This window comes from Hoplias malabaricus, chromosome Y (genome assembly GCF_029633855.1).
Source record: "Hoplias malabaricus isolate fHopMal1 chromosome Y, fHopMal1.hap1, whole genome shotgun sequence".
In the NCBI taxonomy this organism is placed as follows: Eukaryota; Metazoa; Chordata; class Actinopteri; order Characiformes; family Erythrinidae; genus Hoplias; species Hoplias malabaricus.
The window spans coordinates 39,851,596-39,923,684 of record NC_089820.1 but is presented as its reverse complement, the minus strand read 5'-3'; the positions used below and the strand labels follow the sequence as shown (position 1 = coordinate 39,923,684).

Sequence of the window (72,089 nt, the reverse complement as noted above, 5' to 3'; positions counted from 1 at the left end):
GAAAAATACCATAAATGATAATTAAACCGTAAATTTAATTAAAGCAACACTAGGTATTTTCCTTAAAATTACACCTTCAAAAACACTGTGGTGTTGCTACTACAGGCTCTGTACTAATTATTGATTGCAGCAACACCTGGTAGGGACTTGCCCATTGAAGGATGAAAGGGGCCAAAAAAGTATCCAAAGCATCATGTGGACTGCAGTCTGTATCTGTAGAACAAAGGGCTGCTGTATGGTCAATGAAGTTGAGAGAATGGACAGAAATGTTGTTTTCATAATATTATCATATGACTGTGTATTGTAAAATGTAATTGAAACAGCTCTGGCTGACACTGTGTATCAACATACTGGGGCAGATCAATGTGACATCTATTTACAATAACAAAATCTCAAACATAAAAAAATCTATTATATATATATATATTCAGTACAAAACTTTTCTTTAAAATATATTTGGGACCAACACAGCATGTTCTAATAAAAATATCTATATGTATAACCAGAATTCCAGCAATCACAATTTTCCCATCTGGAATAACGTAAGGTAATTTAGTCTTTCAGAATATTAATCCTTAAAAACCCTTTAAAAAGTCTCCTGCCCTTCACTGCATTAAAGGATATTTCCGTATAACAGATAACTATCTAAAGGTAATAATAAGACAAAAAATTGGAATTAAAATAGAAAAATGTTAGCTAGTACGTTTTTATAGAAAATGCACTTTTCATGACTAAAGAAATAGCGTTGAATATTGGATATTTTGGGCCATGGATGATTTTTGTGGTAATTGTACCGGCACAGGACCTGCTGTGCTGCAGTTTGTACCGGCACAGGACCCGCTGTGCTGCTGGGTGTAACGGCACAGCAGCTGATGTGACATACTTCCGGTATTAGTGTGATTTGACAAAAGGGGATAGCACAGTAACATCTCGGCTACAGCTGGCTCTCTGCTTTTGGGAAGGAGTATAGGGTGGTTTATAATAATAATAATAATAATAATAATAATAATAAGAAGAAGAAGAAGAAGAAGAAGAAGAAGAAGAAGACGAAGACGAATATGAAGAGTATATGACTGGGGGAAAATAAAAAAAGCGTTTTGTGTTCCCTCGCAAGCGACAGAACTAGTGCAGCATTTAAGGTGGAAGAGAAAATCCTAATGAATCAATTGCTCATCCTTTGTATCCCGGATGTGTACTCTGAATTTTTTGTAACTTGTATTTTGGTATCTGAATCTGGTATTGGTATCTGGTATTCCGTCTACTGAATTTGAGCAACTTCGAAATTGTTTTATTTTTTTTGAGCTTGAATTGAATTTTTTTTTATCTGAATTTACTAACCTTGAATAATAACAGTGAAAATGTGTTCTTGAAATGTGTTCTATTCAAGAGCATTATATTCAGATGCATAATTTCAGTGCAAAAAAAATTCAGTGCTACAAATTCAAAGGTAGAAATATTTTAAAGTCTGATGAGACAGATTTGCTTCCATACTCAACACACAGATCTCACGTTGCGGACTGATTTTTACAGAGACGTGGCTCAGCATGCTGACTCCAGACACGGCTGTGGCGCTAGCGAGCTGGTCGCTACACCATGCATTTAATTTTATCTGAGGATTCTGCTTTTTTTTTAAAGCTGCAGTAAAAACAAGATACCATTTTCTGCCAGAACTGACTTTTACACACATGCACACATTACTCCAATACACTACCAATAGCTACACACTTATTCAGGTGTTCACTCTCCATTCTCTCCCACTGTTTGGAAACTTTGTTCATTGTCTGTATCTCTGTACTGATCACGTAACCTTTGTCCATGCGCTTACTCTTTAAATTCTCTCATCCTCATTTCATAGCAATTAACAACACAGCAACAAACGTTTCAGTTGGCGCTCCCCAATAACATATCCATATTTTCTGCTGAGAAGAAATGCTGTCTTTATATTTTAGTCCAAGATCAAAGTAAAATTCAACGAGCTGCTTCATAATTCACATGACACGCACAGCAAGCACATAATCAACAGCAAGCACAGTACTACAGAGCCCACAAAGTATTTGCGAGGGAACACAAAACTATTTGCGAGGGAACGCAATTGTTTTTGCGAAGGAACGCAAAATGAACAGTCTTTTTTTCCCCAGTCCCTTTAGGGACATATTGAGAATTACTTTTTAGGGAAAAATCTCGTGAGCACCACTTAGTATGTCGTGAGCACCACCTTTCTGTCTGGCAGCATGGCAGGGAAGGAGAGGATGTGCTGTAACTCCTCCATCATGGAAAAAGGCCTATTTAAAGTTTTGAGCTACAGCATACCTGCACCACCGAAATTATGAAGAAATTATGGAATTATGGAAACAGAAAAACATACCAAATGGTGCCCATGACATACCAAATGGCGCTCACGACTTACTAAGTGGTGCTTACTACATACTAACTAAGTGGTGCTCATGAGATTTTTCCCTAAAAGAAATTCACCATGTCAGGGGCTCCATAGAAATGCAAGTTCGAGGCAAAAAAAAAGGAAAAATGGACTAAAAGTCATGTAACCCCATCATGCCAAAGAACACTGACTTCATTCAAGCAACCACAAAGAAGCACGCTAACATAGGTCAGCAGGAGTCCTTGGAAGGTGCATTTCAAAGTCGTGACAAATATCCTCAGTGTAAAAAGCTGTTCAGTGAGGCTTAGAAAAATTATGCTTTCTTACTTGTACTTGATACTGCATTGTGGATTTATTTATTTATTTATTTGCTCATGGCTCATATTAGATTTAATGTACACTTAATAAAGATGTACACTTAAATGTTGTTCATCCAAGCTTATTATATCTTATTAGCTATACAGAACATTTCTTTAACAAAATAAAATCAGTAAATATAGCAATATAAATATCTGTAAATATAAATATTTATATATATATATAAATATATAGTTGGTATCGGCAGATACTTGAACATGAAATATCGGTATCGGAAGGGGAAAAGTGCTATCGGTGCATCCCTAGTTGCAAAGTTTACAACAGCAAAACAACAGAAACAACAGCAAACAGAAACTAAGCAAAACTAGTTTTGCCGGACCGCCATTAGCCATATGGCCATTGTGACAGAAGTGTTTCTAGTATTTCAAAAACAGGATACATACCCTTGTCATTGGAAGGTCTGGAGAAGCTTTGGGGCTTTATATCAATGTCTTTATTTACAATAATAACAAACTATAAAAATAGTTTATCTTGTCAGTTGCTGACAGTGTATGTGTGATCATGGAAAGCCTGTTATTTTCTGTTCATACAAAGCTATAAAACTGAAGCACCATGTTGAGATGACATTAAGGCAACTCGTTTACCAGAAATCAACCAGATAACATTTAAGTTTTTGAACATTTCTAAAATCAAGCACCTTATCATTTTATCAACCAAGTAATCTATACTTGATAAAGGAACAGGGCATTGGAACCAGATATTTATTACGGACTTACATTTCTTTCATTAAGTCACTGCGGTGAATGGTGAACCTACAGCACTGAAGTAGCATGAGCGTGTCCCAATTCAGCTCACAACACCCTGACCCCTTGAACACTTCAACCCTCATGCCTTCTGCTCACCTTTCAACAATGTCATCAAAGTGAACATTTTAAAGGAGCATTTAGGGCTTATGGCTCATTGCTCGCACTTGACATGTTAAGTAAGTCTTTTGTTAACACATGTATATGAGCACAATCACACTTCTACATTCTCACATCGGGGAAAGTAGTAGTTAACAAACAAGCACTTGTCTCTGTTGTAAAAGAAAGGTGGCCCTGCTTATTTTTTCAAAGAAAAAGTAAGTGTTCATTTAGATGTACATGTCTGATAATAAGTTGTAGTGGAGTATGGACCGAAGATAGATATGGACCGAATATAAATCAAAATGAAGAAATGAAAAGTTTCGAATTAAAACTTTTCCAGTCTGAAGGGAACCTTTCGTCTGAATCCAACATTCCACGAACCACAGGGGTGCACCCCCCACAAACACGCACACACCTAATCTAAAGATCAAAAGACACTTTCAAGTGACACATGGCCCCAACACCCCATTCTCTCTTGTGAGAAACAGGAACCTAGAACAAAGAAGAGAGTTTTTACGGCCCGCTTTTATGACAATGGCACCTAAATGTCTCGTCCTTATCTCGAGCCCACTAAAAAGGATCAGCAAATGGTTAAACCAAAAGTGACCTCGGTTGAACCCCCGTGACTCACCTATTCGACAACCAACATGGCATGGACCAACAGCGATCCCAAATGGACACTGGCGAAACTACGCCTCGCTCGGGGTCGCCTAAAACAAATGACTGGAATGAAGTCAAATTATGATTAAATGTGTATAAACAAATGTATTAATGTCACTTTCTGTGCCCTCAGATGAATGTCCACCTTCTAATGAAATGATGTATATTGCTGATTGTTTCTATCATGAAAAGAAGTTTTGTCTCTGACTAGAGAAAACGGATTAATGTTTTTCTAACGTATTATTGTAAATGGGACGTAAACACAACGTACCCCAGGATGAAATCTTATGTAAATGTTTGATATTAATAATCCAGGACACTCATTGTGGTATGACTAATATGAATAGGAAATTTCGATACGGGAAATGTCTATCTTATTACTTATTGTTTAAATCTCTGATTCAGCCTTCCCCCTTTCCTGGCTCATGAAGTCGGTCACGTGAGCCTGAACTCGCGCCCAATCGGAAAAGGACGCCTCCCATGAGGGCGTGACCGCGCTGGTTTTGAAAAACAGCTCAACACAATCTGAGCAGAAAAGAGTAAGCGAAGGAGAACAGAAAACAGAAAACAGAAAACGGAGAAGAGAGGACAACAACAGCAAAAAAATCCGAGGAACTTTGAAACAACAAAGAGATCAACAGAGACCCTCGCTTCAACTCCGAAAACCTCTCCAAAACGAGACGCTTTCTCCTTCACGCCAACGAAACGAAGAAAAACCTTAGAGACTTCATCAAAAGCTCACAAGAGACGTCTTGAATTAGCTAAAAGTATGAAGCTTTAATAATGCGTCAAGTGATTTGAATATTTTCTTTTCTTTTAATTGTGTTTTGTTTATTGCCCATCGAAGTGTGATCTCACGAGTGATCAAAGTAGGCGAAACTTATTCGTGGCCAGAATAAGATATCGACCTTTTTGATTAGTTGATAGCAGATATATTAACGTTATAATCTGACTTCTGAGGGCATTACTCCTGGGAAACTGAACAACGAGACGAGCTAACACTCTGAAAAAGCCACTCCACTTCGGTGAGAAACCGACCACGCCTGCTACTCTCCAAAGAGGGAAAATCTCGATCGACGCCGCTCTACCTGAAGCCGAGAGCTTCTAACTCAACCGGAAGGGAATCTCCTTCACAAGCGGGCCTGTCCCTCACTACATGGAAACGACGAGAAACAACCCCAGAACACGGAGGTTAAACAGCAGGACGCGACGGCTCGGTGAAACTGCAAAAGAGTAAGCTAGCAAATTTTTCACTTTTCCAGGAGCTGATGTCTAATTAAGTCCCTTTATAATTTACTATTAATTAAACCTTAAGTAGCAACAATTTAGTTACAAGCCAGAAGTGCCTAGCTCACCTTTAAGCTCGAATCGGTCTCCCCTGCGGTGACGCCGTGAGATTACAAGGTTATGCTATGTTAATTAAATATCTTTCTCTGTTAATAAAACTTTCATTATTTGAAATCACAGTGTGTGCAGTTTTGTTCATTAGAATTTCTGAAAATCCTGAAGGACTCACTTAGCGTGATTATTATTCATTCTCAAACTAATTATTAACGTTTTAATTGCTTAAGCCAATTATAAACTTTAATTAATATCATTAAGTCAAATATCAGAGATTATAGGAGTTTGAACAAGGTCAACGCTATAAACACAAATTATAAATATATATATTCAAAAGGTATCGTGGCGTGTGATTAAAAACCCAACATACGCTACAAAGTGCAATTTTCATAATGTGATAAGTATCATGCTCTCTCTCTCTCTCTCAGTAGGAGTTGGATCTCTCCGTGGCGACTGGCGAGAGCGGAAATGGCGAGTTGAATGGCGACAGAGCTCGCCAGTTCGTTCGCCAGTTTTATTAGTGGCGTACATTTCGCCAGCGGTTCTTCGCCAGTTCCTCGCCAGTTTTATCAGTGGTCTCAACTGCATCAGCGGCTCTCGCCAGTTTTATAAGTGATCTCTCGCCAGCTTTATTAGTGATTTCAACTGAACCAGCGGTTCTCCGCCAGTTCCTTGCCAGTTTTATTAGTGATCTCTCGTCCGTTTTATTAGTGATCTCTCGCCAGTTTTATTAGTGATCTCTCGCCAGTTTTATTAGTGATCTCTCGCCAGTTTTATTGGTGATCTCAACTGAAGCAGCGTCTCTCCGCTGTTTAAATACAATTATATTGAAATTGCCATTTCTGTAAAAATTAGAAACATTAAAAATTGCTTTCTTTTATTGTTCAGCAATGTGACTATGGCGTTTTTTTGTTTTGTGCCACAATTCTGCACGCACGAGCGCGGATATTTCGAACGAGCAAGAAGGTTTCTGCGCGCACGCGGATATTTTTGGGTGAGCAAAGAGGTTTCTGCGCACGCGAGGTCTCTGACCTGCGCGCTCGCTACACACTTACAGCCATTACAAAGTACCTCAGATTCAGCCAATCAGAAACGTCAACTGACAAAGGTAATTTCTGATTGGATGGTTTGACCGCCAAGTGGGAAGGATATACAGGCCGGAGACCAGTAACCTTCTTGCTCCCTCAAAAATATCCGCGTGTGCGCAGAAACCTTCTTGCTCACTCAAAAATATCCGCGCGCGCGCGCAGAACCCTTCTTGCTCGTTCGAAATATCTGCTCGCGCGCGCAGATTTGTGGCACAAAAATAACGCCATAGAATACACACGCTTCCTGCACTCAGAGTCGTGAACAACGTTCAGGGCACTGAGTTGTCACTCAAAAAGTCATTAGCCAATAGGAAGGCACCACTGAGAAGTCCCGCCCACGCGAGAGCTTTATGCCAAATCTGCTGGCAAAACTCAGGGATCTGGCGCACAAAACTTAGAGAGCACGCGCAGAACTCAGAGCTCACGCATTAAAACCATGGAGCACAAAGGTCAGAGCTAGATATTTTGTTTGAAAATTATAAGTTTTACGTTTGAGATGAATTTTTTGTGCGATTCTTTTTGGCACAAATCTGATTCCATATACACACATTTTGTTCCATTTAAAGGTAACCATCGCAATCCTAAAAAAGACTGAGGGTTTCCACAGGTTCCAATCAAAAATGGCTTTTGTAACGAAAGGATACTTGGAGTAACTTTGTACATCACCCCCCCTCCTCTCCTTTTTTTTCAATTGAGAAAACTCCTTGAGAACTATAATAAAATATTTTATGCCAATTCTGTTTTTTTATAATGTATTTTTATAATTATATATTACATCTCCCATCACCTTCATAACCGGAGCTGACCATAAAAAAAGAGGCTTCTGATCTTGTTTCCCCTGCACCAAAGTTTGGTGGCCGAGCAGTTTTCAACTAAAGAACTTAATATTGTTACAAGGTTAAAACAGTACACGAATTTTAGATTAAAACTAATATTAAACATTAGAAATTTATAATTTACAAATGCGCTGGCAGGAATACATTTATCATAGTAAGTAGATCAAGATATCTTTTATAGATTATTTAACAATAATTATTAATAATAAAAATATTTAATAAATATCTATGAATACAATTTGAATACAAAAATGAATGCTGAGGCTGTGACATATTTTCAGGCTACAAGCTCCGCCGATTTTTTTTTATCAATAACTCGTATTATTGATTGCTTTATAGATATTTAAAATGAAATTATTACAGAGTTGTTAACAGAGATAGTTTGCGTTGCACTGACGAGACAAGGGATGTGGCGAAGTTGACGTAATTAATAAAACTGGCCAGAAATCACTGATAAAACTGGCGAGAGCTCTCTGATAAAACTGGCGAGGAACTGGCGGAGAGTCGCTGGTTCAGTTGAAATCACTAATAAAACTGGCGAGAGCCGCTGATGCAGTTGAGACCACTGATAAAACTGGCGAAGAACCGCTGGCGAAGTGTACGCCACTAATAAAACTGGCGAGGAACTGGCGAGCTCTGTCGCCATTCAACTCGCCATTTCCGCTCGCCAGTCGCCACGGAGAGATCCAACCCCCTCTCCTCTCTCTCTCTCTCTCTCTCTCTCTCTCTCTCTCTCTGCCCTTCTTTCTGGTTGTACCTGAGTTCAAAAGGATCATCTGTATGTTTCAGTATATTTAGACAATATTTTGACCTAATTTATGATGGTTGAGTGTTTGTCTTAAAAATATACAGATAATAAACCCTTTGTTATAAAACGCTGTATTTAAGTATTTAAATATGCATATATATATATATATATATATGTCCGCAGCAGGCTTATTTAGCACTTATCTTTTAGAGATCTGAGGTGAACATCACTGATCTACAGTAAACAGAGAGATAGTGTTAGTCTGTATTTGGTACACATAAAATATCATCGCTACTGAAACCAAGGGAACGTGAACTAGTATTAAACATCTGCTTGGTAAGTTTTCAGCAGAATCATTTGCTAGAGCTTGTATGATAGTAAAGCCCCACAGGCATGAATATTTTTATGATTTTTTTTATATTTATGATATTTTTAAATGTTATTAGATTAAAATTGTATCATGTTTAAATTTACAGTTCTTGATAATAACCACAGCCTATGGTTGATTCAATGTTGTATTAATAGAAGCCACTTGGCAGTGATTCAGTGTTCATTAAAACAAAAAACAAAAACAACCATAGATTTTATGTTGGTTTTGTGTTGTGGATGCATCACAGCATAACGTTAAACAAATATTTATTCAACATAAAATCAATAAATCAGTTCTGAAGTCAGAGATCAATGCTGGTTCCACCATTAAGATTATGAAAAAATGAATGTTGATTCAGCATACTTTTGCTATCTGGGATGCTACAAGGATTTTAGTTTTTTTTTTGCCTATTTAATCATAACCTCTATATGATAACTCATATATATGGTACACAACAGATATACAAACACTCCTTTTGATACAAAAAAAAAAAGAAATTACAAAACTGTATACATTAAGAGCTTGTGAACAAAAGCCATATTCTTTTCAGAGGGAGCTAGAAAACAAACATGTATAGTGTATAAGGATGGTTCAACATGGCATGCTGGAATATTACATTCATCTACACTTACTTCTATACCTGCAAGACTGAACATAATTTTCAAAGATCTCAAGAGTTAACAGAGTGTGTTGGCTTTTGACCTATGCTGTGTTTATTTACATGAAAAAAGATCAATTTTTTTAAATTTTATTACTATTATTTAATTTTACAGATTGATATTTGACTACTACTCTGCTACTATTAAAATCCATTTGCACTGTCACTGACACAGGGTGATTATTTAAAAAATAATTTAATCACATAGAGTCTGGGGAAAATTTGTATATTTTGCCATCTCTGAGTTATGTTCAAAAGGTTTTTCTGTCTTTTCATATAAATGAATACTGTACAAATGAATGAGTGTGGAGGGCCTCCAATCAACCTTGTGTTGGGATGTGTTACACTGTCAACCTATATGCCACCTACTGATATCAAAGAGGAATTTAAGTATGATGAAGTATGATGATGTAATTTTACACACACTATAAATTAATACATTTATAAATGAATCCAGATATCCTCCTTATATTTGGCACATTGTTTTCCTTGTTTAATATATTTTGGGTAAACATAGGTAACGGAAATAAAAAAACATGCTACTAAAACCTACCACGTCTATCAGCCTACTTTACGCTAGGTGGCAGCATAAAATAACAGGCAGAACTCACATTCCGCTGAGATAAACAAAGAAATTAAACAGAACATGAACAAGAAACTGAAATAAAAACTTTAATTAAGCCAAAGAGCTAACCAGGGTTGTCAAAGCTAACACCATACTGCTGTTATTGGAAATTATGGAAAATTTCAGTGCTGTGTAAGTAAATGTAAGCATTATTTTAAATCTTTAAATAGGCATAGTGCCGTGGACTTTTTACATTTGTATCAAAAAACACTGTTTATGCCCTGTGCCCAGAAGCACACTGTGTGTGAGCATGTTTATTAAAGAGAATGAACTTCCATGGAAACCATGTATGATGCTATCATTTTTTAAGTGTGTTTTTTTTAATGATTATATTTATTTGATTACTACTCTGCTACTATTAAAATTCATTTGCACTGTTACTGACAAAGGGTGATTATTTAAAAAAGAATTTAATCACACAGAGCCAGTTGAACATTTGTTTATTTTGCCCTCTCAAGAGTTATGTTCAAAAGGTTTTTCTGTCTTTGCATACAAATGAATACTGGAGGTATTAAGACCATATTGTACACAGAATACTCACGTTTGAGATACTTGACCTGGGGGCTACTGTTGGCTGATAAGTTTTATCTTCCTTCTACATTTTGTAAATAAAATTATTTCTAAAGGTTCCACTACATACACACACATACATCTCTACATACAGAAATTAAACAAGCGCTGAAACAAACACACAGCCATTTTTTAGTCGCCCCATGATATATATTTTTATGTGGGAATTAATGTTATAATACCGATATATCAGCGTCTTACACACGTATCAGTGTGTAGTGTTGCCAATATTTGTCGAATTTATGAGGATTATTATGAGAACCTGACGCTATTATACAACAGTCCACAAGAGGGCGATATCAACATCAAGGAAAGAAACTGTAATGCACCACAGTAAATACTCATACATTTTTATAACTCAATACTCTGAACTTTCATGCTTTTTACACATAATTGTACACCATATATCTCTACATTATTGAATAATAGACTTCTTTTGCGTACCTTTTTTTAGATAATATAGGTGACATGGTGGTGCAGCAGGTAGTGTCGCAGTCACACAGCTCCATGGACCTGGAGGTTTGTGGGTTCAAGTCCTGCTCTGGTTGACTGTCTGTGAGGAGTTTGGTGTGTTCTCCCTGTGTCTGAGTGGGTTTCCTCCGGGTGCTCTGGTTTCCTAGCGACTTCCTGGCGACTCGTGTGTGTGTGTGTCGCCCTGTGTAAGCCTGGCGCCCCCTCCAGGGTGTGTTCCTGCCTTGCGCCCAGTGATTCCGGGAAGGCTCCAGACTCACTGCGACCCTTTACTAGATAAGCGGTTACAGACTGAATGAATGAATTAACATATTGCTCTTGTTACTACTGTTTTTTGTTTCTTTCTGAACTTTGTGTCCCTAAAACCTAATATTGGCACTGGTTTTTATATTTTGTCCCAAACCTGTACTGAATATTCTTAAATTGTTATAGCAATATTAAATAAAAAACAACCTTAGACATCCCATAAAAATATGCTTATTGACTCATGTTGGCTAACCTAGCTGAGTGCAGATATGTAGCTGTGTAAGTGAAACTGCACACATTTACGCGAGGTAAAAACCTTTGGTTACCCAAGCAGCTAAACTACCAACTATGGAATTATTTTCAAGCCACGAAAATAATGAATTGTAATTTGAAAGGTTTTGATGTACATTTTCTAAAGTACAAATACAAAAATTACTCTTGAGCAAATTTGCTTTTGGCATACATGTTGTACTTTTGATTAATTCGGGTCAACTTGTATGCGTTTCTTGGTTTCAATATGCTCTGTCCATACGTTTGGATATATTGTTGCACTGCTACCAGGACTGCTAACAGTAACATGCCAGAAAATCTGTATGTTGTAAATTCCATTTTAAAGATTAAAGGGCGGCACGGTCACACAGCTCCAACGACCTGGAGGTTGTAGGTTCGTTTCCCGCTCCTGGTGACTGTCTGTGAGGAGTTGGTGTGTTCTCCCCGTGTCCGCGTGGGTTTCCTCCCACAGTCCAAAAACACACGTTGGTAGGTGGATTGGCGATTCCAAAAAAATTGTGTGAGTGAATGTGTGTGTGTGTCTGTGTTGCCCTGTGTAGGACTGGCGCCCCCTCCAGGGTGTATTCCTGCCTTGTGCCCAATGATTCCAGGTAGGCTCTGGACCCACCGCGACCCTGAACAGGATAAGCGGTTACAGATAATGAATGCATGAATGAATGAATATTTCTGTTTGTGAACATGAAAGTAAATAGATTTAAACTATATCCACATTGTATGTGATTAATTCATTTCTGTAGACTTTTGCCAATTTTGTTTCACCAGTCAATTCTAACCATACAGCTACAGTATGTGAAGGAATTGGACTGTTAGCGTTCTCCCCAAAGTGTGTTGAGCTGTACAATCAGATTAAAAAAAAATAATTATAAAGCATTATTTATATTCACCGGTCACAGAGGGAGAATGTTTTTCTCATTTTCCCATGCTGGGGACATTGTCTGGGGACTCATAACAGATGAGAGGAGCTGGCAATTAATAAAATATTTTTTCAGAGTAGCTGTTGGATTAGTAAAAATATGGTAACACTCTACAACCCTAATTCCAATGAAGTTGGGATGTTGTGTAAAACATAAATAACAACAGAATACTTAAATGATTCAACATTTAATGGTCAAACGGGTAAATTTTATAATTTTTTTGCAAATATTCACTCATTTTAAATTTGAGGTCTGCAACACATTCCAAAAGAGTTGGAACAGGGGCATGTTTACCACTGTGTTACATCAGCTTTACTTTTAACAACTCTCAATAAGCATTTGGGAACTGAAGACTCTAATAGTTGAAGCTCTGTAGGTGGAATTCTTTCACATTCTTGCTCGATGTACAACTTAAGTTGCTCAACAGCCCAGGGTCTCCGTTGTCGTATTTTGCGCTTCATAATGTGCCACACATTTTGAATGCGAGACAAGTCTGGACTGCAGGCAGGCCAGTCTAGTACCCGCACTCTTTTACTACAAAGCAGAATGTGGCTTGGCATTGTCTTGCTGAAACAAGCAGGGATGTCCCTGAAAAAGACGTTGCTTGAATGGCAGCATAAGTGGCTCCAAAACCTGTATGTACCTTTCAGCATTAATGGTGCCTTCACAGATGTGCAAGTTACCCATGCCTTGGGCACTAACACATCCCCATACCATCAGAGATGCTGGTTTTTGAACTTCGCACTGATAACAATCCAGACAGTCCTTTTCCTCTTTGGCTCAGAGGACACAACGTCCATGATTTCCAAGAACAAATTGAAATGTGGACTCCTCAGACCACAGGACACTTTTTCAATTTGTGCCAGTCCATCTCAGATGAGCTCGGACCCAGAGAAGCTGGAGATATTTCTGGGTGTCGTTGATATATGGCTTTCGCTTTGCATGGTAGAGTATTAACGTGCACTTGTAGATGGTGCGAGAAACTGTGTTCACTGACAATGGTTTTCTGAAATATTGCTGAGCCCATGTGGTAATATCAGAATGATGTCCGTTTTTAATGCAGTGCCACCTGAGTGATCGAAGGTCACAGACATTCAATGTTTGTTTTTGGCCATACCGCTTATTTGCAGAGATTTCTCCAGATTCTCTGAATCTTTTGATGATATTATGGACTGTAGATGACGAAATCCCTAAATTATTTGCAATTGTATGTTGAGAAACGTTGTTCTTAAACTGTTGGACAATTTGCTCACACAGTTGTTCACAAAGTGGTGAACTCGCCCTATCCTTGCTTGTGAATGATTGAGCCCTTCGGGAATGCTCCCTTTATACCCAATCATGACATTCACCTGTTTCCAATGAACCTGTTCAACTGTGGAATGTTCTAAACAGGAGATTTTTGAGCATTCCTCAACTTTCCCAGTCTTTTGTTGCTCCTGTCCCAACTCTCTTAGAACATGTTGCAGACCTTAAATTCAGAATGAGTGAGTATTTGCAAAAATACAATGAAGTTTATCAGTTTGAGCATTAAATATCTTTTCTTTGTAGTGTATTCAATTGAATATAGATTGACAAGGATTTGCAAATCATCGTATCCCATTTTTTTGTTTTACACAACATCCCAACATCATTAGAATTGGGGTTGTACAATAAGGGTACATTAATTAATGGTACTTAGTCATGGTTAATTATTAATAGTAATGACAGAAACAAGAGCAAACTTTATTTTAGGATTTTATAAAATATAATAATTAATAATAATAATAATAATCAATGCAAAATAATGTTATTTTTTTTAATATAGATGCTATACAAATTTGAGTAACACGAAAAACCAATAAGACCACGTCAGGAACAATATTAAAACAAGTTCTTCTAGTATAACAAACACTGTAATGAAACTCCTTAGCTGGAAAAGAATCTGAAAGCATCAGGGAAAACAGTTTTGTGGTGTGAAAGCTTTTGAATAAATTAATTATATTTTTTATCCCTTATACAAAAATGTTAAAAATTACTTAAAAAAAAAAAAAACCAAAACAACATCACAGGTAAATTCTGGGGGCTTACTCCTGACACTTATCTTGCTGACACTTGGCACTGAAAATTTAGTTGAATGTTACTGTACAGAGTTTATACAAACTCTTTGTGCAACATTGGTCCTTTGTAGGTGTCTACAAACCTAAATTTCTAAGTTTCTGTACATATATTTCAAAGGATTCTTCAAATATTTTGGTGTGTGTTGTCAGATATTAGTTGTATTGGGAGTTACACTCTTTACCATGTTTAATTATTTAGATATGTTATTTTTATATGTTAGATGTGTTATTTTTATATTTTATTAGACATTATCCTGATATTCAGCAGACATAATCTTACCGGACTCCTTGTTTAGTAGCAAGCCAAGACATGCACAGATTTTGTTTTTAAGCCTCAGAGATGTGCAACATATCTGTGTGTGTGTAGGTGTGAGTGTGTCTATGTGTTTGAGACAGAGAGAGAGAGAGAGAAAAATGTTGCATTTAAATGGCAGCTTGTTTCTTCTCAACCACAGGAACGTAGAGTTTGATTCCATAAACACACACACACACACACTTTTTAGACCACCACATTCAGTGTTAGGACAAGACGCTTATCAGATTGAATGATTTAGTAATAATTATATCAGTAATAACATAAAATTGTTATGATCAATCAGAATTACAATTATTATATTATTTATTAGGAGAAATATTCTGACATGATAAAGCAATATGACTTGTTCATCAAAAGATCTCCAGTTAGTGTCACACCAATATTGATGAAAAACCATGTTTTACTGATTTATATACTTTTTTTGATGTGAAAAAATAATAATACAATTACAAAACAGAATGTTTTCTAGACCTAGAAATCAGTATAATTTAATTGAAAATTTAAGGGAAATACATTGGTAAACTAAAAATATTAAAAAAATTATATGGTTACATGAACCAACAATTAAGAAAGGACACGTTTTATCTCAAGTTGGTTTTAATTGCAGGTTTGATTAGTAGGAAATGAGCAGTTGACTGCTGTAATGATGAATGATCCAATAAACTTCTAGTTTCAGTGGGCGCAGAGGAGAGAGCTTCTCTACTACGTTCCCATGACAAACAGTGTGTCAATGCATTTTAGGCTGTGGGAACACATGTAACCCAAGGTTACACACACACACACACACACACACACACAGAGAGGGACAGAGATAATTATGACTTCCAAAGCTGAGCTGCAGTTCTGCAAACTACATCAATACTATATGCGTTCTCACCACTCTCTCTCTCTCCCTCTCTCTCTCTCTCTCTCTCTCTCACTCACTCACTCACTCTCTCTCACAAACACACACACACACACACAGTGTTCACTAAATCTTTGACTCTCACACGCTCTCCAGCAGTGTAAACAAACACAGCTGTTCTCTGATGCCGCAGTTCACTCCTGTTAATACACACATGCGCGCACACACATGCAAACATTTCTGTATGCAACACCAATTACTTTAAAGAACAACTCAAACATAAATAAGTTTAAACATTTCATATACTTTATAGATCACATGGTGAAAATACACTGTGTTGGACTATGGAACACTGGAACTGTATTCTTTGGGGTGATGGAGCCCTCTCCAATATCTTTGGCATGATCTGGAATGGTGTTTGTGATCCAGAACTATCCAACATGAATACCTGACCTGTCTAATGAACTTGTAGCTCTGAATTTTCCTTACAGAAAAAGTATAAAGAAGTGTGGGAGCGATTACTGCAGCAAAGAGAAACAAACTCCCTAATAAAACCCTTAAATTTCAGTAAAAAAATGTAATTTTTTTTTAGTGTTAATCAGGACCCTCCTTAAATAGTGAGTGAGCCCACCCAGTATATGTCCCATGATCAGTAAATCAGTAATACCCCACCTTTCCTGGCCTTCAAAGTACAGAAGCCAAATAGTACTCATCATTTTCTTTTTCTATATTTATTAAGGCATATATTTTTGTAGCACTACTCATGAACTCCCTGGTGGGGATTTCCAAAGGGCTGTGAATTCTGCGTAAAAAAATAAATCTCTGCACTAATACATTATATGGGCGGCATGGTGGTGCAGCAGGTAGTGTCACACAGCCACAGGGACCTGGAGGTTGTGGGTTCAAGTCCTACTCCGGGTGACTGTCTGTGAGGTGTTTGGTGTGTTCTCCCCGTGTGGGTTTCCTCCGGGTAGAAGATGTATTCAGCAAGTATCAGGTATATTAAGCATGGTAGCAGCAGCAGTGTTGCTATTTAACTTAGGAAAGCTTCACATTTAACTTGTAGTATTGCCTTTTTTGCTTTTCACTATCCAATCATATCCAGAAAATCATAAGATCGTATTACCAGATTAATTTCCTGTAAAAAGTCACGTGAGGTAAAAGTGATCTAGTGAACACAAGTGAACTGATGAACACAAGCTGAGGGGAATCATTAGCAATTCATTCTGGATGGATGTAGCTAGGTTTAGATGTGTGGGAAAATGTGTGTTTTGTGCCTGTATGTGTGTGTGAGAGATGGCCGTGTGAATGGTGTGTATTTATAAGTGGGAGTGAAAAAGCATGCACGTGTGTGTGTGAAAAAGAGAGTGTGTGAACATGTTCGTTCCATCTCCAGTAGAGGACAGGTGGTTATATCATTACATATCAAGATCTATTAATACAAAATAGAGGCAGGAGCAGGAGAGTCCGAGTGGAAAGACAGATGACAGAAAGACAGGCAAAGGGTCAACGTGACTGAGACGCAGCACTGTAAATTAGGGCATTCTCTCTTTGTACTTTATTTCACTTCTTGGTGGAGGACTAAATGTCCCAACAGCAAAATAGAACATGAGTACTTTCTTGGGGTGGGACAAAATATCGATACGGCAGTATATCGTATTGCTTTCTTTTGCAATATATTATCAATACATTGGGGCCACATATAAATATTTTTACTAGAACTGACGATAGCCATACTGGGTTCTGCAGTGCAGACTATGGATTTTAAAGTGGCATGACCTGGCCATTGCAGCCCCTGAATACAGCCAAAATTCTGAAGCCCTGAAAATGGTACTCGGGTCAGTTCTAGTAAAAATCACACTAACTCTAGCTATCTAGACAACTGGTACATGGCATTGTACAAATGTATCAGAAAACTGACTTGACATTGTCATCTAACATTGACAAGATGTATTTCAGTGGTCACCTCATGTAGAAATACCACCAGTAACCACTAGATTCATAAAGCTTTCTCTTCTCTTTATCTACATAATATATTTGTGGATAGCTATATTCAGGAGTTCATTATGAAAGTGACTGAACATCGAACTGTGGTCATGAACAAATATATTGTCATTTAGTCACCCTCAGATATATATTGAAATATCATGCTATAAATGCTATATCATTACTCATATAACACTGTATACATTTTTCACTCTTTGGCCTTCACATAACATATTGTTTTAGGAGCAGGAGATCCAGATTAAAATTATTGTGAAGTTTATGGTATCCATAATGGCCAGACCGCTAGCTGCTCTCTCTACAAGGGTCTGGCTGCTCCAATTACGCATACAGGATGGTGCCTGAAAGTAATCAGTGCTCTATTCACTATACACTTCCTTACATAGTACGCAATATAGGCAACAGAGTAGGGGACCATTCAGAATATGCCTTGTGTATGGCAAAAGCATGTTGGAGCAAGTTCTCCCAGAATCAAAAGAAAATTAACTGAAGGCTTATCGTGAATGAAAATGAGCCTTATGGTGAGAGCCATGACCATATGAAAAACAAAACCTAATGCCGACTGGACTGTGATACTCACAGGAACATTCTATTGCTTATAGGCTGCTCTGTAATGGCTCAGGAGACATAATTGTAATTCTCCTAAAATTCCTTAGGAGAAAAAGATGAGAGTAGGGTATGGTTTATCTGGCAAATCTGAGCCCAATTTGAGACATTACTGAGCTCTTAGCCTCATGTTTGAGATCACTGAGGTCTTAGCCTCAGGAGACATATTTGAGCAACAGGAGACTTACGCTAAAGTCTCCTTTGTTTTTCCATCTGATCTCGTTGTTGTCTAGGAGAAACTGCTGAGACATTGAGGAGTTCTCTTGTTTTGATTTTTCACTCTTCTGGGAAACCGTGTGGCAGAACTTAATACAGAGACATGGGTTAATACTGTGGTAAATTGAGAGAAAAAATAACCTTTTGCTGCATCGCTCTAATTAATGAACCATATATATGAACCATTTTTTGGGGCCAGCCCTAATTTTTACTAAAACATACATATTCAGGGTAAACCTGTGGTGAAGTATAATAAACTCTGGCAGGCACTGACCTTTTTCAAGGTAAAAGTCTATGCCCACTTGGGCTTTACAATGAAAGCACAAAAGAAGTGGTCAAAGACTAAGTGATTTGCAAGAACTGCATTGCTTAAATAAAGCACAAAGGCAATGAAGCGAATGTAGCAGGATGGAGTTCTGCCATTGGTTTTACCTCCTATACTTCCCAGTCTGAGGATTTTGGGGTGGGACTTTCAAATTAATGAGGGGGGCGGGCCTTCCTTGCGCTATATGTATCGGCAGTGGTGGGTTGCTTGCCAAGGCATTTCCTGTTTCTCTTTCGGCGTCTGATCCCTGTATTGGCAGTGTTTAAAGTTGCTGAAGTTTGTGGCTTGCTCCGTGACGATCGGAAACCGTTGGCTTGTGCTTGGATTGCCGGTGTCGGCTGGTTGGATTCCGGTGTTTGCATCATAGCGAGGGTATGTTAACGCTAGTTGACCTGTTTTATTAATGATCAGATTGGGAGATACTAAAATTTCTTTTAATCTGGTGGGTGATAGTAGCAACCGTGCTGCATGGTTGGGTCGTTACTGCTGCTGTACCCTCTGATTTTAACCGCAGTGGGGAACGCTGTGCTACTGTCTCCTGGTAGGTATGCAGATTATCTTACTTTTAAAAATTAGATTTTAGCCGAATGTATTGTTTAGTGTTTGTGTTTTCTTTAGGTTCCTGAGCCTGGGTGGTCCTGGCTTTTGTCCAGTTCCTGCGGTGCTGCTGTTTTGTTTCAAAGACTACATTGTTTTGCCTTCGTTTTGTTTCAAGGACTATTTTGTTTTGTTTCAAAGACTACATTGTTTTGCCTTGGTTTTGTTTTGTTTTAGTTTGTTCTGTTTTAAAGACTACATTGTTTCGTTTTTGTTTTCTGTGATTTCTTTTGTATTTTTTTTATTTGAATTTGTTATCGTTACCAGCAAGCGCTCGGTGTGTGTGTGTGTTTGATGCGAAGAGTGGTGTTTTTTGGAGTGAATTTTGATTTTTCTTTTATTATTTTCTACATTTGTTCTCTGCTCTTCTGTCTCTCTCTCTCCTGTTTAGACAGGAGCTGTGGGTCATGGCAGGAGGTTATAGGGTTGGTTTGTGGAGTCCCGGTCACTCGTCCTGCAGTGTAGAGCACTGGGTGTGTAACCTGTGTGGTGTGATTACATATGGTGGTGGTATAGGGGACTCCCTCTGAGCTCAGTCTCTGCCGTGGTAAGCCCAGCCCTGTTCTACTACTTGGTCTTGTCTAGTAATTATTTTACTGCTGATAGTCCTCCCAGTCCTGTTGGTTACATGAAACTGTTTTAAAACCTATTGTTAATAAATTTGGAAGTGTTGGAAATACGTCTCTGGCCTCTTGGTGTGAACGAACCTGAGTGTCTTTCTTATTTCTTTTTTTCTTTCCTCTGGGCCTTAACGCCCCCTTTTTATTTCCTAGGGGTGAAAGTCCCTTAGGTGGCGTAGTCGTGCTACATCACTTTATTGTATATTCCTCCTGACCACTACCACCTCGCCACATCTTGGCGTAGTCGGCAGGATCGCACTTTGAGAGCAAGAGACGTACTTCCTTCCTGTTAATTTTGGTTTTGATATATATTTAATATATAGTTCTATTTAAGGCAAAGCAGCAGCATTTGTTGAGGAACTGAGAGGAAAGTGTATAAATATATTGTTTTTTTTTCTTTCTTGACCTGAGACTTGGTGCAGATTTCCCTAGGTGGGGATGGAGGAGGAGGTGCAGCAGCTTAGGGAACTTGTGTTGCAGCTTAAGGCTGATAATGAGCGGTTGCATCAAGAAATGGCCGCTGTTTCCACTGGCTCTAATGCATCTACCCCAGTTGTTTCTGTTGCGGTGAGTGATGTTTTGCCTGCTGTTTCTAGTGCTGTTACTGAGCGTCTGGTGGTAGTTCCTCGTGATCGGAAGTGCCCATTTTTTTTAATGGTAAGACTGGGATTGGGATAACAGAATGGGTAGAAGAGATACAGGGTTGTTTGCGAGCCCGTCACCTCTCTGGGCAAGATCAGGCGTTCTTTATTTTTGATCATTTAGAAGGAGAGGCTAGAGAGGAGATAAAGTATCGTCCTGGTGTAGAGAGGGGAGACCCTGAAAGTTCTAGCCATTTTGAAAGAGCTTTACGGCTGTCCTCAGTCTTATGTTACCTTGCAACAGGCCTTTTTTTCAAGGAAACAGCAGGAAGGAGAAACATTGCAGGAGTACTCATTGGCTTTAATGGCCTTAATGGAGTCTGTAAAGCAACATGCACCTGAGGGGACTATGAATGTACGGGTTTTACTTTAGCATGTTTTGGATGGTGCTCTTCGTAGGGAGTTGAAACAGTTTGTTCGTCAACGGCCTACTGCTACCCTACTGGAGGTACGAGGGGAAGCCATCCGATGGGAGAGGGAAGGGTTGCCTGGCAGTGCAAGGGGACGTAGTTTCTCTACCATTGGCCTGTGGTTTACAGTATGGCGTACAAGGAAGTGCCTGCCCAGCCCCATTGGGTGTTGTTCAGTCATCAGAATTGAGGGAGTTAAAGGACATGTTGAAACGTCAGCAAGAGCAGATTAATCAATTAACTCGAACTGTGATTTCTTTACAGACCTCCTCTGGACCTAGTTATTCTCCTCGTCAGGGGCGTGTTATTTGCCGGAGATGTCAACAGCCAGGTCATTTTGCTCGTGGCTGTGAGGGGGAGCATGTTTCCCCTTCTCCTAGGGTCTTGCCTCAGAATCTAGCTAGACCTTCTCGTTCCTGCCAGCAGCCGGAAAACTGAAGCCCGCTGAGCTGCGGAGCCACGGCTCAGAGGGAGTGTCATCAGGCTCAAGGGCAGGTACGGTGGCTAGGCTAATCTCCTCCTGTCCAGTGATTGATGTTTTGATTGGTGGTGTTACTGTTTCTTGTCTTTTAGACACGGGTTCCATGGTGTCTACGGTAACCGAGAGCTTTTTTCAAAGCAATTTGAACCCTGGGGTTATGAACGTCTCCAGTCTTGTCAATGGCTACAGCTTCGGGCAGCTAATGGGCTTGATATTCCTTACATAGGGTATTTGGAGCTGGATGTCTTGTTGTGTAATAAGGTGATGTCTCACGGTGGTATCCTGGTTGTGACGGATCCTCCTGGTGCTTTGCCAGCAGTCCCTGGTGTCTTAGGGATGAATGTTATTAGCCGGTGCTATCGGGAGCTTTTCGGTTTATATGGTCCCTCTTTCTTCGATGTGCCTTCAGTGGCACATGCTCCGGGCCCAGTTATTGAGGCCTTGCAACAGTGTCATCGGTCTGCGGCCCAAGTTCCTAGGGACCCGATGGGTGCTGTAAGGGTTCGAGGCCCGGGTGCGGTGCGTATACCTGGTGGTGTGATGAAGGTGGTTATTAGCACTTGTCCGGAGCTATCTGGTGGCTTGTCTGCACTCTTTGAGCCTTCAGAGTCTGGGCTGCCCGCTGGTTTGTTGATGTCTCCCTGTCTTGTCCAGGTTGCTCGAGGCACTGTCCATATTCCAATAGTTAATGTAGGGACCACAGAAGTCTTGCTTTATCCCCATACCTGTCTTGGCTTTTTAAGAAGCGCTCAGGTTGGTAGCCTACCGGCTGGGGTTACGGAGGTTAGAGCCGCTGCTGCCACGGTGTCGTCCCAAGTAGTGGATAGCGAAGTGCAGAAGGGGATAGAGGCTTTAGATTTATTGGGTTTGACAGATCTAGAACAGAAGGGGGTTAGATCTCTTTTACAGAGCTATAGCTCAGTTTTTTCTGCTCATGAGAGTGATCTGGGTTGCACCAACCTCATTGCCCATGAGATTCCCTTGCTAGATAATGTCCCAGTTCGGCAGAGGTATAGACGTATTCCTCCATCAGAGTATGAGTTGGTAAAGGCTCATATAGATCAGCTCCTTGAGGCTCAGGTCGTGAGAGAGAGTAGTAGTCCTTACGCGTCCCCTATCGTCCTGGTTAAAAAAAAAAAAAGGACGGGAGTCTGCGTATGTGTGTGGACTATCGTTTGCTTAATAGTAAGACACGCAAAGATGCCTTTCCTTTGCCTCGTATCGAGGAGAGCCTGGATGCCCTTTCAGGAGCCCGCTGGTTTTCTACTTTAGATCTGGCCAGTGGGTATAATCAAGTTCCAGTGGCCGAACAAGATAAGTCCAAGACAGCTTTTTGTACCCCCTTTGGCTTATTTGAATGGAATTGAATGCCATTTGGGCTTTGTAATGCTCCAAGCACATTTCAGCGGTTAATGCAACGGATGTTTGGAGATCAGCAGTATCAGTCGTTGCTTCTTTATTTGGATGATATTATTGTGTTTTCCTCATCTGTTTCCCAGCATCTGCAATGACTGGAACATGTTCTCGGGCGTTTGCAAAAAGAGGGTTTAAAAGCCAAGTTGAGCAAATGTGTCTTTTTCCAACAAGAAGTTAGGTATTTGGGGCATGTTATTTCAAGCAAGGGGGTTTCCACTGACCCTGCTAAGATAGAGGCAGTAGCCCAGTGGCAGCGTCCCCGCAGTGTGGCTGAGCTGCGTTCTTTTTGGGGTTTGCCAGTTATTATAGGCGTTTTGTAGAGGGTTTTGCTCAGTTGGCAGGCCCTCTGCATAAATTGGTGGCTGCCCTTGTAGGTACGAAGACTAAAAAAGGTTCTGGACAGGCCCTGGGGTCAGCTTGGACCCCACAGTGCGAACAGAGCTTTGAACTCCTAAAGGCAAAGTTGGTATCTGCTCCGGTCTTGGCATATGCCAATTTTTCGCAGCCCTTCATCCTTGAGATTGACGCCAGTCATAGTGGTCTTGAAGCCGTGCTTTCTCAGGAGCATGAGGGTAGTGTTCGGCCAGTGGCTTACGCTAGTCGGGGCCTTCGCCCCTCAGAGTGAAATATGGACAATTATAGTTCTATGAAGTTGGAATTTCTTGCACTTAAGTGGGCAATGACTGAAAAATTTCGCGAATATCTCTTGGGGCATAAATGCGTGGTCTTCACAGACAATAATCCCCTGAGTTACCTTCAGTCGGCAAAATTGGGAGCCACTGAGCATCGATGGTCGGCACAACTTGCGGCTTTTGATTTCTAAATAAAGTATCGGTCTGGGCGCAGTAATAAGAATGCTGATGCATTGTCCCGCCAGTATCTGTCAGGTCCCCATTTGGCTGAGCATGTTGTTCCAGGTACTTCTGTTCCTACGTCAGTTCAACAGGCCTCACGGGTGGGTCCTGCGGCATTTGTAACTCAGTCAGTGGTCTCTGTTTTTCCAAGTAACTCCTCATTAGACTTTCGGTCCCTGCAGGATGCAGACCCCCTTCTTGGAGAGGTTTTGGCGGAGACGAGTTCGGCCCTCTCCGGCGGAGCGATGCCAGGTCTCTAGGCCCGCTATGGCACTATTGCGCCAGTGGGATCGTTTGGTGGAACGTGATGGGGTGTTATATCGTCGGGTGTTTCGTTCCGATGGGGGGGGGGATAATTTCCAACTTATCCTGCCCACAGTTCTTAAACAGGAGACCTTGCAACGCCTGCATCAGGAACATGGCCACCAGGGAATTGAGCGGACCTCAGAATTGGTGAGGCAGCGTTGTTATTGGCCAGGGATGTTTGAGGACGTAAAACAGTGGTGTCAAGCGTGCGAGTGGTGTCAAGTTGCAAAAGATTCTAGGCAGGTACCACATAGTTTTATGGGACATTTGTTAGCATCAAGGCCAAATGAAATCTTAGCTATTGATTTTACGGTGTTGGAACCTTCTCGAAACAGGTTGGACACTGTGCTTGTGATGACGGATGTGTTCAGCAAATATACCGTAGCAGTTCCCACTCGGGATCAGCGAGCTTCGACGGTAGCACAGGTACTGCTGATGGAGTGGTTCTTTAAGTTCGGTGTTCCAAGCCGTATTCATTCTGATCAGGGTAGGAGCTTTGAAAGTGTCCTGATGCAGCAATTATGTCGCCTCTATGGGGTAGAACGGTCTAGGACGACCCCATATCACCCTGCTGGTAATGGGCAGTGTGAGCGCTTTAATAGAACTCTTCATAATCTTTTGCGTACGTTGCCATCTTCCCAGAAGCGGGAATGGGCATCAAATTTGCCACAGGTGGTTTTTTGTTATAATACCACCCCCCATCAGGGCACTGGCGAATCTCCCTACTTTTTAATGTTTGGCCAGCAACCTAGGCTTCCCATAGACTTTTTGTTGGGTCGAGTTCTAGAGCCTGTCCCTGGGGAAACCCAGGATTGGGTGGCAGAGCACCAGGCAAGGCTTAAGTTGGCATTTGAGGGAGCTCATGAACGGTTGTTAGCAGCTGCTGGTCGTAGGAAGGAGCGGCATGATCGGCAGGTTCGGGATGCACCCTTACAGGAAGGACAGTCGGTTTACCTCCGGGATCTTAGTACTCGGGGGCGGCATAAGATTCAGGACGTTTGGAGTTCTGTAGTATATTGGGTGGTGAGGGCCCCTTCAGGTGACGGGTCTGTCTATGCTATTGCCCCAGTCAATGACTTAAGTAAGGTCAGGCATGTCCATCGAAGAATGTTAAAAACTTGTGTTCGGACTGAAGCCTTTCCTTCTCCTCCTAGGAATTCTCAGGTTCCTATTTCAGTGGTTCCTGGGGATAGTTCCAGCGAAGAGGATGACATTTGCCTCTTGGTATCCGAGGGTTTACCACCTCATGAATCTGTTTTAAGTAACTCCAGTCCTACAGTTTCCCTGGGGGGAGTATTGGTAGATCAGCGTCCAGAGGAAATAGCTGCACAGGGAAGTTCTCAGTCTCAGGATTCTTTGTTGCGTTTAGATGGTCAATCATGTTCTGGATTGCCATCTTTGCGACGGACTGCTCGTTCCACAGCTGGTCAGCACTCTAATATTCATCATCTCCCCCGCCCAGCTGGTAGTGTAGATGAGGTGGTAGGTGAACCATTAGGTTTTGTATTGAATGCACAGTCTGCCCTGTTTAGACCTTGGTGTTAGTTTTTTTTTTTTTTTTTTTTTCCATCTCGTTCATCGTCGGGTCGACGATGCAAAAAAGGGTGGTGGATTGTAGCAGGATGGAGTTCTGCCATTGGTTTTACCTCCTATACTTCCCAGTCTGAGGATTTTGGGGTGGGACTTTCAAATTAATGAGGGGGGCGGGCCTTCCTTGCGCTATATGTATCGGCAGTGGTGGGTTGCTTGCCAAGGCATTTCCTGTTTCTCTTTCGGCGTCTGATCCCTGTATTGGCAGTGTTTAAAGTTGCTGAAGTTTGTGGCTTGCTCCGTGACGATCGGAAACCGTTGGCTTGTGCTTGGATTGCCGGTGTCGGCTGGTTGGATTCCGGTGTTTGCATCATAGCGAGGGTATGTTAACGCTAGTTGACCTGTTTTATTAATGATCAGATTGGGAGATACTAAAATTTCTTTTAATCTGGTGGGTGATAGTAGCAACCGTGCTGCATGGTTGGGTCGTTACTGCTGCTGTACCCTCTGATTTTAACCGCAGTGGGGAACGCTGTGCTACTGTCTCCTGGTAGGTATGCAGATTATCTTACTTTTAAAAATTAGATTTTAGCCGAATGTATTGTTTAGTGTTTGTGTTTTCTTTAGGTTCCTGAGCCTGGGTGGTCCTGGCTTTTGTCCAGTTCCTGCGGTGCTGCTGTTTTGTTTCAAAGACTACATTGTTTTGCCTTCGTTTTGTTTCAAGGACTATTTTGTTTTGTTTCAAAGACTACATTGTTTTGCCTTGGTTTTGTTTTGTTTTAGTTTGTTCTGTTTTAAAGACTACATTGTTTCGTTTTTGTTTTCTGTGATTTCTTTTGTATTTTTTTTATTTGAATTTGTTATCGTTACCAGCAAGCGCTCGGTGTGTGTGTGTGTTTGATGCGAAGAGTGGTGTTTTTTGGAGTGAATTTTGATTTTTCTTTTATTATTTTCTACATTTGTGTTCTCTGCTCTTCTGTCTCTCTCTCTCCTGTTTAGACAGGAGCTGTGGGTCACGGCAGGAGGTTATAGGGTTGGTTTGTGGAGTCCCGGTCACTCGTCCTGCAGTGTAGAGCACTGGGTGTGTAACCTGTGTGGTGTGATTACATATGGTGGTGGTATAGGGGACTCCCTCTGAGCTCAGTCTCTGCCGTGGTAAGCCCAGCCCTGTTCTACTACTTGGTCTTGTCTAGTAATTATTTTACTGCTGATAGTCCTCCCAGTCCTGTTGGTTACATGAAACTGTTTTAAAACCTATTGTTAATAAATTTGGAAGTGTTGGAAATACGTCTCTGGCCTCTTGGTGTGAACGAACCTGAGTGTCTTTCTTATTTCTTTTTTTCTTTCCTCTGGGCCTTAACGCCCCCTTTTTATTTCCTAGGGGTGAAAGTCCCTTAGGTGGTGTAGTCGTGCTACATCACTTTATTGTATATTCCTCCTGACCACTACCACCTCGCCACATCTTGGCGTAGTCGGCAGGATCACTTTATTGTATATTTCTCCTGACCACTACCACCTCGCCACACGAACATTCATAGCCACTACAGACCTCCTGGCAATTTATGGCTATTGTGCATTGAAATAATACCACACTTAGACATGGCCAAGTTGTAGTGAGGGGAAGTGTGTTAAAATCTAAATCTAAGCTGTGCTTTTTGTTGTACATCGCCAGAAGAAAGGAACATCTCCTTATTATCTCTGTAGTTTCTACTAGAGAACAATATGATCAGATGGACAGACTAAGAGGACTTTAGCAAAGTGTCCTGCTGAGACTTTGGTAATCTCACACGTATTTCATCTCATAGTGCAGATTTGCCAAATTAACTATACCTAACTACCCCTAACAATCCCATCTCATTTGATTAGAGTATCCAATGGGCAATATAATTTTTCTCTGGGTTGTCTCATATTGGTTGTCAGAATCTGTGAAATTCATTCATTTATTGATTCCTTGTCTGTAACTGCTTATCCAGTTCAGGGTCGTGGTGGGTCTGTAGTCTACCTGGAATCATTGGGTGCAAAGCAGGGACACACCCTGGAGGGGGCGTCACTTCACAGGGCGACACTTACTCACACCTAGGGACATTTCTTTTGAGTCACCAATAAACTATAACGTGTTTTTGGACTGTGGGAGGAAAATGGTGCACCCAGAGGAAACACATGGAGAACACACAAAACTCCTCACAGACAGTCATCCGGAGCAGGACTTGAACCCACAACCTCCAGGTCCCTGGAGCTATTTGCCTTTTTAGTAGTATTTTATATTCTTCACTTACACAGATTCCCTGTGATTCCCACCCCTCGCATTTTCACATGAATTCATTTCACCACAGAAGTAAATTACATTTTTCTGTTTTGTTGTGTTTATAGACTTTATTAGCTCAGAAACACTTTACATGTGTTACTTTAAGCTAGATATAATACTGTACCTAAAATTGCTAAAGATTTCTGCAATGTTCAATTGTTGAAAAACAAAATAGTACAGAGTTATTTTATGTGAACTCTTCAATCACTGGTGATACTTAAGTCATACAAAACCAAGAATTGCAATTGGACTTGCTCACATTGTAGGTAGGATGACATCCACTCTCCCTTCTTCACTCAAGCACATTGCTAGCCAGTGAGGACATCTGTTGGCTCATGTAAAGATGTGGGCAGTTGGTGTTCTCCAGTTGTGTTGAGCTGTCCTGGGGTGTTGTGTTAGTGGTCAATAGTAGTCAATTCCAAAAGAGGTGGTGGCTGGCTTCCGATGTTGTGGGGGAAGCATATGCTGAAAATGTTTCATATAAACATAATTTTTTAACATCAAATTTGAATGAAATTCTTAACAAAATAATATGCAACAATGCCCATTTTAAAGATATGTGTTCATTCAATATAAGCTGTGTGATATGTGGCAGTGTACTGCACAAAACGATTTGATTTACATTCAACTGGTCTTTCATTTATAAGTGCTTTTGGGTTAAATTTCTCAACTTACAAACTTGTTATGCCAACAAATCTATAATTTAAACAGCTATAACTGGAAATTCATTGATTTTTTTTGTAGTTTTGTAGAACTCTTTATCCAGTTCAGGGCTGTCATAGGCCTGGAGACTACCCAGACTACCTAGGCCATAAGACAAGAAAACACCAAGACACTTGAATAGTCAGAACTTGTTTTGGACTAAAGGAGAAAACCAGAGCAGCAGGAGGAATCCTACATGGACACAGGGAGAACACACCAAATTACTCACAGTCACCATGGGGGTTGAACCCCGCAACTCCAGGATCATGGAGCTGTGTGACAGGGACAGCACTTGTTGCACCGCTGTGCCATCCTTAATTGTAAATAGCAACTGAAAAATTAAAGACTATCTATCTGGCCTGGTGTGTACAATCCTAATTAGTGTACATGTTTAAGAAGTACATAAAAAGTGCTTACTTGCTTAAACCATAAGTAAACATGTCTGGAATAATGACCACATTTGGCGTAAGAGGAAAGCTGTGTAATTGTGAGTGCTAAGGTCACATTAAGTGCAGCAGCATTTAATATCTCTCAATCAATATTGAATGGTAAATGCATGTAAAATGCAATTATATATTTTGCTGTAACAATGTGTGTGTTTTTGTGTGTGTGTGTGCGCACATGTGTGTGTTTCTGTGGCAGTCCTCAGGCCTTGTCTGACCTTTCTTTTTATCAGATAAGAGTGTAAAACAAACAGAGCAGGCAGCTTACAGTAAAACTAACACAGCAAGAGAAAGAAAGAGAGGGCGAGAGAGAGAGAAAACACATACACACAGAGAAAACACATACACACACAGATAGATAGAGAGAGAGAGAGAGAGAGAGAGACAGAGAGAGAGAATAATAAGGCAGGCAACTGACCTGACACATTTCTCTCAAAAAAGGGGTGAGTTTGAAGTGGCTGTGGTAAATATACTTTATTTAAAAAAGCTAGCTAGCTAACATGCTATATTTGTGGTTATAACAATAACCATTTGATAAACTGTTTAGTAATATGACATTATAATATGACAAATATATTTAAATAAAATATCATGTAATATTGATGTTACAGTGTAATACCAAGATTAATAACTAATATCTGTTTTTCTGTTTTGCTGCAAGCTTAGCTTCAATTAACCCCCTATTTATAAATCTCTAGAGACGCTCTGACATGAATGTTCCAATATCTACAGCTTTTATACTTCTCAGAAGTGTACAAGCTGTTACTGCAGCAAAGAGCAACAAAATCTCTAATAACATCTTTCATTTCAGAAGAAATATGTAGGTTCTCTGCACTCTGCACTTTTAAATAATTGTGTATTTGATCAAAATATAAAGCAATAAACCTGTACTGGATACCTGTATACACGCTTTACTTATCATTTTAATACTATGCAACAGTTACCATAAAATGCAGGAGAATGTTTTCATTTTGAATTACAATTACACATTACACAAAAATGCTTTAAAACACACACACAAACACACACTGAAACACATTTAGTGAGAGACAGACAGTGAGGAAGAGAGTGAGTAGAGGAGGAGTAGAAGGAGAGAAGATAAAAAAAAAACCCTAAATGATTACACAGAGTAAAGTCATTTCCGCTATGTGAGGAGGTCTGGTTGTGGTCAGATAACATTGATCGTCAGCTTCACATACACAGTGAAACACACACACACACACGCAGGGAGAAAAAGAGAGCAAGAAAGAATGATTGCAGAGATTGACAAAGAGATGTAATTGAAGAAGAGATGTAATTTTTTAGTGTCATTACTACTCTGGGGGGAAAAAAATAATCACCACACTCTCTTAAACACCAAATGTGCTGGAAATCTTTAACTCTAATTGAATTTTCACTCAGTTGCTTTCAAACTATTTGGTACAAACTGGAAGATGTATTTGGCCTGCACACACTATGCAGGCACTGCCCCATGCCTAAACTACACAGAACATTTCCTGTAGTGTGAACGCGTCTGACATGGACATTTACAGCTGCACACTATATGTGAATGGGCAACTCAGGAAAATGTCTCCTGATTCTCAACATTTTTTGGGTGTTTAAGTGTAAAAATGGCATAGCTCTCTAGCCCATGGTTGCCACCAAGCATGCTCTCAGAAGACCATTCAGAGGAGTACACTTAAGGGTGCATTTTCTGTACATTTTGTAAGGGACCATAATTGTACCATATTCTATGATAATTGTAGATTTTTAAGTTGTGTTGTTTTATATGCAGTGGTTCATCTTCAAGACTTCTATGTTCTTTTATTTTACACAGTTCTTTAATTAAAAGTTACAAATATTCACCTCTTCTTCTGAAAAAGATCATGTAATGTACATTTAGGGAACACACCCGGAATTTAGCGCCACTTTTGTACCTTTAATTGTACATTTATATTGTTTGTACATTTAGCAACATTATAATATAATATGGTACCTTTTTTTCTGAGAGGGCATGGCATATGCGTTTTGATATTTTTAAAAACCTTAGGTTTTTGTCTGCATCTTGGCCTCACATCCATATAAAAACAAAGTGTAATGTCACTGAAAATGGACATTTTCGAAAAACACTCTCCAAGATGGAGATTTTTTGAAAACGCTGTTTTCATTGGCTTCATGATTGGAGATAGAGCACAGCATTTTGGAAATTCTGAGATCGCACAGTATGCCTGTCTATGGCAGAAATGGCTCCTCACTCCCTATGAAGTGAATTAAGTCATAAACCTACAAAATATACATGTAGATAGCACTAGATTTCAGATTCCATCATCATCATCATCATCTTTTCCGCTTTTCCATTTCAGGGTCGCAGTGGCAACAGGGTGAGCAAAGAAGCCCAGACGTCTCTGTCCCTTGCAACATCCACCAATTCCTCCTGGGGGATCCCAAGGCGTACCCAGGCCAGCCGGGATATATAATCCCTCCAGCGTGTCCTGGGTCTACCCCGGGGCCTCCTTCCAGTTGGACGTGCCTGGTATACCTCCAGTGGGAGGCATCCTGATCAGATGCCCAAACCACCTCAACTGACTTCTCTCAACGTGAAGGAGCAGTGACTCTACTCCGAGCTCCTCCCTAGTCACTGAGCTCCTCACCCGATCACGGAGAGTACGCCCAGTGACCCGTCGGAGAAAGCTCATTTCGGCTGCTTGTATCAGCGATCTTGTTCTTTCGGTCATTACCCAGAGCTCATGACCATAGGTGAGAGTGGGGACGTAGACTGACCGGTAAATTGAGAGCTTTGCTTTATGGCTCAGCTCTCTCTTCACCACAACGGTGCGGTACAGTGACCGCATTACTGCAGACGCTGCACCTATTCTATGGTCAATCTCACCATCCCTCTTCCCATCACTTGTGAACAAGAACCCGAGATACTTGAACTTGGGGCAGGTTCTCACCCCTTACCTGAAGGGAGCATGCCGTCTGTTTCCGGGAGATAACCATGGCCTCAGACTTGGAGGTGCTGATCCGCATACCGACCGCTTCACACTCTGCTGCAAACTGCTCAAGTGAACGCTGGAGGCCTCGGGGCGAAGAAGCCAGAAGAACAACATCGTCCGCAAAAAGCAGAGATGCCACCTCCTGAGCTTCTTGACAGAAGCCCTCCTGTCCCAGGCTACGCCACGCCACTCTGTCCATGAATATCAGGAACAGGAGTGGAGATAAGTCACAGCCCTGACAGAGTCCAATGCCCACACTGAACAAGCTTGACCTACTACCAAGGATGCGAACACAACTCAAACTCTGAGAGTACAAGGACCGTACGGCTCACCGGAGCGACCCTGGCACCCCATACTCCCGGAGCACTTCCCACAGAATCTCTCGGGGAACACGGTCATATGCCTTCTCCAAATCCACAAAGCATGTGTAGAGTGGAGTAGCAAATTCCCACGACCCCTCAATCATCTGTGAAAAGGTAAAGAGTTGGTCCATAGTTCCACGGCCAGGACGAAATCCGCATTGTTCCTCCAAAATCCTAGGTTCGACTATCGAACAGATTCTCCTTTCCAACACCTAGGCATAGACTTTCCCCGGGAGGCTGAGAAGTGTAATGCCATGATAATTGGCACACTTTCTCTGGTCCCCTTTTTTGAAAATAGTAACCACCACCCCGGTTTGCCAATCCAAAGGCACCGTTCCCGAGGTCCATGCAATATTGTATAGGCGTGTGATCCAAGACAGCCCCACAGTATTGAGTGCCTTCAGTAAATCTGGGTGAATCTCATCCATTCCTGGAGCTTTTCCTACCTCCTGGATTGAAGTCCACCAGTAAAACAATAGAGTCAGTGCATGGAATGCCCTCTAAAACTCCATTCACTGCCTCCAAGAAGGCCGAATACTCTGAGCTGCTGTTCGGTGCATACGCACACACAACAGTCAAAGTTTTCCTCTCTGCAAGCCGGAGCCGCATTGAGGCGACCCTCTCATTTACTGGGACAAACTCCAGCTATACAGGCGCCAGCCGGGGACTTGTGAGTATCCCCACACCTGCCCGGCGCCTCTCACCTTGTGCAATGCCTAAGTAGGAGAGAGACCAACCCCTATCGAGGAGTTTGGTTCCAGAGCCTACACTGTGTGTAGAGGTGACCCCAACTATATCTAGCTGGTATCTGTCAACCTCACGCACCAGCTCTGGCTCTTCCCCCCCCAGTGAGGTTATGTTCCACGTACCAAGAACCAGTTTCCGCTGACAAGTTCCACAACGCCAGGGGCCCCTTCGCCCCCGCTCGGTGCCCGATGGGCATTGCACCGCACCCCTACTCTGGATCTTCCGGGTGGTGAGCCCACATGATCCTCCCGCGTTGCCATTTCGGGCTGAGCCCGGCCGGGTTACGTGGGCTGCCCGGCCTTCAGGCGCTCGCAGTCGGACACTACCTCCAGGCCTGGCTCCAAGGGTAGGTCCCGGTAACCCTCTCCCAGGCAGGGTACACTGAATTTTAATGGGTGTACTCATAGGAATGCTTTTGGATCATGTTTGTCTGGATCTTCACTCCAGACCTGTTCACCATGGGATCCCCTACTGGGAGCTAACAGCTCCCGACGACATAGCCCTGGAGGTCATGAGACCACACAAGCCCTTCCACCATGACAAGGCCCTGATCCAGGAAGGGGATTTCAGATTCCACATATGTATAAATATACATTATATTGTATTAGATATAGACTCAGTAATTTCATGACTTGCGTAGTTCACTACATAAAGTGCATGGAGTGATTTGGGATTAAACCTCTGTGTTTCACTTATGCTTTACTAAAACCATCTTTGTAATCATCTGGACAGGGATATATTCAGAAATCTCTGTTTAAATAAAATCCAGATCTGTGTGGATGGGGAATGGGGAATCATATGCAGGTACCTAAATACATCCCATTCTCTTCTGTGGAGATTATACAACTTGTGTGTGTGTGTGTGTGTGTGTTAACATCTGTATCATAGTAGCTGAATTCAAAGGAGTGTATACAAACATTTGGAAATGTAGAATATCTTTAAATATTTTTGCCATTTATTAATGTTACGCCATGTAAAATAGTCTGCTCCGTTTAATGATCCTTGATTGAATACTCAGTGTTGACGAACTGGAGAAGAGTTTTTTCCTCCAGCTAGTCATATAGAGTACAAAGTCATATTGGTCAACTCGCCAACATGTTTTTGTTTGTTTGTTTGTTTTATTAAGTACTCGGGACATAACTAGTCAAGTATCGGGGCTCTATCAAGGATAAATAACACCTATGGATAATATAGCAGGAACATTACAAAACATTGCTGGCTTTGCTCATCCAGGACCCCCTGACCCCAGCCTACTAGATTATAAGACAGTAGACTGAGGGACAGTTGATGCATGAGGAAGAGGAGGGAGGGAGGAGGTAGGATCATGTTTCTGTTCCTCGGTGCCTCCTTGGTATTCAGACTCAAATAGGGCCTCACATGCCGCTTTGGGTGACAGCAGGAAGTATAGCACTTTCCCAAGACACTGAATAAAAATAGGCATGCTGCTATTACAAAAATACAGATACACTCACACTATGAGCTGTTTGCATTTACCTGAACATAGAACAAACACAAATATAATCAATAAATTAATTAAGAATTGAATTTAAATAAATCTTATTCAACAACACACCACAAATTCTAAATAGATCTTAAAGAAATACTCTTATCTCTATCCCCTTTACACCTGGTGTAGGATTCATAAATGAATCGTTTACAATGTATCGATTCACAAGAATGAACAAATCAATCTGCGAAAGATTAGTTTTGATTATTTTAGTTAAAATTGCTTTCTGTGTATTTGGGATTATTTAACAGCAAACCTAACCGGGTATCAGCTAACCAAAGACATCTATTTGATTGGGCATGTTCATCAGCCTGAGCTTGGACTGAAAAGAATTTACAATATTGAAGCAATATGTTTCTCCAATACTAGGCTTAAGCCTTGTCTAAGGCATTTAACATGTTCAAGCTTTATTAGAAAACTTCTCTCGAATGGAGGAGAAAAATTAGCCTCTTGATATTTGACATAGTACATTAGGCTTCTGTCAAACATGTCTTATTTAAACACTTTTCATAGTGCATGAAAATAATTATGTACATTATCAAAATTTGTCTTTGTATCTTTTTTTATTTGCATATTATTTACCTTATTATTAATATTTCAAGAAAGTGAGTAATCAGATCCATTATTTATTGATCATAGGTCCATAGTTATCAAGAATAAGGAATTATTCTGAAATTTTAAAAACAAAGACTCGTTGCTTGGGACCTAATTAAGAAACTGTGGCCAAAAATGCAGAAACCCAATCCACAAATAGCAGATTTTTTTTCTTATAATTGTAAAATTTGTCTTTGTAAAATTATTCTATGTTTATATTTCAATAAAAAAATTTATTGTAAAGTTCAATAAAAATCTCTTATTATGCACAATTAAAATAAGGAGGACTGTGTTCTCTGTGGTGTATATGTTCTTAATTTCACAGAGAGGCACGCGTCTTCATGCGGTGAATCAAAGGAGTCAAAAGGTGGGGAGTTGGTGTCGGTTTATTAATAAAGTGACTCGTGAGTCTTTTCGCTCCTCCTCCAGACATGAGCTCAGTTTTACTCCCCAGTCCCTCCGCTGTAAAGCCATTCAGAAACACACCGAGTCCGGTGAGAGAGTCCGCGAACACGGGAAGCACGGAGATCCTTCAGCAGATCAATTTACTTCGTGTTTCTCCCTTTAAATGGATCCCCTGAAGTTCTAAACCTGTGTTTATGAGAAACTTTCTCCATAGTGTGGCTGCATTCGTCTATTGGAAAGAGGTAAGAGACTAAATGAACTAATCTCAATGTTGGATTCAGAAGTTTTCTTTTAGTATAAGAAATGTGGCGCATTTTCTTTTGGAAAAACTGCAGGTATTAACTATTGACCTCTGCCGTCATTTTTACATCCCTGATTTGATGAGATTCTTCTACTCTGGTTTAAATACGCCATATTGGTATTACATTTAGCAATGTGTGTGTCAAATAAAGGTAAAAGACATATCTGAACGTTCCTAATGTCATTTTTTTCGAAATCCAATATTAGAAGTTTTTTGCTGTGGGGTCACTATCAGTCGGCTTAAGATTTTAATAAAAATAACTTAGTAAATATTGAAATATTTCCCCAGATTTTTGAAAATGTATTCAAATGTTTATTTTCTCAGATTAAGAACTGAATAATTAAAAGCATGTTAGAAGTTATGAGCAATGTAGAAGGCACCCTTTTCATGGGATAATTCAGAAACTGTTCCTCTGTTTTAACATGCAGTGCATTTTGTCAGCATCTGGCTTTGAACCCTTAGCCTTTGAACTTGACCATTTTTGCCATGATTTCTGAGCTGTGCAAAATGCAGCCTTTATTTTAACTGAAAAATCAGTAAGCAGCTTCTAGAGTTGGGTGATGAGTTGACTCAAGAAACCTGAGCAAAAATGTATTATCAAAATGTATTGTTAGTCTTCTGCTGAGGCCAGCAGAAAGGTTTCATCTGTATTTCACACAGGAATGGTTCAGACTTCCAATTTGCTGTTATATTATGCAAATTTATACATTAATTATCACAGGCCATAAAGAAAACATGGATTTGGAAATCACACACACACACACGCACACAGCTGCTTTAAAACTGATCCTCCGCCTCTAGCAAAGGTCCACATGCCGCTCTGGTGCTAATCTGTTTAGTTACACGGGGCGTAAAGGAGATTATAGATTGTTATTTCGCTTTTTAAATCCATTATAATTTTCTCTTCTTTCCAGAGCAACCCAAGGATTTGAGAGAGAGAGTTTGTTTTTGCAAAGCAAGCATTTGGCCGATTATTGGTTCAATAGACCACCATTAATGAGTCAAAGTCTCTAAAGTCTAATGTGCTTTCATGAGTTTTTAAACACTTTGCTGTTTTGTTTATTGAAGCAGGTTACAAATGATAGCAAATTGATGATATTATTAATTAATATTATTTCCAAACAAATATCCTGCTTCAGTCTAAATAGCCAAGGTTTTCTTTGAAAAATTATAAGTGGTGTGTATTCATATTGACTGATCCTGGCACATTTACTTTGAATTTACTTTAAATTTAAAGTTCATAACATTCATGCTTTTATAATGGAAGATCAAAAACCTTTTTATGGTTCAGTGGAGCCCCATCTTCAATGGATGCAGGGTTTATTTTGGATTGGGCAAACTCAACAATTATTCTCAGCCTTCTTTTATTTGTCAGGTTAGGTTGGTTCATCACAGTAAAATTACTGGTGTTAAGTATTCTGTGTACAATTCAGCTCTGTATGTTGTACCTTTATTTTTTTGGCAGTGCCTGTATTCTTTTTAGGATTCATACATAAACATTTGCAAAATGTAGAATCTGGGTCTACATACATTTATTTGGATTAACATCATAGAGAAAAAGTTGGACAGTGTGACACAAGTTCACAACATGTCTAAATGTATGTAGACATTGGCATGCTCCAGAGCAGCTGCACATGAGCCCAAGACCTCCATACTGTTGGCTGGAGTTATGGAGAACTAGTCTGTTCTTTTGATATAAACTGAAGGGGGGGTTGTTATCCAGAACTAACCATCCAACATTAGTAACTGACCTCAGTTTTTATTTGTTTGTTTGTTTATGGCTGGTTGTAGTCAGATATTTTACATATGACTTTACGATAAAATAATTATACAGAACAATAATACAGTTTCAAGAGTGTATTTAATAAAACATCTTATCTGCAAGCTTCAAAAATGAATGCTGTTCACCTTTAGCAAAGTTAATAACATATTGCCTTCCTTTACACACAAATAGAAAGCTCTATCCGATTGGTGCAGGGAGTCTCAGAAATGACTGAAAGGTCATGGACATTGGCTGAATGCCAGGACCTGTGTTTGAGAGAGGCAAACTTGAGCGAGGGATGAAGTGTATGAGAAAAGCAAAGACAAGGATGGAGGGATATGGGAGGAAAGCAGATGAGGAGAAAAAGCACACATTCCTGACTCTGTGTCTCAGCAATTTAATTAAGGGCCTGTGAGCTGCTGGAGTGGGCACTCAGAGGTGAAGCCTTTAAACCCCCACCACTGCACACCCCCCACCCATTTCCACTCTCATCTTGGACTAATCCCAGGGGTCAGCTAATAAGTGCTTGGGTCAGGCCACCGTGACAACTAAATAGGGGGAGCGCCAGAGTGTAAGCTTTACCAGCCACAGAGTTAATAACGGAATGATGGAAATAAGAAAACATTGAATAGGAGGAACTGTGTAAGTGCATTGCTGAGGAATGAAAATAAGATTTAATTAACCTTCAAGTCAATCAAGTGTCAAACACTGAACTGGAAAACAGTAGAGACAATACAGTATGGTACACTCTAACGTACTATAATGTATATTTATCATTGTAATGCAAGAGAGCCCATTTCTAGGAATACATATTTTATTCCAGTTTTCTCCCCAGTCATCCCCCAGTCCCACACAGTGCCACTAGCCTGAGGGGCTGAGGGGAAGCACATGCTTCCTTTGAGAAATGTGAAACCAGCCACTGTCTCTTGTCAGAGTACCACTAACACAATGATATTGCACTGTTTCACGTCGAGCTGAGTAGAGCCAGTACCATGCAGTGGAACAGCACCATCGGACTCCTGGCCTCAAATGGCATCACTGGTGATCAAACAGGGAGTCTCCCTATGATGGAGCCCAGTGCTTAGACCTTTGCATCACTCACAAGCTAATTCTGGGAAATTATTAACAATATATTTCAACTGACGATTGGTTGTCAATAATGCCATAATAAGCAACATGTACCAAAAAATATTAAACGTAACCAGATTAGGCTATGAGAGCTTATTTTATACGGGACATTAGGTACAATTGTGGTAGATTTAACAGAAATGACAGCATTTTGTATGACTGAATCTTCATGGGGGTTCTTTTGTTACGTTTCTAAAGGTAAGGGGTCAAAAATGAGATGAGCCCGATTCGTGAACCTTTGTTGTAGAACTTGTATTATTATTTTTGTGGTCTGAAAACTTGGAATATTTAATTGCTTTTATTGAGTCAATTATTCATTAATTTATTATGACAAATTACCACCAGTTGGCTCACTGTGGCCTGCTCTCTGTTGTCCTTATGTTTTGGCCTGAGGACAGCCAGATGGTGTTTCAAGGCCCACTTGTTGTATGTGGCCAACGAGGTTGAGAGACCTTGTGCTAGACTAAACTACTGTCCTGTGCAAAGTAGCAAACAACTCTTTATTTATTAAATTTCAGTGCCAGGAAAAGTATATACTCAGAAATATAGACAGAAGCATCAAAAGCTGCATTGAATCAGTGGAATTGCTTTTGAATTAAATTTAAATTGGCTGATACTCAAAGTTTCAACATTGGTATCCAAAAAAAGGTGGTGTTGTGCAATTTATTGTACACTATTTACCAACTTAGCAATTAGCCAACTTGCCACAAAACATGATTTTTAAGTAATCTCTCATATATTTGATAATATGATTTATGATTTTATACTGCTGTATGGATACTGTTATTCATACTGATGGTCACTTGCTTTATAACAAGAGTGCCAGCTGTTTTGAAGCCAATGTCAGTTTCAGCAAAAAACATGTCCTGACTGATCGACTACAGTTGCGTTAAAGGGAAAACCTGCTGTTGTTTTTCAAAGGCATTTCTTCACAGTCAGTATTAAGCTGGTAACAGATAGTAGTATAGTATAACTGGATATATGGAGATAACACTGACTGAAAAGAAGGAAAGAATTTTTTTGTGGCAAATTGCATGTGCACTGCTGGAAAGGGTAATTAGAAAGGTTAAATTTGTCAAATAACATTAGACAAGTGTCAACCACTATTTTAAACTGTAAGCTTAATTTCCGGAAAAAAAACATGTTGTATTGCCTGAGCATGTTTCCCCACCACACAGGAAATAGCTTTTCAATTTTAGCAACATGAGCTCATGCTTTAAATTAGCTATTTTTTTCCACTGATTCATAGGATACACTGTGTTTATGGTGTCAAAGATTAACCTTTGTGTCAAGAACATCCATTAACTAAAATCATTGTGTGTTTTACAGTGTCAAGTCTGTAAAAGTAGTACAAATTGATCTCTACCACAACCATTGTACTTTAACTGTCAACAAATTAGCATAACATGATGCAAAATAGAGGGTTTTAGGCTTCCATTGCTTGTTAGCTACATAAGCTGTATAGCTCTTGTGCAGAACAGTAGAAAGAGAACTGACCTAACAGACTGTGTTTGAGAGTAAATGGGAAAATAGAAATAGAAATTGTTGAAGTTTAGCTGAAATAAAATTGGGACATTTCATACATAAAGGGCACATATTATATATTTTACCCAAATTAACATAATTCCCTGGTGAGCTTTGGTCAATACAGCACTATTCCCACCCTGTCTTTATAACCCTGTTTGAATGGCCTGTTTCAGTGTTTGTTACTTTAGAGGCAACATTTGCAATTTTAGGCAAAAAAAACAAATTTGGTAAAATTCTGAGGAGGTTTCCTCACCATTTACTAGTTCTCCAGTCTGTGTGTGTGCTTGAAACTGTTCTAATGTGTTTACAAACCCCAGTGTCTGTAAATTGATAAAAAAAACAAATTGTCTCCAAATGTTAAAAATTATGACCCGAGATGAGGGTATTGCTCTATTCCTGCTCCATAGGTGAATAATTTTTACTCATTTATGCTGTAAACGGAACTGAATCTAAATTCAGAAGAGCACTAACTGCATGAAAGTGGTTAAACGTATGTTTTGAAACTCTGAGAGTTCATGTTGTTTGTGTCTGATAAAGACATTTTTTAAAATTTCAGTTTCCCATATTTATTTTCTAGAAACATCAGGTCTGTTGTGAAGTACGTGATTGCATACTGGGGAGTTAATTAAAGTGAAAATGGGATATGGGGAAAGTTTATGGTTGTGTGTTGTGGTTGGTACTCTGGGATTTGAACTGCTGCCTATTTGGTGTGCAGCATGTGCCCTTCACCACTGAGCCACATCTATTTATGAAGACATTTCCTGTACCACTCCTCTTAATCTCTTAGCCCATATATCACAGGCTCATTGGTTGCAGGGGGTGTGTGGGTGTATGTGTGTGCCTCTTCAGCCTTAGCATGCACTTGTAATGACATCCCATAAGCATTTGCTCTACTGGCTCCTTATGCATACTACCAGAACTGAGGAAAGCAGCAAAGCCAAGAGAAACAGAACTGTGTACACAAACATGCATAAATCTGCAAACTAGAATAGCTAACTCTGCAACTTTGACCACTCAAAGCCTTTAACTTACTCTCAGTTTGGGTTTATGATTTAAAGATGTTAATACTTCAACTTAAAATTCCAATTAATCAGCAGAGACATGTCTGTTGTTCAAAGCTTCCTTCTCTAGTTTTGCATCGGAACTATAAGGTCAATGCTGCTTTCAACAATACCTTCAAAAATGAGCATCATGCCTTGTAGTTATATTTCAATGAATACATTTTTCAAAGTCTGGACATTGTTTAAAGTGGAAAAAAATAATAGTTCAGAGTTCTGAGATATTAAATTCTCCTTTTTGAAGTGTTAGAACAGTTGTAGTGATGTTGACACTGAAGAACAGAGGTCATCAACTCTAGATTCCAGGCCAGGATTTTAAAATATCTGGCTGGTATAGCACTATATATACATATAAATGACATCAAATGAAACATGCTCATTCAACAAACAAAGTCTTATAAGTTTTTTTTTTTTTTTTTTTTTTTTTTTTTTTTTTTTAAACCCAATGAGTAGCAGTAGGGCAGAGTATTGCACACAATCTTAATTTTGTTATCTCTGCTGTTTTTCTTCATTCAGACATCTTGCTAACAGATGAAGGGCAGGCACTCCACTCGAGATTAGACTAAACACTGACAAAGCATTATTCGGCATCTGAGAAATAACCACATTGTTAATATCTTTCAGAGAGAGGGTGTGAGGTAGAAAAGGAGAATGACTGTGTTCTATCTGTTCTTTGTAAAACTGAGGTGCATAAAAGACAATTTCCATTGATTGTATAAAATAATCAGCATTATCCAGTCAAACACATTTGCCCCATTTTAGAGACACTTAACATAAAGGAGCTGAATTTATTGATAATTAAGGGTGTCTTTTGGAACTCTATGTAACATGATCGTATGAATAACTAGTTCAGATCATTCAGACCATCTGGATTTCTGATTCAGTGTCAAGGCCTGGCTTGTACCTGTGGAGTCCTTGTAAGTGAGATAGTGAGAGTGTGTGTTTATGGTCTGGAAGGCTGATGATCTGATCTACTGAAGTTTTTTCCAGCTGTGTGTGTGTGTATATTGTGTGTTCACAGAAACATCTGTCACGTTTCTTACAGTTATACACTCCACTAAACTCACACAAACTTTCAGTAGGTACAGTGTGAGTGTGTTAAGATTATCACGATATAAGAATTTAGATTAATTGGAATTTTGCCAAAAGTCTGTCAACACCCATATATAACCCACTTGCCCACTTCTGACATTGAGCATGGAGGCATTAGGCCTCACACACACAAACATACACAAACTGCAAGACACAGACAAAAATAAATCAGTGCCACAGGCTCCATCGGCTGGAGAAGAAACAGACCCATTCCTTCCAGAGATCAACAACACAGATAAAGAACCTGAGGAGACACACACACACATACCATTCCTTCTTTCTGTCCACAAACACTCCTTTGTATCAGAGAGATACTGAGTTTCCTTCATGTGTAGCTGACCCTAAACACACAAATACTGGAAGCTTGTCCTGTCAACACCTCTCTAATACATATACACACACAAACAACTCTGATGAAATGTTTTCTCTTTCTTTGTCTCTACTGCATGAAATGAGTAACTTTGCTTTATTTTGTCTGTAACATTTAGTATTAAGTGAAATATTTTCACACCTCTCTCTTCCTTTCTATCTCTCTCATTCTCTCTCTGTCTCTCGGTCACTCACACAAACACACACAGAGTTTGGGTGTAAACCCCGAGGTCATTGCTTAAACTGCTAAACAAACTTGTCAGCACAGGCTCTTAGATGCATAAATCTAATTTGGGTTCAGAATGCCACAGTGACACTGGACCCCCACAAGTGAATGAGTCAGTATGTTTCTGAGTTTGTGAGTGTCAGTAAGTCTCTATAAATGCCCAAATAAACACTGGGCACATGCTCCATAAACAAGAGAACAGGATCAAAACTGAGTATCAAACCTTAAGCTCTCTACTTGTCATGTATTATCATCACATAGCCCCAAAAAACATAGTGTATCAAACACAAACGCGCATTTCCCTAAATCAGAGTATCATTCTGGTCTTCGTTTTAGAGTGTAGATGCTTGAAATGAATTAGCACACAGCTGGTTAGTTGATGGTACATGGATGCGCACGCGCACGCACAAACACGCACGCGCACACACACGCATGGACCTGGCCTGGAGGGGCCCTGAGGGTTTGATATATGAAAGGAAGAGGCGTGTGTTGAGGGTTTGTTCTAGCTTGCCCCTTTTCTCAACTCCTCACATATCTAATAGCTACTGAAAAGCACACGCGCACGCACGCACGCACACACACACACACACAAGGGGCTACTGTAGTCTTGCAATTTACACAAATTCCATACACGTTTTTAGTTCATTTACACAGATAAGTTACAGAGATATGCTGTATTCTTGTATACACTTACATCTCTGTTTCAGTGAAAACGGATCTTCATTTTCAGAAAAGAAAATACTATATAGATACGTTTCTGTACAAGCAGCGTATAGGCACCTTCAAAGGTCCTAAACAGAGACTTCATTTAAGAGGAGAAGGCATTTCACACATTACAGCAGAGTACCTGTGGATCCTTAAAAAGCATTAAAAAGTCTTAAATAAAATATGTTTTTTAAGGTCTTAAAATGTATTAAATTTCAGTCATTTTCAAAGAGTGGCATTAGATATCATCTAGGGCGGAATTACATTTCATCTGGGCGGAATGAAAAAAAGATATCAATGTCTGGAGTGACTATTTTTCATATTTCACCAGTGCACATCCCTGTCTAACCAGAGAATAATAAAAGTGTGAGCCTACAGCACAGGCATCACACACTATTTAGGGGGCAGTGTTTTCCTTGTAGGCCTTTATGCATGTCGTAGAAATAGACGAAGAATTGTTTCAGAGTGGCTATTTCAGACACAAGCCATGGTGAGAAGGGGCAAATTCAGGTTTAACAATAACTGGCTCGAGGATGAAAAGCTGGTTGCAAAAAATGAGCACAAAGCCCTATGCCGACAGTCTGACAACAACTGTCCTGATACAGATGTTTACGGCACCAATGCAAACACTAACGTTATGCCTGCTTTGGTGTCTTCTGGACCTAGTACAAGTAATACCTTCACTACATTCTTCCCAACTTCTATACTGAAGGTCGAAATGCTGTGGGTTTTGCAAATGGTTAGCTGACATCACTCTTATATGTCCAATGAAGATGTGAACACCGTCTTCAGGGCAATGTTCCCTGACTTGGTATGTGCAAAAACATTTAGTTGTGGCATTGACAAAACCGCTCCTCTTGTTCGATTTGGACTTGCTTCATACATAAAAAGGGAGCTTCATTGTTATAGTTGACAAAAGCATGAACAGGACCACCAAAAGCAAACAACTGGAATTGCACATCAGGTATTGGTCAAATGACGAGAATGGTTCTTGAATGCAGTCCCGGTGTCTGGGATCACAGTTCATGGGTCACTCCACTGCTGAAGACTTACTGAAGAACTTGAAGGTAAGCCATTCAACAACCTAATTAAGACAAACACATGATTAAAAATGTCAGCGTTTAATGTGTTTAAATGGAATAATAATATTCATTGGCAAGCAAATTCGTGACAGTTGGTTTTGGTTTGGACCTCTAGGTTATAAATGTGGCCCCTAGTGACTAAGCTGCAAAAGCTACCGAGCTTTCCTACCATGATGTTGGAATTAAGCCACCTGATTCTTAATTGAACAGTATATTCCCAACAGTTATTTTGAATGTTTACATGTTCTAAATTATAAGCATAATTAAGGATTCAATGAGTTAATGTTTGTATTTTTTATAATTTCAGGAATGCACAAAGGCACTAAATCTCAGGAATATGCTCTCCTTGTCAATGGATGGACCCTCTGTTAACTGGAAATTTGTGGAACTCCTGCATAAAAAGCATGCTGAGCAATTTGCTGGGACACAAATTCAAATTGTTGGAAGCTGTGGTCTACATACCCTTCATAAACCCAGACAACTGCTTGCAGAAAATAAAAGCACTCATCCTGAAATGTGTGCAGGACAAACAGTGGGTAGGCGGGATATCTGCTGGTAAATTATAATAAGAATAGAATGAAATGTTAAATTATGGTTTCTGTTTTGTTATCAACATGAATGAATATTGTTAAGACATGGATTATAAAACTCTTTATAGACAAACTCTTTTGGTTTGAAACATTAGCCTGGTCAACATATACCATGTTTGCCAACATATTCAATTGCACATTTCTGGTATCATGAAATTATTGGGTTACAAGCTACTTTCCTATTCTAATCGTGATGCTATGTGTTGACATTGTTCTTCTGCATCAAATAAAATTCATGGCATTCTATTCTTTGCTATTCTAACTACAGGTGATGTAATATCTCAGCAGTTCAAAAATCTATACAGTGAGAGGTTTGGACTTCATGTCCTACAGAGTAATCCAGTGTTGATGTATTTTTACATCCAAAGTGAGTGGTTCTTATCCTGATCTCTAGACATTCAGCAAAAAATGTGTTGCTCTTGTCTCATGGGCAAGCTGATGTTGAATATGGGTTTTCAGCAAATAAAGAGGTGGAGACCTGCAGAGTAACCAAGGAAACAATGATTGCACAGAGGCTTATATGTGATCATGTCAGATGTGTGTGAAGGAGTGACGCAAGTGCCACCAGATACAGAGCACACCTGGATGTAGAGAGAAGAAAAACGAAAAAAATGACCAAAAGAAAAAAACTAAATCAGAATGTGATGGAGGAACCTGATGAACTTAAAAGGAAGAGGAGATCATTAGAAGGTGTATGTGAGTCTCCAAAAGAATGGCAGAAGCAGCAGAGGATTCTGCTGGCACCAAAATGGCAACACAAATAACAAAGTCACACACCCTGAGATGGCGAGCCAAGGAAAAGAGAGAGCAGGTGGTGGTCCTAAATGCTGACATTAAAAAGAAGGCTACTGAACTGAGATACTTAACAAATCAACAGTAAAAATTTTGCTAGACAACAATATTGTGGTTCTTTGTTGTTGATTTTTTGTTTATTTCCTTTTTTTTTCTTTGTCCATTTTTTGGTCTCTGTGTTTTACTGTCATTTGCACTTTCATTTATTAAATACTGTTTGTACGTTATTTACAGCAGTATGGTTTTGTAGTATTGAAAAGGCAGTTGCCTGGTATGCACTTTATGTTGGTAAATATGCACTGACTATTTGCAGTTTTGTCAAATACAAATGTGCTTCATATTTTTTCCTTGATAATGGTCTTAATCTTTTTTCAGTTGTTTCAATTATATTTTTCAAACAAAATGCATCTACAGATTTTAGATTCTGTTTTGTAGATCTCTTATTCTGCACTTGGTTCCAGATTTTTAGATCTCCTCAAGAGATCGGAGCCTGGTCTTGCATGAGAGGAAATAACTGTTTGGGTCATTGCCCCCATCACTCAGTATGGTGCTTACTAACTTAACATAACAAGGAAGTTAGTGTTCTCCTCCATGCATGTTGAGCTGCCCAAAAGCATTGTGTTAAGAGCAGTTTGAAAACATGATCGTGGATCTTCGAGTGTTTCAGGAAAGGCATCATCCTCCCAGCTTAGCAGCATTGTGTGAAGGGGGGAGTCCTATGAAATAATTGGAATTTGATTAAATTATTACATTATTTATTAGATTAAGTAGGATAACCCTTAAAAATCCCAATTAACTTCCATAACTAAAGCAGACTTTGCTTACCCGCTGTGATGCTAAAAATGTGTACATGTACTGGCCACCAAGTTGCACTGTGCAATCTGAATTGCTAATAAGGTTTTCAACACTGTACAGCAGTGTGTCAATAAACCACAACCATGTAAGGAAGTCTGTTAGACATTATTTAACAACTGGACACTGTTTGAATGCTGTATGATGAATTAGATGAGTGGTTTGTACAATGCTAATTATTAGCTTCCATTAGATACATTAGCTTCATAGCTCCAGGGTAAAACTAAAAGAGGACCTTTCAGGCACTAAATATATCTTGGCAGATCAAGAAATATATAAAATGTGTTTTGATTTTGTCAAGCTTTAATTGCTGGTATGAGTGTCAGCTCAGTTAGTAGCTCACAACATTAAATCAAATTTCTTAAGGAAACTGGAGGTGTTTGAGTTCACAGAAGGTGATCAAGTGTGTGTGCGTGTGTGTACCTGTATGGCAGGTGTCTGAGCGTGTGTATGCATGTACTCTGAGTGGTGCTGGGTGAAAAGTCTCCGCATTGTAAACACTGTTTTTGATGACAGCAAGCATGTTAAACAGGTTAGGCAAAATGGAGGGAGAGGGAGAGAGAGAGAAACTCCATAAGCAATATTTATTTAATATATTATCTAGTGACTGAATTCAGCTATTTCAATGTACAGATAGAAAAGGTACCAAAGCATGAGCTGTGCAGAAGTGGATCTGTCCTCTCTGGAGTTATGGAGCTCCGTTCAATGGCTTTGGGATGGGAATTCCATCAACCTGTGGCACAGCTGAGGTGTCACGGAAGCCCAGGTTGCTTTGATAGCGGCCTTCAGCTTGTCTGCATTGTTGGGTCTAGTGTCTCTCATCTTCCTTTTGAAAAGGTGTAGGTCAGGCGAGTTTGCTGGCCAATCATGCACAGTGATACTGTGGTAATGTGTGGCCAGGTGACATGCCCTGCTGGAAAATGAAGAAAGCATGAAGTGCTCTAAAACTTCCAAGTAGATAGCTGCTCTGACACTGGACTTGATATATAACACATTGGACCAACCTCGTGTGCCTTTCCACTCTTCCTCCAGACTCCGGGACCTTGATTTACAAATGAAAAGCAAAATTTACGTTAATCTGAAAACAAGACTTTGGAACACTGAGCAACAGTCCACTTTTTTTTTTTCCTTGGCCCAGGTAACACCCTACTATCGGTGTCTGGGTCATGAGTGGCTTGACACAAGGAATGCGACAGTTAGAGCCTATGTCCTGGATATGTTTGTGTGTGATGGCTCTTGAAGCACTGACTCCAGCAGCAGTCTACTCTTTGTGAATCTCCCCCAAATTTTTTGAATGGCCTTTTCTTGACAATCCTCTTAAGCCTGCAGTTATCCCTGTTGCTTGTGCACCTTTTTCTACCACACTTTTTCCTTCAACTCAACTTTCCATTAATATGCTTAGATACAGCAGGAGGGTGTCAATGACTGCTCTCTGGACATCTGTCAATTAGCAGTCTTTTCCATGATTGTGTAGCCTACTGAACCAGACTAAGAGACCGTTTTAAAGGCCTTTGCAGGTGTTTTGTGTTGATTATTTTAATTTTCTGAGATAATGACTTTTGGGTCTTCATTTACTGTCAGCCATAATCATCAACATTGAAAGAAATAAACACTAGAAATAGATCACTCTGTTTCACTTTTTGAATTGTATTACTGAAATAAAATAACTTTAAGCTGATATTCTTTTTTTTATTGAGTGATCTTCTTGCTACTGCTGCCCACGGTTAACCTGTTACAGCACCTGTATGTTTGTGTTACTGAAAACTATGCAGCACTGTAGGTATGACAGATATTAGTGGCATGTATTTAATTATTGCTGTCAATTTCTCTAGTGTCAGAACACTACACAACCAAAAGATTCTAGACACCTGCTCATCCAATATTTCTTCTTAAATGAAGGTTAAATGTGAGTTTTGTCTTCCTTTGCTACAGTAATTCTCTGTACTGTACAGCTGTTGGCAACACAAAACTTTGGACTAAATGTAGCAGCATTGTTGTGAGGATCTGATTGCATTTAAGAGCATTAGTGAGATAATGTGGTGATGTTAGCTATTTAGTTCTTTAACACAAAAGCCACAACTGCTTGTATTTAAGTTCCATCACTCCAGAGAAGACAGTTCCACAGTTCAGATCCCGTAGTGTATAGGTGACACTGAGAATGGTGGCCTTAGTCTCATTTGCAGTTGCTCCACAACATTGTGATGGAAGCATAAATGCTTTGACTCATTTTAATAGTCAGAATTTACTGGGTATGCAAGAGTCTTATATGTGTGTACTTGTTTCTAAAATCTTCTCTGAACATCAAAGATGACATCTAATGTTAACAAATTGTTAGCATGAGGACAGAACTCTCAGAGAAAGAGACAATGTTAATGGGGGATAAAACAAGAAAAAGAAGAAAGAAAGATATGTCACTGTATCAGATTCTTAGAATACTGAGGCATGTATCAGGTATTGTGTGTGTGTGTGTGTGCGTGTTTGTGTAGTAGAGCAAGTTGGGTGGAGTGTATGACAGGTACACATCTTGGCATCTGTGTGTACATATTTAAGGCACTTCTTGCATGTGTGCAGTATAGAATCATGAAATTTAAGCTGGTTTGTTGAACCTCACCTGCTTGGGGTACTGAGTTGAAAGTTAATAATCTACGGAGGAATGTATTCAGTTAAAGTGATGTCCCGTGAATTGTCATTGTATCGCAGTTATAAACCTCTGCAGATACAGGAAGAGATTAAACTAGTTAACCTTAACTTAGATAGGTTTGACAGTTCCAAAGAACGTTCACCATGTAACATAAAGCCCATCACACACAGGCTGCGTTCAAAAATTTGACACAATTATTTATAATGGAGGCAGAAATCTACCATCCTGCCTCTGTTTGCCTGAATAGGTAGATCTGCCCTACTGACCGATACTGTTGACAGATGAATGTTAGTGACAGCAGTAGTGTGTCAGCAGTGGACTGGAGATGTTCTAGCTGTGTCCTTGTCATGTTCCTCAGAGGTCATGTTTCACTGTCTCTCTCACCACACACACACACACACACTTAAATGCACATTGTCAGAGGGTATAGCAAGGAACCTGATCCAGTTGTGTGTGTGTGTATGTGTTGAAAGAGATGGAAAGAAAGAGCAGTGTTTGAAGTCCATGCAGACACACACAGTAACACTATCTCCAGGCAGCCCTGGGCCATAGAAAAAGAGCTTTTCTCTAATTTATAGCACCTCATTCTACAAGCGTCTTTATCCAGTAAGTGTCTGTCTTTATGCATTAAATGGGGTTAGTTCTGTGTGTGTGTGTGTGCTAACCAGCCATATTTGTCATATCTGTTTGAGGTGGCTCTGTTGGAGATGCACTTGAGAAATATATTAATTTAGCTGCTTAATGTAACACTAGGTAGTATTTTACCTTAAAGTTACAGCTTCAAAATCATGGTGATGGTTCACTGACCTGTAACAGGGAAAACAAACCCTCTGTCGTTGCTAATCAGGGCTTAGCACTACAGAAACTGCACTATGTAGGAAACCACTCTTTATAATTTCAGGTGCTCTAAAAGTGAAAAAGTAAACACTCTGCAGCAATGATTTTTGCTCTGGGACTCCTCTGAGGGTATTTAATTTTTATAGCACTGTACTGAAACCAATGGGGCGGCACGGTGGTGCAGCAGGTAGTGTCGCAATAACACAGCTCCAGGGACTTGGAGGTTGTGGATTCGAGTCCCGCTCTGGGTGTCTGCCTGTGAGGAGTTTGGTGTGTTCTCCCCGTGACCGCCTCCCACGGTCCAAAAGCACACGTTGGTAGGTGGATTGGCGACTCAAAAGTGTCCGTAGGTGTGAGTGTGTATGTCGCCCTGTGAAGGACTGGTGCCCTCTCCAGGGTGTGTTCCCGCCTTGCGCCCAGTGAATCTGGGTAGGCTCCGTACCCACCGCAACCCTGAATTGGATAAGTGGTTTCAGACAATGAATGAATGAAACCAATGGGAAGGAGCAGGGAACGGTGTGGTTTCCTACCCTCCTCCAGAAGGTACATAGTGCAGTTTCAGCATTGCTGAGCCCTGAGTAGCAACAACAGAAGCCCTTTTCTTCCTATTACAGGTCAGTGGAGCATCAGAGGGATTTTGAAGCTAGAATTTCAAGATGAAAATATTACATAGTGTTCCTTTAAGGTGCATCCACTGTAAATGGATGGTAAAACCTCTATAGATAATCATTACAATTTAATGAAACATTACCACGCTCCATGCAAAGCATTGGGTAGAGGGGTATAAAGCCAGTACTGGGCTCTGGGAGCAGTGGATCTCTGGAGTGATTACATTTGAGCGGTGACTGTGAAACAGAACTAATTACCCTACACCAGTACTAGATCTGTTTATGTGGCTAATGCCATCAGTTTCTCATAGCACTACTCCAGCATCTAATCTAAAGCATTCCCAGAGGAATAGCAGCTGTTATTGCAGCAAATAGTGACAAACTACATTTCAGAAAAAAATGCTAGCTGAGCAAATATGCACAAACATTTGGCCATATAGAGTATTTCCTCTAAATCTGATGACAGCAACATGAAACCTATATGCAGGACATGATCATTTTAGAGATGACTTATGATGTGGGGAGAAGCTGCTGACACACACACACATCAAAGGCCTGCCTGACCCACAGTCTAACCCCAGTGACCTTTGACCACTGACTGAGCTGCCTGTCCCAACAAGAGTGTCCCAACAACAACATTTATTTACAAAACAGTGGATTTAGTCATTTGCACAAGAGATCAGACATCCACCTGTTCAGCCAACTTCAGATGAAAAAAAAGCGCAATTCACAAATGAGAAGAATTACAATGACAACTGACACCTTATGTTTGTAGAGGGTCTCATTCTATAGAGTAGGTCAGTATTTTTATTAAAAATTATAAAAGCTGTTTGTGTACAGTTGGACATATATGTCAGCAGTTAGTACATCTTAAATTAGCTAAAGTGTGAAGATTTTTGGACTGATAGTGTATATTGGTCTATGCTGGGTTTTGTCACATGGACAACCCAGGGCTGTACTGTGTATTTTTAAGTATGTACTGGCAATTTGTGCCATATACTGGCTTTGCGCACAGTGCTTCCTGGTAGGCACTCGGCCCATTGCTCTGAACAGGATATAATGTTTATAGATGAATGAATGAATGACGGGCGGCACGGTGGCGCAGCAGTTAGTGTCACAGTCACACAGTTCCAGGGGTCTGGAGGTTGTGGGTTCGATTCCCACTCTGGGTGACTGTCTGTGGTGTGTTCTCCCTGTGTCCACGTGGGTTTCCTCCTGGTGCTCCGGTTTCCTCCCACAGTCCAAAAACACATGTTGGTAGGTAGATTGGTGACTCAAAAAGTGTCTGTAAGTGTGAAAGTGTGTCTGTGTTGCCCTGTGAAGGACTGGTGCCCCCTCCAGGGTGTATTCCCACCTTGCGCCCACTGGCTCTGGACCCACCGTGACCCTGAACTGGATAAGTGGTTGCAGAAAATGAATGACATTGCAATGTTTCAAAGTTGTTCAATTTGTTAATTATGAAAGGTGAAGGTGTGTGTGGTTTTTTAAATAAATAAATAAATAACCCAGACAGACAGACCGGGGAACCAAAGGGAAGGTTCTGCATTGTAGTTGTTCTGCTGCTTCCAGCAACTTGGTTATAGCCACATTACTGTCTGACAGCAGCCTCACAGCAACAAAGATTAAGGTGTGCTGCATTGTTTAAATTCTTCAGAGAGCAAAGTCTGATCTAAGTGTGTGTATGTGTTTATTTTTGGACATTTCTAGAACCGAAACTTTCAGACCCTGTTTAAGCCTGGTCGTTTCAAACAGTTTGAGCATCAGGACTATATCCAGATATTATCTACATAAAATACAGATCTTGGTTAAAACATATGTAATTAAAATCATATTTAAAACAGATTTGCACAAACTATTTTACAAGGTGGTCTAAGACACATTTTAGATGTTCTGGAAGCATAAGCGCATACATCACATATATCCACCCAGTACATACGTAACAATGCACATGATCCATGACAGTGAGGATGTTCATCAAGAAAGATGCATTCCATTTATTCCAGTATGAAACTTTGCTATGTAGAAATCAGATTTCGAAATGCATATGCCTATAATCTTATCATGATGCAATTCATATACTAGTTGTATACAATTACCAGGGGTATATGTATGAATACCAGAGACAAATGAAACCTTTTTGTGTTTTTTGTTTACAAAGACAAGGACAATTTTGTTTCCAGTTGTTTCCAATTTAAGATCTTTCTGTTGAACATACTGGAAATATCAACAGTAAATAAAATGCAACCTAACATGAACTATCAGATAAATGAAGGAGTTTTTTTTTATATTGTGTGTTAAATAATGTCTAATAAAGATTTTCTAAGAAAATCATGTAATAAAATAAATAAATAAATAATGTGTATTTGACCAGGGCGGCACGGTGATGCAGGTAGTGTCGCAGTCACACAGCTCCAGGGACCTGGAGGTTGTGGGTTCAATTCATGCTCCAGGTGACTGTCTGTGAAGAGTTTGGTGTGTTCTCCCCGTGTCCCCATGGGTTTTCTCCGGGTGCTCAGGTTTCCTCCCACAGTCCAAAAACACACGTTGGTAGGTGGATTGGCGACACAAAAGTGTCCGTAGGTGTGAGTGTGTGTTTTGCCCTGTCAAGGACTGGCGCCCCTTCCAGGGTGTATTCCCGCCTTGTGCCCAATAATTCCAGGTAGGCTCTGGACCCACCACTACCCTGAACTGGATAAGCAATTACAGATAATGAATGAATGACCAGGGAATTCAACGAGATACAAACACACATATGCACAGGCTCAAATCAGGTTTATCAAGTTCATCTCTCATTAAACCTGCACATTTACTCTCTGACAATTGTTGTTTTATTCTGTCAAGAATTTATATTTCTATTATACACTTATATGCAGTAATCACATGAGACATGCAATCAGCTACACTCATATTAGTTTAACATTCCTTATTGACTGCACTTCTGTATTTTTCATTTGTTTAAAAAATATTATGATATTTTTATTATGGTACAAAAATAACTTTTGATCAAATGTAGATCAACATAGAATATTTTGGAAATATTTGTAATGTAAATAGCAGTAGCATAGCAATTATGCAGCACAGAGAGAGAGAGAGAAAGAGAAAAAGAGAGTTAGTTAAAAAGAGAGTCAAAGTACCTGTATTACTCAAAGGCCTTTGTTCCTTGATCTTGCTGAAGATATTTTAGTTATTGAACATTCCGACCATGCCGATGGGATCAGACTTTATGAGAGAGAGAGAGAGAGAGTAAGGTAGAGAGAGGGTGGGAGACTTAACTGTGTTACTGAGAGTTGAGTAGTTCTTCTATTGCTAGTCGCATTTGTTCTATTTTGTGTAGGAGTGCTGCTCTGGGACAAAGACACTGTACAACATGCCTCAAAATATTCAACTGATACTCCAAATTAACACCGAGGATAAATTAAAGAAATACTCCAGATCTCTCATTAGAACATTATCTGTAACTCTGCACTGGTGTCCACTCCTAAATATAAAAATAACAGACAAAATGTACTTTGAGCGATGCCATAGAAGAACCATTTTTGGCTCCAGAATGATCCATTGTTGCTAATACATATAAATGCATAAAGAACCTTAACACTGAGTGATGGATGTTTAAATCTTTCGAAGGTTCTTCACACTCACACATCTCTTTAACAATATGGTTCTTTGTGGAACCAGAAGTGGTTCTTCTATGGAACTGCTCAAAGAACCCTTTTTAGCACATATTTTTTTTGAAGGGTGTAGAACATCCCTGTATGTGCAAATAACAGAAAACGTTTTCAAATATACTTACATATTCAAGTCATTGTGGAGTTACTTTAGGGCTGAAAGATGAAAGAGAGATATTTTTATTTTCCCATTTTTAAATCACACGAGCTAACATTTATTGAAGCCCATATCATCAACATGTTGTTTAACGAGCAAAAAGCAACCAAATACCTCTGTGCTGTGATCTGGAGCTTTCTGCCCTTCTATCAGTGTAGGAGGCAAAATGTTATATTTGGATTTGATGTGTCCCATTTTTTGTTTGGGCCAACCCCTTTTAGTGACTGGAATAACTGACTGGAATGGAGATAAGAGCAGGTGATGCTACCTGGAGGGTGTGGTTGAAGCAGGAAAAGACTTCACATCTTCAAGTCCAGGCTGCTACAGACACTTTCTCTGCTTTGTCTAAGACAATCATTTGTTTATCTTAGCAAACCTTATTTGCTCATAAAACCTGCACTTCTATACTGTGACTCAGCCACAATGGTGATTACAAATATGTCAGGAAATAACCACTACAGTCACAATTAAAAAGATGCTTCATTCTACTGTTTGTCGTTGGATACATTGCTATTTCTAAGGGTAGTGTATAAGCTTATTTGTATTTGCTTTTATTTTGCTTTCTGTTATTTTGTTTAGACAAGGCAATAAAGCCTAAAACAAGCCTTTTTCAATGCTGTCTGAGGTAAAAGTAATTTAACTTGTAGAGAATATTATTTGCAAAATTGGTCTGATAAATTGTAATTAGTTATTTTAGATATTTTCCTTGAATTTCTCAGCCCCAATGACACACATCTTGTTGGCCATGTCTGTATTAAGCTTAATCCTGGACTTAAACAAATAAAATAAAATGCCTACTGATATTAATTGTGTAGCAGGTTTTGTCTGAGAAGAACTATAACAAAGATATTGATTTAGCTGTCATCACTTCATAAATGTAAGGCATAAAACACCAAACTCAGGGTTGTGAATCTATGCCTTATATGGGATTCTGGAAACATCTAATTTTTGACTCAATAGAAATAGAGTTAGAAAGAAGGTGATGATTCCAACTGAAACACCACACGTACAAACACATACTTGCCGTCTCAGTGTCTTTTCCACTAAGTCGCTGGAGGCCACAGTTGACGTCAGGAAGTAAGTGACCACAAGGACAATACATTTAGCTGTTCTGAAAACAGATGACTGTTAAGCTACAAAACAATATATAGCAGATGAAAGAGGACTAAAAGGGAAATAGGAGATATGTGATTATAAGTAAGGAATAAATGTAGATGGCAAATGAGTGTCTAAAGGTCATTAGTTAAATTAAATCCATATGTGTCTAGCCTCTTTGTGTAAATGTGGTGATATCATTAGTTTGGTGGTGATATAATTTAGATCATGGTCAGATATGAAGCTTAGTGCTACAATGATCGTTCTTTTCTATGTATTATTGTCATTAAAAATTCAAACAGGGACCTGGAGGTTGTGGGTTCAGGTCCTGCTCCAGGTAACAGTCTGTGAGGAGTTTGGAGTGTTCACCCTTTGTCTGTGTGGGTTTCCTCTGAGTGCTCCGGTTTCCTCTCATGGTCCAAAACCACACGTTGGTTGGTGGATTCAAAAGTGTCGATAGGTGTGAGTGTGTGTCACCCTGTGAATGACTGGAGCCTCCTCCAGGGTGTGTTCACGCCTTGCGCCCAGTGATTCTGGGTAGGTTCCAGACCCACCGTGACCCTGAACTGGATAAGCAGTTACAGACAATGAATGAATGAATGAACATTCTTCTACTCTTCTGTCTTATTGTAACTGCTGCATAGTATTAAAATGGCAATTGTAATTTTATTCAACAAAAAAAACCCAAAAAATTTGTTTGAAAATGTCAAGCAAGAAGAATTTATAATTCACTGTATTCATTATGTGTTACATCAAGAAATCAATGTGCATTGATTTGTTCTTGGGGATAATATTGTACAAATTGTCCAAATGTACACGTGAACATAGTGTATTAATACTTCATTTTTAGGTTATTTTGTGGAATAAAATCATAATTTTCATTCTTAATGCTACACAGCAGTTACCATAAATGACAAAAGAGCAGGAGAATTTGGAATTATATGTTACAAAAAATAGTAATAATTAAAACTTGTACACCTAATACAATATCATCAAGTTATAGTTTTCTGCAAATGTTAATCAGTTCCTTAAACATCCAGGTTCATAGAATTTACAAGTCACTTGAAACTTCTGTGTGGATGCAGACACACATTGCAGCACACATCCACATCACAAATCTCCTGATAACTCATCCAATACAAATAGCCCTCAAGCCTGCTGAAAAAGCTACAGTGGAGTATACAAAGGGGCCTTTCATGTTGTAATACACATACACACACAGAATAATTTATTATTACATCCTCAATGTTGCCTGTGAGCTCAGATTAGATTATCCATATTAGTGTAGAAAAACAGCACCTCACACACACACTTGTATGTGCATGCAGATGTAACTGTAGTTGGGTGCAGGTGGTGTTGCTGCAGAGGTAGAATGACAGAGTCATACTTGACTGCTGCCTAGGTTTATTTGTCCGTCTCTCTCCTGACTTCATGAAGCCAGATATTTGTGTGTGTGTGTGTCAGTCACAGTGGGTGGGCTGGTCTGAACACACTCTCTGTGCTGAGAATCTAAACCTTGCCTGTTGTCTTTGCCAAACAAACAGTGGAACTGGAAAAACGGTGTGTGTTACCTTGGGCAGGTCAACAGTATAACCATCCAAAGTAATGCTTATACTGGTGCCTGTGCGTTTGGCAAACCCTGAAGGAAAATGAGAAGCATATCCTCGAGCTCTTTAGTCAGACCACAAAGTAGTGTCAGTTACACTACACTGACGTGCCCACAAAAGTCAGTAAGAATTTTTTCATCTTAATGGCTGGCATTTTTGACCACAACTGGAAAAATTCTAACTGCCCTTATGAAAGGATGAGCATTGCAAAACATATATTGTGATTAGATTGTGACTTATTTTATTCCTTGCAATATAATAAAACACTGTGACGGAACTTTAATATAAATTGAAAAATGAACATTTTTACCCCAAATTATTGTACAAATAAGTTTTAAAATAGGTGGCGTAGTAGCGCTGTCACACAGCCCCAGGTTCCTGGGGTTGTGGGTTTAAGCCCTGATTTGGGTGACTGTTTTTCTGTGACTGCATGGGCTCCTCCTCACACAGTCCAAAAACACATATTGATTTGGTGTACTGGCCAAGCAAAAATCTGTCAAGGGTGTATTCCTGTCTTGTGCCCAGTGATTCAGGGTAGGCTCCAGCATTTACAAATGCTTTGTAAATATAACATTTACATTTATTGGATTGTTTGATAGGTTTCATTTATTAAAACACACACAGATACTCAAATGAAACAACAAATAATGTACAGGGTGCTCATAATATGATAGTAATGAAATTCAAAATGAACATGATATAGTACTTAATGTTAGTATGTAGTACAACAATTTGAGATGTTAATAATTTTGATTATGTTCTTTTTGCAGAACTAGGAGTGACGATGTGGCTGTGGACCCCAGTTTGGAGATTCCTCCTGTTCTCCCTGCTGATACTTCCCTGGACGCTCTGTGGTGCATGTCCAAAAGACTGTACATGCAATTCTCCACAATACATCTTCTGCATCCAACGGCGCTCCTCTTCGATGCCCCTCAATCTACCTGCCTCCACACAAGATCTGTATGTGTTCCAGAATGGCATCAATTCCTTGCAAAAGCAGGACTTCCTCAGTTTGTCTGAGCTGAAGATGCTCGACCTGAGCCAAAATGCGCTAACAGAGATTCCAGATGGCGTTTTTGGGTCGCTATCTTCACTGCACAATCTAGACCTCTCTTCAAATCTCATTACTCACATATCCAAGGACAGCTTTGCTGGGCTAGTAAATTTGGAGAGGCTGTATCTCCACAACAACCGCATCAAGAGCATCTACCCAGCTGCATTTAAAGATCTAAAGAACTTGCTGGAGCTGAAGCTGCAGGGAAATAAGATCAATATATTTCCTATTCTCCATCTACCCAGATTGCTCCTGTTAGATCTAAGCTCTAACAGCCTTCCTGCTCCTGGACCTGCTGACCTCCAGACACCACACCTGGAGTCGCTGAAGTTAGCTGGACTGGGATTGACTGACTTGGATGAAGGATTAATGAAAAGTTTGGGGAACCTGCATGATCTGGATGTGTCTCAAAACCAGCTAGCAAGAATGCCCCCTGCACTAAAATCAGCGAGAGGGCTGATCCGTCTTAACCTCGCTTCTAACCCTTTAGGCCCACTCAAGCAAGAGGACTTCCAGAATCTAGTAGGATTGCAGAAGTTGGACCTAAGTAGCCTGAATCTGCAAGGGTTCCCTGAGGGTTTTTTCCAGATGCTCCCAAAATTGAACCATCTCACAGCTGCAGAAAACCCATTCAACTGCTTGTGTCCACTTGCATGGTTCCCCAACTGGCTGAAAGAGAAAAATATTGAACTTGGTCAGCCAGAGGTGACACGCTGCCACTTTCCCCCTGTAAATGCAGGCAAAATGCTGGCTGAACTGGAAAAAAAGGATTTTGGATGTCCCACATCCACCACTGAGCTGTCTGATTCACTTACCAGCAGCAGCACACGCAGTCCACCAGAAGCCACAACTGCTATGCAGACCACTCAGGCCTTCCTTCCTCTGGATCCTACTGAGGAGCCATCCACTGAGACAGACTTACATCTATCTCCTGAGGAAACAGCTTCTCCCAGCACCTACAAGGAACCTGAAGAATACATGTGTCCCTCAAACATCTGCCTGAATGGGGGCACATGCAGGTTTGATGAACAGGGACAAGTGGATTGTCTGTGTCCTCCAGTCACATCTGGAATTTACTGTGAGCATCTGGGCAAATCCCAGTCTCCTCCATTGAATCCGAGGGTTTATGTGGTAGCCACAGTAGCTGTTCTAGACAACATCAGCTCCCATCATGTAACCAGCACCTCTATCACACTTGACCTTCATCGTTACATCGAATCGCGGCCACACATCCGTGGAATTCGCCTGACTTTCCGAAACTTGTCTGGACCTGACCGAAGACCCATACAGCTCAGCGTGCCTCCATCCTACCCTGAGTATACATTGAGAGGGCTGCAGCCCAACTGCACCTACTCTGTATGTGCCAGCCCACTCGGTGAGCCAGTGGATGACATGGTGTCCTGCATGGAGGCTCGCACTGCAGGAAGCTTACCTCCATCTCATGAACCCAGTATGATTATAAGTGAACCTTCCTCTACTCTTGTACCCATAATAATAGCAGTGGCTGTGGTCATGGCAGTGGCCATAATTGCAGCAGTGGTGGTGATTTCTCGCAGGAGAAGGGCCAAAAGTCCTGAAGATCTGGATCTTGGGGAGCCGACTCCTTTTGAGTTAGAAGGCGTCAAGGCATGCTTGGAAAATGGGACTGGACATCCAAAGCATCCAGAGATCATGCCCTGCCCACAAGTATCTCATGGTGGCATGGAATATGCAATGCCGCTGATCCAAGAACAGTTTGCTGCCAACAACAACACAGATGCTCGGATACCTTCATATATTAAAATGCAAAAAAGTGCTGCTTAGGCTCCAGGCCCCTGGAGGGCAATGGAGGGGACCCATTACCCCTGCAGGCGGGTGAAGTGTAGACACCGCACAGGGTGGGCAAATGAGCAGTTTGCAACATTTTTAGACATGTCTGAGTGTTAAAACTGAATTTGTAAAAGTATTTGAAACAAGTGCAATTGCCAACTTAAGGTATTCTGTGTTGCTAAGACAATAGTGCCTTTTTTGCATGTAAAAAATGTCAAGCTTCAATTGCATAGCTCTCTAATGAAACTAGAAACCACACATTATTAAGTACTGTGTTGTTGGACAGGAGAACACTGTTTTAAATAACTCTTTGTGCCTAGTGATGCTGGTGCTAGGACAAAGAGAAGAACATGATAAAAGAAGCGTAGGATGGAAATCTAAAAGACATTTACCATATCAGGCTTTAGACTTTGTACCTTTTTTCTCCACCTGACTGGACTTGTATTGGCCTATCAACCTTGCTACCTGGTCTAGAGATTGAAGATCAATGTGAATTTATTTTGTTCATTTTAGACATAAAGGAAAGGACCAGTACTTATTGACTATATGGAAAAATGGAAGTTACTAAATTTCCAAATGGATGTACAAGGGCATGTTTTCTTTCTCTAGAGGGGGAAAAAAAACATACACTGACGCAAGATGCGTTAACTGTCCTTGCTCGTCTGAGATACTGTGCACTGATTTGAGCTTAGGCTCTGTGACTAAGTCCTTTAAAAGGTCTAAAGATGAGATCATGGACAGCTTCTTCAGATAACTTTCCTTCATGCTGCAGCTTCAAAGATGCCTCCTTACCAGTTGTGTCCTTTTACAGAGATTTGCTGTGAAAAACAAAACCTACCATGAAGATAATGTTTATCCCTTTTGTATAGTTTGTTTTTTTTTATGTGAAGGTTTTCTTTTCTCTGAGCTAATATTTTATTTTTTTAATTTAGGTTTTTGTATCTTGAAACCATTGAGATGATTACCCCTACCATCAATATTATACTTGCTTTGTGAGTGTATGACTAGCATGCATCTTCCATCCACATAGAGAGAGGCTGGTTTGTAGTCCATCATCTGACATTTGTCTTAATGGCAGATTTCATTTTTAATTATTAGACTTCACTGTTGAGCCTTCTGGAGGTGTCGTGGGCTTAATTTAGTGAAACACCTATGAGGGTGGTGTCTACCTGATGACCCCTGTTAAGGGCTAGTGATGCATTGGGTGGTTTGGGTACTCATGTGATGGGCTCAATGAGTAAGCATAGTTGTTAAGGATAGCTGGTTGTGAATAATAAATGGCTATAGCAACCTTTGTGTTAAGGATTCAAACAATGGAATTTTGTGGCTACAGTTTGGAAGAGAGTGTGATGGGCCCTATGTTATACACTAAGGATTTGGCATAGGATATTTTACATCTTATCCTGTGTATGATTATAATGAATTACACATGATGAAACAGATACTGAAAGGCACACTAGATAAGATATAGTAGTTTTGCTCCTGGGCTCCCCCCTACAGTTGCAGAATGTGATTAATGTTTACAGCAGAGTCCTGAACTCAAGGGAGATTATATTATATTACTTTATACAGGACAGCTGTTAAATTAATCTATGTAAATTGCCAGCATAAGCTACAGCCTCCATTTTAACAAGAATCCAAAAGCTGTACAAATGTAAAAATTATGAAAGTATCATAAAATGCAATTAATTGTTTAAATACATAAACAATTTTCATGATATAAATAGAAAGATTCCTCATTTAAACTGACTGATAAACCAGAACAGTTACTCAATGTAATTTTGTCTTAAAGGTCATTATGATTGACCCATGAGTGCTGTAATGGTTAATGCAAATTATTGCAGTGGCAATCTTTAAATAAATTATCTTCATACAGTACACCAACACAAAAACAAAGAACAAATATGAAATTCAGAGTCCTTGCCAAACTGAAGGAAGTACTTACTCTGTTGTAGGTTGTTAGGCTCAAAAGTTTGCACTCTGTGTGTGTGGCCTTTGCTGCCAACAGACTATGACAACATTTAATGCTCTGTGAACTTTGTGTTTATCCATGGTCTTGTTTGGAACTGAGAATTGTTTTTGAGTCATGTTTTAACAAAGCCACTCCTTTGTCTGCTGTTTGATCTGAAGTCAAAGTGCAGAACAGAACAACAGAAGTAGCTTGGGTCAGTCAGTTAGTGAGATTGTGGAAGGATGGTGTTATGACACAGTGGATCTTTTTAGAAACACTTGCCCACTGACCTTGCTCTATAATCACAATACGCCACAATTATTGCCACCCCTGGTAAAGATGAGTAAAAACTTAATCTTTGTTGAGAAAATTCCAACCTTAATGAATTCATAGTAAATTCATTCTAAGAAAAAAAGCACAATAAGAGTAGTTACTTATTTTATATTTAACAGTGGGTATCAGCTTATATTCATATTCTTAGCTTTAAAATGTCCAGGTATTTTAAGGTGAATCCCAGTACCCTAACAAGGTTCCCCACAGCTTTAGGAGGAAAAAAAGCCCCACAATCTCACAGACCCTACGCCACGCTTATATTTAACAGTGGGTATCAGGTTCTTTTTCAGTGCAGTCATCCTTCTGACTATACTAAAGAAATCCTGTCAAATGACAAGGTGCTTATATTTGTGGTTGGATGACAGAAAATCTTGCCATGCCTACCAAATAATCTAGAAGTGGGGGCTAGATTCAAAGTTGAAAGAGGAAATATGTGCTGCCTTCACTACCCAAGTTTAAAGGCAGTGTAATTATTAGTGGAATTACAGAAAAAAAAACTGGGGAAGATATCTAAAATAAGAAAAAAAAAAAGAATGTTTCAGACCAAATTTCTGGTAAAATGTGTATCTATTGTAATGTGCATGGATTTTCTACTTTAATCTAACCTTATCTTTCAAATTTCATCAGCAGTGTATTTATAACTAATTATGACATGCCAGTCTGACTTCATAGAAAACAATATCAGCTTGAGGACTGATTGGTTATTCCAGAGTCTTCTGTTGACCGTAGCACTCTTACACAAGTGCAGGCCATTTGGCACAGACAGACTCTGCACATCCAAACATTAAAACTGGAAAGAGGAGCCTCATCACACAGCAAGAGGGTCTCAAACTATTTGAAGCATTTTTAAACTCTTCTTTCAAGTTCCTTATTTACATTGGGAAGTTTATTATTTTTCTCTGTAATATTTTGTGTATACAGAACTGAGGCTTGGTCTTTTTTTTTTTTTTTTATAAAGTAAAAGCACATACATGTACACATGTTTTTTAAAAAAAAAAAACCTGATGTCTTTAAAAAAAATACAGGAAGAAAAAAAAATGTGCTTTTTTCTGCATTCTTTCTTGATGAAATCTTACTCTGGGATTGTGCAAAGCTCTGTAACTTTGAAGGAAAAACAAAGTAACCTGCTGAGACACTCAGAGATTCACATTCACAGATCAAGGGAACAGATCCTGGATCACATTTTGCCTTTGCTAATACTTATAAGGATGATAGCATGTGTGGAAAAATGCAAAATGGGAACTCTACAGTTGTCAGCTGATTTCTGTTACTGGAAATTTTAGGTTAGTTTTTTATATCAAGGTTTTTATAGCAAGGTTCAATCTTTATTGGACGGAGCAATAGTTGATCACGTAATTCTTCCAAATAGTGATAAGTGATAATTCAACAAAAGTCACCATCAATATTGCAGGCACCAGCCGGTCCAGTGTTTCTTCTGAAATTAAAAGGTACTAAAAGCAATTTTTGCCCCTACACTTTAAAGGCAATATAGAAGATTCTGGAGAACTGTCGTTTTGTTCTCACTCTTCCCATTTGTGTTCATTTAGAAGCTTGCAGATTATTTTGCATGCTTGACACAGATCATATGATTTTACGAACCAAAAGTCTTGGTCTGGTATACTAGACTTGCTGTATCTCTAATGGCAATAAACAGGCATCTGGAGTTTTTTAGACAACAGAGAGAACTCCAAACGAACAGAGTTGAGGATATTGTTCTTGTAACACTCCTATTGTCTAACTTGGTAATCTGTGTAATATACAGCATCAATTAAGCTCAGTAGACACGGGAAATATAGGAGTTTGCTACTTTAAGGACCAGTATGTCTAGGCTGGTTAAGGAGGTGGGGGTGTGTGTCAGCATGAACCACAAACAAGAAAAAGTAAAAGATTGGCTTTACTTAAAAATATACATATACTATTAAACATACAAAACACAAGATATGGCTTGTGAGACATTATTGTTGCTATTTATGTAGCTTGTTCTAAGTTTACACCTTTAAATTTCAATAAACCCAACAAATAATATCTAATAAATCAAGTAATATAAAAAATAATAAAATACAAAAAAATGTTAAACCATTAGTTGCCATCGCCATCAATTTCACAGAAGGGTTCTAAGATGAAATGGGGAAATCCACTCTCTAGGACTTCCAATGCCCTCTAAAAACCTGACCTGCTTAAGCAAAACAGGTACAGTAAACATATCTAAATCACACTGACCTTCACTCTTAGTTATATTCAATCTCTTGTTATTACATCACGTAATAATAACATTACAGTACACAAAGTTTCTTACTAACTAAAACAACTTTTCACATACAGGTCTTCAGAACCATAACATACAAGGTAAGTATTTCACATTTTGCATGTACTTTTCCCATACAATAAAGTTAAAATATTTTCTCTTTTCTTTGCAGATATAAAACCCAAAGAGATAATTCATTCACAACATATACTACATTCAATAAAACTTTCTATATCCAACCAATAGTGATTTCTCTTTAATTATACACAAACCCATTTTAAGAACTAAATGGAATATACCCCTGGGATGAATGTACAGCTGTTAGTCAGTTTTCTTCAAAAGCTCTAGAACCAGCAACTGCTATGAGTAAAAAAACCTTCATTTATTTGACATTAATTTAATTTTGCTTTAAACTGAGTTAAAACCAACAGTTTTACTATATTTTAGCTTTATTTAAACTTTTATCCAGTTTTTATTAAGTAATCTTGTCCATGTATATTACTGAACTGAGTATTATATTAGACTATGTGGTCTTGTAGCATAGCTAGCGAGAATGCCGTTAAACTCGTCAAAAACTGTTTATAAGTTATAAACCACAGAGAGTCTTCTCGACACTGTGTCAACTATTGGTAGCTGTATCTTCAAACAGGTACTTTTTTAACAACAAAGAACTGTGATTTTAATTGTTATTTAGGCTAACTGGGAGCTACACTTCCTTCCTCCAGGGCATGATGAGAGAAAAGAACAATAAAAAAGAAAAAACGCTATTTGCTGCATTAGCTATCACCAATAAGCAGCAGCTGAGGCGGGACAAACTAAATTGTCCAATATGATTGGCTACATCTTAGTGCATCAGACTCAGCTCAATCAAATTAACCCCTAAACTGCTAAGGAGCTTTAAACTGTGAGTTATCTGTATCTCACATGAAATGGGGGTTACATTCTGCTCCTGCTTTTTGCTTTTTTTGCTGTTTTGAAGTACTTAAAGAGATGGCTAACTGACCGGTAAACACAGACCGGAAGTGTTACAAAACAAAACAACTTGAGATACAAAAGGGTTTGTGTGGTATTTCAAAAAGTGAATAGAGATTTTCAGACAAGTTAAACTTTAGCCAAGTACAAACACCAGTTTATCTGTCAAACATACTGTTCCACCTTAAAAGATGCAGAGCTTCTGAACGTAAAGAAACCAGAGAGAAGAGTGTTTCACTATTATTCTAGATGTCCCTTTAAATAATTTTACTTTAACTGCAAAAAATAAGTCAAATGTTACCCACCTATGGAGCAAGAATAAAGCAACATCCTCATTCCTTTTCATGTTTTTTAAACTCCGCCATAAGAATGCCTCCAGATGCTATTTCTTCACTGTCCCTTAGTGGGCAATGGAGGGAGAGTACACGAGTCATTTCAGACAGAGATACTTTCAGACTGAGCCAGGGATTCATACAAACACCGGAACCTTTTACAGTTTGGAAACAGACCTGAGCTAGCAAATACTGAGTTCTATGAATTATATGAAAAGTGTATGAGATTAAAACTGTGAACATTACATTTAATGCAGCACTAGCCTCTACTTTTCCTGAAAGACTTTATACTAGATGTTGGAACATTGCAGTTAAGACTTGCTGGCATTCTTGATTAGTTCTAGATCACAAATGCCACTTGAGTTTGTTCCACAGGTTTTAGACGTCCCTCCATCACTGCAGAAAACATTTCCACTGCTCCTCAACCCAATGCTGAACTTTCAGACCATTGGTCTATGTAACTTGTAAGTTTAATTCTTATTAAAGAAATTGCTCAATGAAATAAATATTGATTTAAAATAAATACACACTAATGTAACAAAAGTATTTTTGGAATAACTTCACTCAAGCACAGGGTTATCGTTAGTAAAGCCATCATATGACTCTAATTAAAATGAATAAAATTATGAAAAAAAAAGAATGGAATATAATATACTATAATAATATAAATAATATACCACAGCCTTGTTAATTAATAGTTTTAGGGATTTTAACTTTATATTTTCATGTGTAGCACCACAATACACAACCCAGTCAACCTCTCTCTCTCTCTCTCTCTCTCTCTCTCTCTCGCTTTTGTTGTCATTTTCCTGTGTCCATAGTAACAAAATAAACATTGTGAATAAGGTCTGTGCCCAGTAAATGGTCAGTTCTCAGGTATGTGGACCACGCAGTGATGACAAAGCAGTAGTAAAATCCAGATGCACACGTACACACTTTTGCAGAATTTTGGTTCAGTTCAGGGTCAGAATGTAACTGTCCTCTGAATTTTTAGTGATCAATATATTCAAAAATTAAGGTTTTATTTATTTATTTTATTGGTAGATGAATGGGTTATACAGAACTGCAGACACAGAAGAAGAACCTGAGTAAGTGCATGCTTGTGCATTCTGTATTTATTTACCAACTCAACTGATCTTGTGGACTTCCTGTGCTGTGGCTCCAGTCACCTGACTGCAAGTATCAACTGAAACCCATTCTAAAGGTGTTAAGTACCACTACTGATTCAATTAGGGAAACAATCAGCTCGAGGGAGTTTCAGCTGTGACAACTCCCTCAGGCCTTTTGTTCTCTACCAAACTGTCAGTGGGCAGTCTCAGCTGGGACAATCAATCACCAACACAGGACAGCTATGTGAGATCTCCATTACAAAAAATGAATGAACCCTCTGAAGCGTCAGCGAAGCGTCAGCCTTTCTGGGGTAAAGACATAACGTGTCTCCCAATCGTGTCCCCCAAGCGAGGCCACCAAACAAACAAACTAAACCTAATTTTCCTCCTTCCACAATGTGTCCCTACCCCATCTCTCCTCTCTCTGGAACTCGCAGGCGCTTCTACTTCCACAGACGGAAACGAAACCTTGATAACCTTCGCTCTCTTTATCACACATCCACACCCATAACCAATTCCTTCTCAATAGGTCTATGGAACTGTCAGTCTGCAGTAAACAAAGCAGACTTCATCTCCGCCTATGCAAACCATCTTTCACTAGACATCCTAGCCCTCACTGAGACTTGGATCAAACCGGAAAACAGCGCTACCCCCACTGCTCTCTCCATCAACTACAGATTCTCCCATACACCACGGCCTGGTAAAAGAGGTGGTGTTACGGGGCTGTTGATTTCCAACACATGGAAATATACTCAGTTCGAATCATCAGTCTCATACAGCTCCTTCGAATTCCATGCCATCCTGATGACTGCACCAGTAAAAATGTATGTGGTCGTTGTATACCGTCCCCCAGGGCAACTGGGTGATTTCCTAGAAGAACTAGACACTCTGCTTTCATCCATCCCTGAACATGACTGTCCCATGCTCATTCTCGGTGACATGAACATCCACCTTGACACTCCGGCTGCTGCTGACTTCTTCTCTCTGACCCACTCCTTTGAGCTACAGCAGGTATGCACCCCCTCAACTCACAAAGCAGGTAATGCACTTGATCTCATTCTCACCAAACACTGCCTAATTAACTCTGTAATTGTTACTCCTCTACATCTCTCTGACCATTACTTTATTCAGCTAAATGCTTGTCTCCCTCAGCAACCCACTGTGTCCGCTCCCCCTGTCCCCTTCCGGCGCAATCTCCGCAACCTATCTCCCACCCACTTCTCTGCCCTTGTGACTTCTGCTCTCCCACCCCCCAGCACCTTCTCATCTCTTGAGGTCAATGACGCCACAGAGTCACTCTGCACAACACTGAGCTCCAGCTTAGATCGCCTGTGCCCTCTGACTACCAGACCCGCAAGACCCATGCAGCCCCACCCGTGGCTTACTGACTCCCTTCGATCAATGCGCACTAACCTCAGAGCTGCTGAGAGGAGATGGCGAAAAACAAAAGACCCATCACACCTGACACAACTACAATCCCTGCTCTCAGGCTTCTCAACAAATGTCACCATTGCAAAAAAGAAATTCTACCAAGACAAAATCAACAATGCTACTGACACCCGGAAGCTGTTTTCAACCTTCAAGTCTCTGCTGAACCCTCCACCTCCACCCTCTGCAACCAACCTCACCGCTGATGCATTTGCTGACTTCTTCACCAGCAAAGTTGCTGCAATCAGCAGCCGGTTTTCTGACCCCTCTACACAGCCTCCGGCTCCCCCTTCGAATCCTCCTAAACCTACTGCTTCCTTCCCTTCTTTCACTCCTCTCACAGAAGACGAGGTATCAAATCTTCTTAGAGGTGGCCATCCCACATCCTGTCCACTGGATCCCATTCCTACCACCCTACTGCAAACCATAGCCCCGTCCATTGTGTCCGCAGCCACTCATGTAATCAATTCCTCACTAACCTCTGGAACATTTCCAAACACCTTCAAGCAAGCTCAAGTAAGACCTCTACTCAAAAAACCTGCTCTTGCTCCTTCTATAGTAGAGAACTACCGACCAGTCTCTCTCCTCCCCTTCCTGTCTAAAATCATTGAAAGAGCTGTCTTTAAGCAGGCAACAAAATTCCTCTCCCAACATAACCTTCTTGACTCGAACCAATCCGGCTTCAAGAGCGGCCACTCGACAGAAACTGCACTTCTGTCAGTAATGGAAGCTCTTAAAGATCCAAAAGTAACAGGTCAATCCTCAGTTCTCATTCTGGTCGACCTATCAGCAGCATTTGATACGGTCAACCACCACATCTTACTAAACAAACTCACTGACATGGGCTTCAAGAACAATGCACTCTCCTGGTTTGAGTCTTATCTCACTGGACGATCCTTCAGTGTGTCATGGCTTGGACAAACATCAGCGCGACACCACCTCACCACAGGTGTGCCCCAAGGCTCGGTGCTGGGACCCCTCCTCTTTGCCTTGTACACTACCTCTCTAGGCCCAATCATACATTCGCACGGCTTCTCCTATCACTGCTATGCAGATGACACACAGCTCTATTTATCCTTTCCTCCAGGAGACACTTCAGTGGCAACTCGAATCTCTGACTGTCTCTCTGACATATCTACATGGATGAAGGAACATCACCTCCAATTGAATTTATCCAAAACTGAACTACTGGTCCTCCCAGCCAAGCAAGCTATTTCAGCATCAGCATCAAGCTAGGGTCCCTATCAGTGTCTCCCACCAAGGTTGTAAGAAACCTAGGTGTCATGGTTGATGACCAGCTGACCTTCGCAGATCACGTTACCGCTGTAGCTCGATCGTGCCGCTTCTCCCTATTCAACATAAGGAAGATTAGGCCATACCTAACTCAACATACAACACAGCTCCTCGTTCAGACGTTAGTAATCTCCCGTCTAGACTATTGCAACGCCCTCCTGACAGGTCTTCCGGCCTGTGCTGTGAGACCACTACAGATGATCCAGAATGCGGCAGCACGCCCCTATTAGTTGAGCTGCATTGGCTACCCTTAGCTGCTCGCATCAAATTCAAATCACTGATGATGGCCTTCAGAGTATTCACTGGTTCTGCTCCCATCTACCTCAATAGACTCTTAAAACCATACGTTAGCGCCCGCCCTCTCCGTTCCTCAAAGGAGCGCCTACTAACACGACCAACCCCCCGTACAGGTCAGTTGAGGCTATTCTCATCTCTGGTACCACGCTGGTGGAACGAGCTTCCAAGCACTATCAGAGCAACAGAAATCCTCTCTTCATTCAAGAAATCATTGAAAACCCAGCTCTTCCGAGAGTATCTTTTGCACTGAATGTCTTTCTTTAATGCACTTATTACTTCCTGGCATATTGCACTTAATGTAAGGTATTTTGTATAATTTGTGCTGTAGTTCGAATGTTAGATCCTCTTTTGTAAGTCGCTTTGGATAAAAGCGTCTGCCAAATGCATAAATGTAAATGTAAATGTAACTGTCCGTATGTTTGAGTGTGTGTGACTGGGTGAGTGTGTGGTGCCCTGTGATGGACCGGCCCCTATTGTGTGTGTTCCTGCTTTGCACCCAATGATTGCAGGAAGGCTCTGGACTCACAGTAACCCTGAACAGGAAGAAGTAGTTACAGAAAATTTATTAATGTTAAGAAACAGGTATCTCTAGACACCTAGAAGCATCCTTCAGTTTCTGAAGAAAACAACAAGCAAACAAAACCTTTGTTTTAATGCCTCACTTGTTAGTGAAAGTTGGAAAATTTTATCTCTTGATGGAATGTGAAGAAAATGACTCTTGGCACTATTATTACATTAGCTATTCTTAACAAGCAAAGAAATGTCAATCAATGGCAAAGGCCTATAACCTCAAATCTTTGTGCCCTTATGGTTTGGATTCATGTTATATAAGTAGATCCTCATTCATTGTCTGTAACCACTTATTTAGTTTAGGGTTGCGGTGGGTCCAGAGCCTACCTGGAATCACTGGGCACAAGGCAGGAACACACCCTGGAGGGGGCTCCAGGCCTTCATAGGGCGTAAGTTGATCTTTCACAGCAATAATCAATAAATGAGAATTAATGTTTTGAGTAATGAACCATTAAAGATACAACAATCAAGATATAAATCTAAACAGTTTCCAATATAACCTTTGTTATACACAAATGTACGGAGCCAAATCAATGACAATTACGTGAAGCTGAATTTGAAGTATTTGAATCATATTTGTTTGAATTTTGTATATTTGAAATATTTTAGCAGGTTATTTGATAAACTCAAAATTTTGAAGCAGTGAAATGTTCAGATTTGAAATCTGAAAATACATACACGTGGCTTTATAACCCGGAGAACTGCCCTGCTTTGGTGTCAAGTTAAAGTTAAAAAGAGACACTGTTGTTAAATTGGTCAGAAGGGATTTGTCCAGATAAATACCGCAATCCATGTCTCTATGGCAGTGGCCACCAACCTTTTTACATACAAGATCACCCTCTGAAATCTGAACAAATGAAAGATCTACCAGCATGTATGCCA

At 39.9% G+C, this 72,089-nt stretch overlaps 1 protein-coding gene across 1 annotated transcript; it reads left to right on the top strand.

Moving 5' to 3' along the window:
- The first annotated feature begins 35,757 nt into the window (after positions 1–35,757).
- Positions 35,758–63,982, top strand: LOC136678217 (vasorin-like). Its single transcript, XM_066656183.1, has 2 exons — positions 35,758–35,962; positions 58,585–63,982. Exon 2 carries the CDS (start codon positions 58,599–58,601, stop codon positions 60,669–60,671), a length of 2,073 nt encoding a protein of 690 aa, XP_066512280.1. The 5' UTR covers positions 35,758–35,962; positions 58,585–58,598; the 3' UTR covers positions 60,672–63,982.
- Positions 63,983–72,089: the final 8,107 nt, after the last annotated feature.

Bases quoted from the DNA above. Each gene is read 5' to 3' on its own strand.
- LOC136678217 (XM_066656183.1), top strand. From the start codon at position 58,599: ATGTGGCTGTGGACCCCAGTTTGGAGATTCCTCCTGTTCTCCCTGCTG.